This window comes from Anas platyrhynchos, chromosome 37 (genome assembly GCF_047663525.1).
Source record: "Anas platyrhynchos isolate ZD024472 breed Pekin duck chromosome 37, IASCAAS_PekinDuck_T2T, whole genome shotgun sequence".
In the NCBI taxonomy this organism is placed as follows: domain Eukaryota; kingdom Metazoa; phylum Chordata; class Aves; order Anseriformes; family Anatidae; genus Anas; species Anas platyrhynchos.
The window spans coordinates 4,524,738-4,595,871 of NC_092625.1; the positions used below are offsets into that span (position 1 = coordinate 4,524,738).

The 71,134-nt window shown below is 51.9% G+C and overlaps 1 protein-coding gene, 1 long non-coding RNA gene and 1 pseudogene across 2 annotated transcripts; all 3 read right to left on the bottom strand.

The window, feature by feature from the left end:
• Positions 1 to 4,736: 4,736 nt before the first annotated feature.
• Positions 4,737 to 19,027, bottom strand: LOC140001084 (ATPase family AAA domain-containing protein 2-like; annotated as a pseudogene).
• Positions 19,028 to 19,048: 21 nt separating this feature from the next.
• On the bottom strand, positions 19,049 to 27,780 carry LOC140001105 (uncharacterized). Its single transcript, XR_011806251.1, has 4 exons — positions 23,099 to 27,780; positions 20,815 to 20,925; positions 20,269 to 20,374; positions 19,049 to 19,463 (listed from the first exon to the last, which is right to left on the bottom strand). It is a non-coding gene; the product is annotated as an uncharacterized lncRNA (long non-coding RNA).
• Positions 27,781 to 46,971: 19,191 nt separating this feature from the next.
• On the bottom strand, positions 46,972 to 68,122 carry LOC113841045 (latent-transforming growth factor beta-binding protein 4-like). The gene is given in 24 exon segments (XM_072032245.1): positions 46,972 to 47,112; positions 47,206 to 47,590; positions 48,293 to 48,445; positions 49,595 to 49,744; positions 51,334 to 51,462; positions 51,969 to 52,034; positions 53,069 to 53,173; positions 53,176 to 53,391; positions 53,471 to 53,599; positions 61,344 to 61,475; positions 61,559 to 61,681; positions 62,329 to 62,454; positions 62,537 to 62,662; positions 62,735 to 62,854; positions 63,338 to 63,463; positions 63,542 to 63,667; positions 64,274 to 64,402; positions 65,130 to 65,334; positions 65,437 to 65,636; positions 65,723 to 65,869; positions 66,099 to 66,263; positions 67,377 to 67,499; positions 67,598 to 67,666; positions 67,768 to 68,122. Coding segments are annotated over 23 exon segments (3,456 nt in total). The 5' UTR covers positions 68,102 to 68,122; the 3' UTR covers positions 46,972 to 47,112; positions 47,206 to 47,333.
• Positions 68,123 to 71,134: the final 3,012 nt, after the last annotated feature.

Genomic DNA, 71,134 nt, shown 5'->3' on the forward strand with positions numbered 1-71,134 from the left:
GGACACCCTGGGGACAATATGGGGACACTCTGGGGACGCACCTTGCAGGCCCTTGGTGACGTAGTGGACGTCGATGTTGTCACCTGTTGTCACCCTGTGCCCCCCCCTCACCGGCGTGCAGCCCCCACTTGCAAAAGAGGCTGCGCTGGGGGAAGCCGCTGGCCCCCACCAGCTGCCTGATGACGTGCAGCTCCGCCATGCCCTGCGGGGACACGGGGGGGGGGGGACATGGGGACACACACACACGGTGTCACCCCACCCCAGAGGGGGGGTCCATGTCCCCCCCCAGGGGTTTCTGCACCCCCTCCAAGGAGCTCCCCACCCCCTTGCACTGCACATCCCAAGCCCATCGCAGCCCCCCCCACCCTCTTGTTCCCCCAATTGCCCCGTCTGACCCCCCCAATTGCCCTGTCTGACCCCCCCTATTGCCCCACGCCCCCCCCACTGCACCCCCGCCCCCCCTTTTACATCCCCTTACTCCCTTCTCCCCCCATTGCCCCCCCAATTGCCCCATCACCAATTATTACCCCCCCAGTCCCCCAATTGCCCCCTACAGACCCCCCAAATTGCCCCCCATCCCAAATAATTACCCCACCAGCACCCCCAATCGCCCCCACCCCAATAATTACCCCAACCAGTCCTCCAATTTCCCCCATCCCCACTAATTACCCCCTCCAGCCCCCCTCATTAACCCCCACCCCCAATTGCCCCCCCAGAACCCCCTTCCCAACCAGGACCCCCCCCCAGCAGTACCCCCCCCGTCCCAAAAAGACCCTTTTCCCCGGGCCCCTTCCCCGCGTCTCCATCCTGCACCAGTCCCGAGACCCCCAAGTACCGGGGCTGGTGGAGTTGGGGGGAGGGGCGTCGGTCTTGGGGGTGCTCGGTGCTCCCCTGTGTCCCCCCCGCGGGGGGGGGGCTCAGCACTGCACCCCGTAGCGCTCGAAGTGGCCCAGGATGACGCCGAGCTCCAGGCGCACGGTGCCGGCGGCCCCGGTGCGCAGCCGAATGCGGTCGCCGTAACCGGGGTCGGGGGTAAGCGGTTGGGGGCCCCCCCCCCCCCAGCCAAAATTGGCTCAGGCGCTCCCGCCAGGTCCCCTGGGGCCGCCAGGTGACGCAGGTCAGCGCGTGGCACCCCGGGGTGCTGGGGATCTGGCAGGAGCTGAAGCCCATCAGCTCGCTATGCCCCAGGGAGCCCTGGTGCCACACCTCGAGGTGCAGCTTGGGTCAGCCTGGGGGGGGCGACAAAAGGGAGGGGACAGGTTGGGGACACTTTGGGGACACCTTGGCGGCTATTTGGGGACACTTTGCAGACACCTTGGGGGCACCTTGGGGACACTCTGGGGACGCACCTTGCAGGCCCTTGGTGGCGTAGTGGATGTCGATGTTGTCACCCGTTATGACCCTGTGCCCCCCTCACTGGCGTGCAGCCCCCACTTGCAGAAGAGGCGGCACTGCAAGTATATATAATCCTCTATACCTAGAGGATTGGTTATCTACTTTGATCAATCAAATTTGATGTATGTGATGCTGCTGGGGATGATTAGTATACATTGTGTGGAACAATGAGTTGGGTGAAATATTCTAGATATGGGAGTCCAATAATTGCTAAAAACTTGTTTATAAATCTTGCAGAGAATATTGTGAAAGCATTCTCTTCTGGTTCAATTGGCCTTGGCCAAATCTGAAAACAAGACACGGATTAATGATACTCAAAAGAAGATGAGGGATTGTGATATATGGAGTGGTAATTCGTGTGGAGAAAATGGTTGATATTAATAAAGAAGGGGGAGATTTGGGAGTGTGGCCATGGGGCTTGGAAAGCCCTGTGGTTGAGATAAAATTAGACCCTTAACGAGGAGGCCATCAGGAATGTAAAAGAGTTTAGAGGGAACCAAGAAGGGTGATTCAGGAGACTCCATGCAGGCTCGGGTTTCTTGTTCTCCAGCCAGTAAGGCATGGAAGCTCCTGGGTGTTTGCTGTTGTTGTTACATTCAAAGTTGTTTGAGCAATGAAAAGTTGTTTTGAAAAGAACTGCTGTGGAGAGAAGGGGATAAGAGGGGAGCCTGCCCTCAAGAAAGAAGAAGAAAAAAAGGCAACACGATGAAGTTACATCAATAAAGAAGCAGGAAAAAGAAGTGAAGAGGAACAGGCTGGCAGAATGGAGACCAGGACGGGAACAGGCATTTTGATTGCCTCATGAAGATAGGTTCGGCCAAACTCAGCAAACTGCTCAGAGAAGCTCGTACTGGAAACAGGCGCGCCAGAGCTGGAGAGAAGCTCGAGCTGAGAGAAGCGGAGCCAGCACACAACTGCCCCTCGCTGCTAAGCAGCTGCGCATTATGGGGAATCATACGTCCTTAGGAACAAAGACTGTCCTGGTCACCTCACAGCTTATTCTCCTTATTAACAATCGGACAGTTTATGATCCTGAAACATGGGACCAAACTGAGGTCAAGGTGTGGGACTCTGCAACTAGAAACGACAAGGTTGCAGTGGGATTGCTCGGCACCTGGCGAGCAGTCTCTGAGGCCTTAAAGAGCCCTGTGGGACCACAGTCAGAAACGTGTGGTTTGCCAGACTGTGAGGGAGCTGCGGGCTCCTTTACTGCTCCTTCTGCCACGCCATCGGCCCCTCTGCTGCTACAGCCATCGAAGGCTTTTGCTGTTACGCCCATGGTGACCTGGATGTGCCTTTTGGCCCAGGCCCTATGGCCTTGAGAAGGAGCTGGATATGCTTGTCTTCGATTTGGGAAGAACGGGATCCATAGGGCCTGAGGACCGAGTTGCTTGACAACATAAAGCAAGACATATTGTTCAAAAGGAATGGAAAACGGAGACTTGTTAGTAATCAGGAAAAGGAGTGGAAAATGGAGACAGTTGAGTCGTGGAACTTGGAGGATTGTTTGTTACCTTTCCTGATTGTACGTATGTATAGGCATACTTGGGTTTAGTATGTAAAGCAATGTTCTGTATATTTAGAATGTTTGATGTTCGTGTGTGCGTGCTGGTGGAGCGTAGACTCCCCGCACACCCAGCGCTGTTTACTTGCCTTTTATACCTTTTATAGCTTTTATACCTTTTAGAAATATTTGTTTTATAAATATTACAAAGTTCAGATTGAGTTGAGACCTCATGTATAACAAGGGGAAGAGCAGAGCTAAGAGCAGAGCTGAGCGCCTCCAGCCCCCATTTCTCGCCCCCACCCCACACAAAACAGCACCGGGGGGGGGGTGGTCCCAGAAAAGCTAGGGGCTGCTGGGGGGAGTCGAGGTGCTCTAGGGCAGGCGCAGAGGGAGCAGAGCAGCCCCTGAACCCCTCAGGGGGCCGATCCGGACCCTGTCCCGGTTACCCCAGAGCCAAACCAGCAGCCAAGCCCTCAGGCCCACCCCAGTGCTGGTGGAGACCCCAAAAACGAGGGGTCCAGACCCCTCCTGTCTCACAGGAGACCCCACACAAGACCTCAAAGACATCCCCTTTTGGGGACAATTCCACCTCTCTTGGCAAAACTTCCCACTTTTTGTAAACAACTCCCACTTTTTGGGAATGACTCCCCTTATTTAGGTAACAATGCCACCTTTTTGGGGAAAATTCCCCCGTTTTTGGGGAACAACTCCCCCCTTTTGGTAATAATTCCCCGTTTTTTGGCAACAATTGCTCCCTTTGTGGGAAAAACTCCCCCCTTTGGAGAAAAAATCTCAATTTTGGAGAAAAACTCCCCCTTTTTGGGGAAAAAATTTCCCCAAAAAGGGGGAATTGTTCCTAAAAGTATGTTGTTGTTACCCAGAAAGAGGGAGTTTTTCCCCCAAACAGGGGAATTTTCCCAAAAAAGGGGGAAATTTCCCCAAACAAGGGAATATTTTCCCCAAATGGGGAGTTGTTTCCCAAAAAGGGGAATTGGTCCCAAATAATAAATTAAATGTTAAGTTACAAAAGTTCACAGGCCATGAGATTAGAAATAAATCCCTTCTCGAGCTAAAAGATCTCTTTTTTTTTTTTTTTTCAGGAGCGGCCTCCCTGAATCTAAATAATCCTCTCACAGGCAGAACAGAGTGTGTCCGTTCTAACTCTTTATCAGATGTGGAAAAAGAGATCGAGATGACCAGTGCCTAAAAAAAAGAGGCACTCTCTTTTTAAGGCAGACTGATCAGCACAACACATTTTATCTGTTCTTAAGCACAAGCAACTCTAAGATAAATGGGTTCAAGGATCTTCAATGTGAAGAGTGAATATCCAGCGTATACCGGGAACACCTGACTTGGACCATGGACGCCTCACGCAGATTTCGGAGGAATTCGGACAACTCAGAAATCATCTTTTACAGGAAGAGACCAGAGAATTTGACTCAGTGTAAAACTGGCACAGGCAGAAATCTCCCCAGTTACAGATGCTCAAGCGCATTAGTTAAAAAGAGATTAGAGTGTGACTAGAGAGAAGTCTCAAACTCTTGTTATATACTTAAATTTCTCTCCAAGGATGGAACAACCACTATCACCGTGCATGACTGGCTGTAGAGGGAGAGAGCAAGTGAAAGACTTAGAAAAGCACCTTCCCTTCATAGTCCTCCCACTCCCAAAATGGTTCTCAAGGAAAACTACTGACAGACTAAAGTTAACTGCTTTGAAAGGGCTGTGTGGGTGGACCCGTTGTCTTCAAGTTCAAGCTTTTTCCTGCAGAAACTGCCAACAATTATGCCAAATACAACAATGGTTTTGCAAGATGGATAAACGTCTTCCAGACTGAAAGGGAGAAGTCGTACTGTTGTTGTTGTCTGTGCACAGACACCTAAGCAGTAAAGAGCAATGCTAAACAACCACGATATCCCAGAACACACAAATACTGCGTAACAGTGACAGAAAGCGCTAGAATTCAAAACAAAAATTACCTCCACCAAATCGGTTTTGTCGTAGTCTTCTCTATGGTTGTAAATACACTGATTAATGACGCCATATACTTTTTCCAGGTGTTAAATGTCAAATCCCTTCGTTATCTTAGTGACAAAGCATAACAGTTTCTGAAGACAACAATGGAGCAAAACAACAACTTTAGAATAGTATAAGATCCTTTGAATACGCTCTATATGTTTTCAGAGGTTGAACAGTAACAATACAAGTGACAGCCTACTTTTTCTTACGCTATTAAATAAAATGTGACACTTCAGAGAACAGATTAAATATCCCATAAGATTTCAGCAGGGAAAATATGAGTTAATTTTTCATATTTCAGAGAAAGGAAAGGCTGAAATTTCGGACAATCTTTTACTACTAATCAATCACATCAACGGTTGTAATTGCAAGTCGACTGCTCCCAAAGCAGCAGGGAATGACACGATCCTCTTTGTAGGACAGCTGCTGCCACAGCAAAGCCACTGTTGCATTTCATTAGAGAAGCGTTGCAGCAGCGCGGGGCACTGTAAAAAGGCTGCAGATCTTGTAGATACAGCTGTGCCAGCTGGAAAAGGAAGCACCCTTAGGTGATTACCTTTACCCACGTGTGCCATGCCTACAACTCTGCTGGCAGAACAGATTGCTCAAACGCCCAGAGCAAAGGTGGATTAGTTTGCTCAGTCCTACCTTTAAATTCAGGGGTGGGTAAATAGCAAAGTGACTGCTTGTAGCAATCACCTCTCTCTCACACAGCCATTTCTATTACCAAAGATGCAGAGATGATAATCTCTGGCACAGCAACAGTGACAAGCTAGTGGCAGCACCTTCTTCCACTGCCACAGCTGTCCATTAGCAGTGTGAGCCTGCGAGTATGTAGCTTTAGGGAGCAGCCATACCAAATGGAAATACTACTGCCCCCTGGAAATAATGCTGCTATCATCTAATCAGCAAACTCTGCCTCCCTCGTGTATATATATACACACACACACACTATAAGAACTTCTAATGCTGCACTTTCAAGGAATTTCAGAAAAGTAGTCACTTCTCCATGGCTAGCTAGTTTACGTCAACCTGCTAACTTCAGGTTTAAAATCATCACTGCAAGAAATAAAGATCCTTTTCAGGTTCTTAATACATCAAAGCATGAAAAAAAAATCCCCAAATAAAAGCCCTCAAACCCATCATTAAAATTACAAATCATTAAATGATATCCATAATAGTGCTAGCAGGTTGTCAATGTGGTATTTTAAAATTCAGCAAGGCCTTTTATCTTAAAAATTAGGCAAAGAATCTGTCTCCTAAACTACAGATGACCAGAAGCAAATGGTAGCCTACAGAAATCTACACGAGGTATGGAAACTAAACAGTCACAGTGCATATGTCCTATTTGAGCATCAAAAAAAAAGCTGAAATTAGACATACTTTGAGCTCATAGCGATCCACGATAACTATGTAGTCTGTCTCTGTAGGAACTTGTACAGGGTTCTCATCACTTATCTGTTGCTGGTCTTCTTCCCAAGAATGTTCAGGAGTCACTGCTTGAAATGCCCAGGAATCTGGAAGGACACAAATTTCTTCAGTCAGGTTTCCTGTTTATCTAGAATACAGTCTCAGTGAAGTATCCTGTACCTGCAAAACAGTCTCTCTCTACAAATACAGAGACAGAATTGTTATCGTCTGCACTGAGAAATACTTGGCTTCTCCCTTCTTTCCAGCTAAAGCCACTGCTCCATAAAAAAACAGAAACTAAGACAAAAAAAAGCAAACAAAAATACCCACAAACAAACAAAAAGCACTAATGAAAAGGTTAATAGTGAAAAAAAATAGTCATGTTGCCAATTCAGGTTAGGGAACACATCTTAGAGTACAACATTAGGGCTTAAGTCTCCTATTCCACATGTTACTCTGGATCCACGCATCTTGAAGTGCTGCTTTTTCACCTAAGCTGCTCGTTATTGGAAAGCACCTCGTACAATAAAAGAGTGTCAGTGACTGCCTGCTTTCAGTTAGGTACCATTAGAAAAAAACACACTTTAGAATCAAAAAAACAGCACCTACAGAAACATGTGGGCTAGGCTTGCACAATTAGAGGAGCAACATCGTTATGGAATAAACTGTGTGATGATTTTTGAGAGCTGTAACAGAAAAAATAGAGTGAAATTGAAGGCTAAAGCTAATAAATAGTGCAATCCTCCTCAGCAAGAATAGGGTGCTAAAGGATCTGATGGACTTCTCCCTTACCATTTGAACTTGGATTTCCATTAGTTATAGTTCCCCATCTTGGTGTTGAATATCCACAAAGCTTAGCACTTTCCTTTTCAGTGTTAAGTTTAACTTGACATACGTCAGAAACATGTTTGTCCACAAACTCTTCTCCATCACTATTGTTTTGGTCATCTGTTGGTACTCTGTTCTCTGTATCGAATTGAGAACTCCTCTTTGCTGCAGCACGCGCACAGTTGTTCCTTCTGCGCTTTCTTTCTGACGCACCTACAAAGAGACAGCATAAAAAAATAATCCAAAACATAACCAAAAGAATTCTTTCTTCAAAATCCATTATCTTCATCTTACTCAACTGACAAGGAAAACAAAGGAACTGAGCTACCACTGCCTATATCCCTACATATGCTGAGAAAAGAGTTGAAAGTTAATGGGGTCAGTTTGCTATTAAGATTAAAAACAAGCAAACAAACCACACACACAGCTACGGAATTTCATTCACTAAACAGTCACTTTCAGGATTTTACATGCTGAGGATTCTTACTTTGGATGGGCAGCATTAATACAACGTGAGGTTATTTGACAAAGTCACTGTCTTACTACATGAACTAATACAGATGAACATCATAAAAGCCTCTGGAAATAAGCTCTCCTTCAAGTCTGGTATCAAGCTGAAGACTTCAAAAGCTGAATACGTGTTTGGAAGAGATTAATTAATGAGACAATTTTAAGGGAATATTCAAAGGAGAAAAAACATGAAGACTTATACCTCGTACGCTTCCTGATTTGGTAAACCTTTTGTGAAAAAACAAACTTTGTGGTTTTGCCCAACATTCGTAGTATTCATATAGTATTGCAAAAGGATATGGGTGGAGTCCATGGCAAAATTCCCACTCTCACTAGTTAGACTTCCCTCCTTCAACTGGGAATCACAGTATGAGGTAGCTAAGATTTTAGCATTTGGGGAAGGGAGGGGTGGAGTGGGGGTAAAAATGCCATTTTGCATAATTAAAAACTAGTTAAGTATTCAGAAACTGCCATCCACAACATTTTTTACCTCAAGAATTAGCAATTTAGGGGCGGCTAAATGTCAATTGGGCCATCAAAGTTGTTTTTGTTTGTTTGTTTGTTTGTTTTTTATGTTGTAAACCAACTTTCTTTGAACTTTAATTCATCACTATATTGAATGAATGACCTCTGGATTTCTCTCTCACATTTTGAAGTAAATTTGAAAACAAAATACCTCTGGCATAAAGAGCCAGGCATCAGAGACACCTGTTGCGCCTCAAGAACAGAGAAGGTATGAATGACAAGAGCAGCTGAATAAAATGCAACTTACCATTAGAAATGGGTGTACTGGCATCTACAGGTGCCGCTGTCATCTCCTCATTTTCATTACTCTCTTCCTCTGGTTTGTCGTCTTCAGTAGCAGGGTTCTGCTGTGGTGACTTGGAGTCGTCCCATGGAGACCACGCTGGAGAGGTGCGACCTTGCAATAAAGAATAGATACCAAAGATCTTCGTCGTGCATTTTCAGTTACAAATGCAGAGACAAGTCTTAAAATCCTTAGCGTTAAAGCACGTACCTCTTTTCTCACGAGATTCTTTAATTTGTTCACAAAGTCGTCCAAACTCTGTATCCATTTCGTTCCTCACCATTGAATATGCAGTGTCTTGCAAAACATAGGCTCTGTGACGATCTGAAATTTTACAGACTTTAACTGAATGTTGTCTACCAACCAATGAAACTGTTTTGATCACAGAAAAAAATTGCTTTCTTCATAGGTTGGTTCCAAAAGGTTATCTCAGTGAATATTTTCAGCATAACAACGTAGAAGTTAATTAAACAAAAGCACTAGTTCCTTGGGAACACTTATATCACAATTCCATGCCCAAGTAGCAAAATGGTAAAATAGTTACAATGTGGTAAGAGATGTTCTCTGTGGATGTCCAAAATCATCTAATCCATCTGAAGTCTACTGTTTGAACACAGCATTTATCCATCTATACGTTTGACCGATTTTTTAAACTAGGGCTAAAAAGCACATCCTCACCTGTAGATCTTTGATCCGGGTAGTACTCTAAGGCATTGTTACAGATTAGATCGATGTCCTTCAGATAGTCTCCTGCAGTGAGGTACTGGTGCGAGTCAATTTGAGTCAGAACTGTTAAAAGATCCATCGGCTCTTTAATCCTTGTGGCATAGTCAGGTACCTGCAGATCAAATACAAGCATTCAGAGGTTTTCTTAACCTTGCGCACTGTCTACCAAATTATTCTGAAAACTTTAAATAAACGACTTCCTAAAAACTCTGAACATTTGCGATGCATCAGAAGATGCTGAAATTAACCAGTTTGCTTCTCAAAAATGGAAGGGCTCTTTCAACTGGCATTAGAGCTGCTAGGAGAGGACAACAAGAGGTAGGGCGGTCAGAAGCACGTGCATGGTAGAGAAGAAACACTGAGGGTGGGAGATTCATTTCACTTTGCTTCAGAAAATCACAACAGTGAAAGCTGAGTAAGCCATCCGACATTCTCTTTGTTGTCGACATTGAGGAAAAGGTGCATGCATTGCACCTGTGAAGTACCTATTGCAGGCATCTACTTTAGAATGAGGTAACTGGGCCCAGAGGTGCCGAGTTCTTCCCTCAGACCGTAAGAGGAGCCTAATAACTAGTTCAGATGAGGACATACGTATCTGTCTGGATTTTTCACAGCTCAAGAACCTAGGAGAAAAGGGGAAGAAAAGCCAGTGGATGCCCACATGAAGAGGACTTTGCTGATCCGCAGGTATATTCAAGTTACATCTGTCTTTGAAATATACGCCCCTAGTTTAGACTTATCTAATCAATTAAGGAGAAAAAGGCATCTAAGCAGCCAATTGGAGGAAAAAGAAAACACACTGCACTTATGGTTGATTCCTATTGAGGAGTTCCAGATGAAACAGAGAACAGGATCTCAAAACTTACTTTTACAAACGGCTGCTCCTATTCCTGTTCCCACAGGTACTGACAGTCCAATAAAGGGCTTTAGACTTCATTAAAGTAGTCCTGTAAATACTGTTTGTAATTATAAGGGAGGATCTCTGGGCTTTTCAGTGCTGTGACATGCCTACATACCAAAGCCTTTTCACGAGCAAACTGTGTTGGCATTTGGACTGGCTTTTTAGAATGAAACCAGGGCTTTCAGCGAATAATCCAATAAGAGACGTTTGAGAGTCAGCAGAAGTAAAAGCACTGCCTCTGCTTCTTGCAAAATCCTAATAGCGCAGCCCTAAAAACAAAGTTGAACCTTCCCCAAAACGCTGAGAAATACGAACGCTGAGAAGTTACAGACACACAGATCAGCACTAGTTTACCTTCTGTGGGTCAACGGGCTTTGCAAATTCCCTGAAACGTCTGTCAGTGGCAAGTCTGTGAGTAATGTCCCTCAAGAAAATTCTAAGTTCACGCAAGGTATCCTCCTCTTCCTCCTCCAGCATCCCTACTTCTTCCTCTTGTGGCTTCTGAGGCTCAGCTGGTGGTGCTACAGGCAGGACTTCCAATGTCCGATCAACTTCAATTAATCAGGAAAAATTAGCCAATTTACAGTACTCAAATTCAAGCATATGACAAATTACTGACAGAAAATGACCACCAAAGCAAATCCCAAAGAGCTAGTAACTTCGATAGGAAAGTTTTAGATGTACTTCTTATATCCTCCTCACCCGTTTTCTTTACAGGAGGCTTAGCCACTTGATTTAGAATTAGGTCCTCAAAAAAAGCTGCTCTCTCTGCCCTACCAGGCACCTCAATATTGCACACTTCTCCAAATTCCTTATTAAATAATTTTTGGATCTAAAGCAGAAGGAGGAAAGACATTTCAGATTTAAGGCCACAAAAACTCATCTTCTATTCCAAAAAGACGAGTACCTTTTAAAATTAATAATAACCTGAAGAACACAAACTGAAAAAAGTTATCTTCCTGGCCTTAAACGGCTACATTTTCACAGGCTGGCACGGCAAATTCAAATATCACCTTTAAGAATCACCTGTAGAATTAAAGCTCGGTGAAGGGATTGTACGCTACACTGATAAAGTAATGCCTTTCACCACATCCAACATCGCTTCCTTTGTATTTACTTGCCTTGCTGCATCCTTTACTTAGAACCTTTATGGCTATAGAGGGAAGAGAAAGGCTTCAGCAGACAAGTGAGGGCTTTTTGCTGAGTTTTTATTTCTCTACCAAAAGGTGTCTGAAGTAGCTAGTACCTCTACGTCTTCCTCCATTTTCAATTTCTAGTATTAAAAGGTAGGTAAGGAATTTCACTACTTATTTTAGAAGGAATTTAGAACCTGCACAAAAACTTCTGTGGGAACTCAAGCACTTTCAAAGCAGTTGATAATAAACACGTCTAGGTAAGACCCGTTCTCTTCCCCCAATAACTGAGACAAAATAATCAGAACGAGAACAGCGTGTTCCTGTTTTGGGCACCTTCCCTTAATGTAAACTCTCAGAAGTCAATGAAGTTCTGCATGTACTTTTTTTACTACAGTTTATTTAGGAATACAACTAGAATTCCATTCCAAAGTTACTTGAGCAGAAATTGGAACTCAGCTTTCCAGCTTGGAAAGCTTTGGCCTATATGAAGAAAGAAACTGATTTTTTTTTTTTTTTAATCAAAGTGTTTCAATTCTCTACTAAATTGCATTATTAGCAGTTTACCCAACATAGCATGGAATGACAGACTGTCAGAAGAAGTCTCTTCAGTAAAGACATCCTCTTGTCATTTCAAGCACTGCATATTCTTGACTGAACCACTTTGTAGCCACCGGAATTATTGTATTAATTTATTATTTGCATGCGTGAGAAGGGGGTGAAAGTCACTTGCTTGACTCAGAAAAAACTTTAAGCAGATGCTTTCACAGTATTCCTTTTCTCTAAGCAAATTTTAAGTGATTTGTTAGGGTGCCTGAGTAATAACAGTATGCATTTAACAGCACAGCATTTTGATGCTGGAAGCATTCAAAAATTACAAGAAACTGAAGAAATAGTAAGAAAAGTATTGAAAAACACCTCTTCTGGGAGATCTGAGTGACGTACATCAGACGTAGCAAGCAGCAAAACTGGCGAAAATGCTGGAATGTTACGTAGTAGAGTTAGAAAAGTAAGTTTCAAGGCAGGTCCAGCGTTGTCCCACCATAAATGGATATCTGGGACATAACTTATGCTTGGTGCTGTCTTCTGAGCATTTCGGATCAGCTAGTGAAAAGGAAAGCTTGGGTAAGAAAACTAAAACACGGAGAATAACCTGTTAATACATAGCTACATAGCCATCTGACTGCCCCATGAAATGAAACTATGTGAACAGAGTGGCAAGCATCCTTTCACATAAGGAATTTCTCTGGGCACCCTTTCAGATTATCAGTATTCGGAGAACTCTAGTCAGAAGATGGGAAGGATATATTCAGGCAGTGGCTAGACACCGTAGCTATATGGCCACAGCCACAATCATCGCATAACAAAGAAAGGAAATGTCCCTCTTTTGGGACACATCAGTATTCAGTAGTGTAACATGCCTGTTCTTACTTGTATAGCTCTCAAATGTTTCCACTAAAGGTAAAAATATTTTAAGGTAGTGATGCCAAACAGTAAAATGGATTTCCTGCCTAAAAGTAAAAACACCAAATCTGTTCATTTTTTCTAGCTAAAACCACATCAGCGTGTTAATGCTTTTATTGCACACACTGCAACAGCACAAGTTGTGTATGTCCGTGTGAAAACAAAATAAACAGAAGCCCCAAACCTTGGTTGCCTTACTAATATAATTTAAAAGAAGGCTACAAAAAGTAGCCGACATGCAGTCTGGTACAGAGCGTACAGAGCCATCTACGAGCACACAGTCTTAGGAGGCAATGAGAACTACTTTCTGGATCCCAGGGAGATGAGCAGCATTTCTTTCCACAAAGAGATGTTCATTAGCAACACCGCCCAGCTTCCTGAGCTGCTAGCAACATCCTCACTGTAAAATTGGGTATGGAAAATGTGGACATGTACAACATCCAGATTGTTTGTGGTGCTGTCTAAAAGAAAAGGGGATTTTCAGACAGAAGCAAACATCCCAGCACATTAAAACAAGGCCACCTCCATTACCAATGAATTTTGCTCACCTTACTTGCAACTCGACTGATCCTCTACATACAGTCAGTGAATCCGATGAGAATAAAAAGAAAAAAGGTACCTGTCCGCAGATTTCTTCTGGCGGTGCAACGTTTGTAAGCAGAACAGAAAGGTCCAGGGTGTGAACGGGAAACTTCTCCAAAGCGTGCAACACCGCGGGTGCCACGTAAGAAACCTGGCCGTACCCTTCTTTTCCTACTATTAGCAGACGGGGCCGGCGTGATGTTGGTTCGCAGAAAGCACTCCTAGAACAAGAGTTAAGAAAACAAGCTTATAAATGAGGTGCTGAATAGACACACAGATGTTCCAAGTACTTTTCCTATAGATTTTCTTTTCCCTCCCCAAATAATCCCAGTGGCAGTGGTACATTAAATACATGTAAGATTTCCAGTTAAGTTATTCAGTCATTCCAATTGTTTCATCTTCTTCCCTTGTGTTTCCTATTCTTTACTAAACCAAGACTGCAAATTAATATCCCTGCAATCTTGCTTTACTACTAGGAAATAAATTTGCAATGAGCATTTGTTTCCCCACTACAATCAGGCTGTACCTTTGCTGGCTTAAATCAAAGATGCTAGAGACTTAGCCTTGCTCTAGAGGACAGAAAATCTTCTGGACAGCACAGCAATAGAAACTGAGAAAAATAACTGATCCAGCTGCGACAACATGATCTAACTTTCCAACCGTGGGCTTGCATGACTTCCATACTAAAATACCACAAGATTAACACAACTTGGTGGCTTAACAAATAAAGACACCATTCAAATTTTTCTCAAGGTGTTTTAACAAGCCATTTCTCAGTGTTCTTTCTACTACAAAATTCACTACTGGTTTAACAATCCTGGAAAACAGAAGGGCAAAAGGTGGCAACACAAACCCATAAAGTTGGGGTACTTTTAGCTAAAAGGACAGATAGGACATGTATGCGGTCTTGAGTCTTTCAAAGAATGCCATGGATTAAGTCAACGTGTTCTGGTAGTCTACGGATCACTTTGGCTTAGGAAGAGAAGCCTGGGCTTTTCAATTGGGTCATTCAGAGCAACTTCATTACAACTTTAGTCCCTTCACCCTTTCTTCTTGTGAATACCAAGCACCCCTTCTACACACTAACTTGATGTTACCCCTTCGTCTACCACCCCTCACACTTTTAACAGCTGGAACTGTTTACAAAGGCTCATCAGACCTGAGAATTTAAACATAACAGGGATCTATCTTTCTTTACCTGCTGAAACAGAGGAGTTTTTTCTCTGGTCCGTCAGGCATTCCATCTTTGAATTCATCTCCGGAAACCAAGGATGCATCGTCATCACTGTCGAACATACCATCTTGTAAAATAGGATTTAAATGGTCTGAAAGGCAAAAGAGGTTTGTTAACTTCCCTGAATAGCCTTTGTCTCTTTCTCTTACATTAATACAGCTTCTAAATCAGTGCCAAAACCCTTTCTTCATTTGAGAGCACACACTGAAAGCTATTTCCTAGAGTTCATCCCACCACAGATCTAAGCAGATGGCACAAGGCCCTACAAAGCTGTACCAAGTCCCACTGCTGTGTACATATAAGGTACGCTACTCTTGGTGATTTTTTTCTCTCCCTTAGAATAAAGGAGCTTACGAACAATCTTTAGCAGAATTATAAAGAAGTGGATGCTGTGGTTATACCTTGCTGTCGGTCCTCCTTTAGCACTAGCTGTGCCTGCGGGAAGATCTTCTGCACAACTTGTAAAATATTCGCTACTGATCTTTTAAAAAGTGGCTTGAAAATGGGTGATAGTGCTTGTACGGGTGAAGCCTCGATCCTGTTTGATGCCGGAACAACCTTCTTCGGAGCCATGAAAAAGTCCTTTGCTTTTATTTTAATAGAATTAACGTCTAGTTGCAATTTCTCCCTACTTGCATAAATCTGAGGATAGCATCGGCGCAGAGAGCACAGAGCAGCTTCAGTACATAGGGATTTGATATCTGCACCACAGTATCCTAACAAACAAAAATCAAACGTTACATCAGTCAAGGCCCAGGTTTACAACATGCAACATTTAAAGAATTTGTCATGTCAAAACCAAACAGGTTAACAGGGAATTCAAAGTGCTACCGCTCTGCAGGGAAGTTTCATGTTGCTCACTGCCTGATATCCTGCGCTTATGCAGCTGAAGCAGACTCCTCATCAAAAACTATACTCTTGAGGCAGATGCCCCAGAACCATTTAATGTTCTCAGACAACAAGAGGAACGACAACAAAGAGTAAATAGATGAAAGCATCTAACTCTGATTGCTATGAAGGCGTGCCAGCTGCCTCGTTGACTAGTTGTGCAGCAAGGCACAAGAGCTTGGGTACTGCCTGGTACAAGCTAAGGTTCTTTACAACTTGGTCACAAGCAAGAATCCATTTTGGTTTCAGTCTTACCAATGCATTTCTCAGCTAGTTCATCAAGCAACATGTCCGGTGGCTTAGGGGTCCAGTCACGAGTATGAATCTTGAAAATTTCTTTTCTAGCCTGGAAGCAAAATCATTGCATTTTAGCTTGTCTCAAGTTTTCCTTAGAAATACCAACAAGAAACAAACAAACAAAAAAACCAAAACAGTCCTCCCTCAAAAACCCTCATCTACTAATACGCTTTTCTTACTTGCTCAACTTTCAAGTATTTTACAGTTATTTAATATACACTCTGCATTGTCAACCAGGAAATTGAATATTTCTTATTTGTTACACTGGACTTTTTTCTAGGAACCTACAGTGAAAGAAAAGGCATTTATAGCTTCAATAACAAGTTTCCAAACTATGAGACCTAAGGACCCAGAGGAAAATACTGCAATGAAAAATTTATCCAGAAACATTTCTTTGTTGTCCAAAAAACTTCTCTAAAATTTAACAAGCTTTCATTGTGACAGTCTCATTACTTCATCACATTTGCTTTTCAGGCAGTAAATTCACAGAAAGCACTTCTGGCACAATGTTTCAAATTGCTACAATTACTATAAAGAAGAAAATAATTATGACTCAAACTACTACCACTGATCCGGGGCACAATCAAATGCACACACGTCCCCTATTCATTCATAAGTGAAGGATTGAGACCAAAAACACAACTTCATGATGAAAGCGCCCAAGTGGACTAAATAATTAAGCAAACAGGTACAACTTTGGGAATGAAAGGTTTGATTACAGAACTAACTACTTGGTGGTATCATCTTGACCATATATATTCAGTACCAGATTTGCCCTCCACGGAACAACGCAGTGTCTCCACATATCACTCTCTTGTTCAAGTTGTCAATTTTTTTTTCCTATAAAGTTGGACTTTGCCATGGTAGCGCTAACGTTGAATTTCAGTTCTCACCTCTTTATTTGGCAAGTTGAAGAGGAACTCTCTGTCAAAGCGTCCTGGTCTTCATAAAGCAGGATCTATAGAATCCAGTCTGTTGGTAGCTCCGATTACCACGATCTCCCCTCTGTTAACTATGCCGTCCAGAAGCGTCAGAAGAGTTGAAACAATGGAACTAATAGAAAAATATAATTTTTACTTACTGGTTCAGTAAATTTTGTCACATTCCATATGACTTTTTTCCATGAGTAGTCATAAAGGACAAGCTTTTTAAGGACAAGACTCATTTTAAGACATAAACAATAGGTAAGTTAACACAGACCACAAGCTGATATCAGGCTTAGTAAACTGGTTTCAACTATCATTTAGAAGCACCTGTTTTGGCATTGAGTTACAAGTTTTCAGGATAAATTAATGTGTTCACAGTAAATTAAACAGGTCATCATCCTTTTTTTTTTTTCATTCCCCAAAGATCAAGCAGATTTTATGTAGGTGCAAAACTGTAATACCTATGAATGTGGTCTTGTTTACTGGAGCGCACAGGAGCGAGACCATCTATCTCGTCAAAGAAAATAATTGAAGGTCGCATCTGATAGGCCTAGCACAAAAACACAGAGTAAAACACCATTATCTAAAGGAAAAATACACAAAAACATCATGGTTGGAATGTCATCTAAACTAGATTTTTCACTTCAGCCTCTGGGACCTCTACTGATAGAGCTACTGGAGTATCTGGCATGACTAACAGAAGACAGCAGTCTGTGTCAACCCACTGTATCCGGGTGACAGGAAGCAAATCGTTCCAGTAGTTCCAACAGCTGACATTCACAGCAGAAACACTGGCATTTCCATTTCAGTGGGAAAAAAAAAAAATAACAAAATACAAAAAAAGCAAGTTCTACTTAAAAACGTTGACCACAGAAAATAATGGTTTCAACTCTGACAGAACACACTGTGCATTTCAACCTTACCTGTTCAAATAACACACGAAGTTGGCGTTCTGATTCCCCCACGTATTTTCTCATGCAGTCCGAAGCACTTCTCATAAAAAATGTTATTTTTCTGTCACTTCGGCTATATTCATTGGCAAGTGCACGAGCAACTAGTGTTTTCCCTGTTCCTGGGGGGCCATAAAATAGACAGCCTCTGCAATAAAAAAAGATCCAGATAGGAAAAAAAAAACATCATGATGAGTACCTCCTACAACCATCATCTCTAGAACAAGCGTCTTTCCTAACCAAAACACATCATGTACAAGACAGCAGTAATAGCTGAAGTGTGGGTAGAGTCAGAACAGATAGAAGTTCTGCATTTTTACAACGTTTCACAAGAAAATTCATTTTTTTCACCCAAAGAAATGAATAAGGGGGTAACTCAAGTGTATAAAACCTTCAAAAGAGAGCATACTGTCCCAGAAGGACACTTCCAAAACTGCTGACAAACAGTTTGATCACAGCAAACCAGAGCCAAACAGGCAAACTTCAGCACAGAATCTGAGAATGGGCTGAATGGTGAATCACCACTTCATTCTTCAGTGATAAACTGCATATTCTTGCTTTCACAATATGCAGAATCTGATAGTAAAGCATTTAATGCTCCTCTCAAAAGCATTAAGTTACTGGGTTTGGTCTCTCAGACCATCTATTGCTGATGGCACGTGAGGAAGCCTAAAGCCGGAAGGAAAAGCGATGCCTTAGCACTCAGAGGGAAAAAAAAAGAAAACAAAAGTAGGCAGGAAAAACAATTGGGCTTCCAGGCAACATATTACAATTGACTTCCACTAGATAATCCCTTCTTGCCTACAAACTAATCAAGCTGACTTGTACATAAAACTGAGAACAAAACCACTCCAACCCAACTAACCCAACTTTTTAAAGACACCAGACGGTAAAACTTAAAATTTTAAGACGTTGCTTATATTTTTAACCTACAAATATTCTGGATTCTATCCATTTTTAAGAAACCACTTTTTGCCACTACTAAAACAAACGTTCACCGCTGCCAAAATGTTGAAGCATGGAAGCATATTGATACCTTAATTGAACTTTCTCCTGAAAACAGCTGACTTACGATTTATCACTTTAATGAGTTACCCTGGGGACTGAATATTGAACCGCTGAAAAACTTCTGGATACAGGAGGGGAAAAATCACCATCTCTTTCAAAGCTGCGATGTGTTTGGAAAGACCACCCACATTCTCAAATCCAATCTAAAGAGAAATTCAACACAACAGAGTTTGTATGTTAAAGAAAGCAGCAACCTAGATCAAGGTTTCATCAGAAATTATCTCAGCACAACGGAAACATTCTGGGCAATTTTTGAAGTTGCTTTAGAGAAAACCATCAACAAAGGTAGTTGTAGATGGCACACTGAGATCTTTCATAATCCCTGGAAACACTCGCTGACACGATGATTAGTTTAAGACTTACCGCACTATCTATTTGCATTGCATCTCCCTGACTTCTGCCAACTTTCTTCTGATCCCTCTGAACTCTCTTTAGGTCCTGTTTCTGAAGTTTCACTCAAAAAGTCCTGATTTGAATTAAGGAGAAGTTATAGGGCTTCTTTTTCTTTAAGATGCAACTTGAAGATTTTTGTTTTTCATAATAATGCCAAGCAAATGTAAAAAACATTAATTAATATACAGAAGACCTAATTAATTGACATAAACTCACACAGTTAAATTTAGATAAACTTAAACATGGCTAAATATTCATTTGAAGGAGATTCATCCCTCCCCTGTTCTCTAATGACAGCAACCTTCTTGGAGATGTGCTCTCGCTGTCCTCACTGCTCTCACCACTCTCCTCCGTATCACATGTGCTAAGCAAGGGAGATGAGCAAGAGGGTGTAGAATCACTGATGTCATCTGCATGTCTCTGTCTGCAAGCAAGCATATAAACCAGAAAGTTAAAAAGAAAATAGAGCAGATACTAAGTAACACCAAAAATTAAGGGAATTCTATCTCAAAATTTATTCTGAGATCTATTTTCCAGTCCATTGTACTCCTTAGCAATCTGATTTCAAAGGCCATGACATGATTTTCCTCGTGACAACTGTCTGCTTTCAAGAATGCTCAACAAAATATCTGGCAATCAACAGCATTCTCTACGCACTAACTGCTTACAGAATCCAAGAAGCCTTTATCACCACTAAGGCAATTTATGATTTCATTTAGATCTTTTATTGTTTAAGGTTAACTTCATATAGAAACATTAGTTGATTCCAAACAGAAACTAGAGTCAGTATTTGAGTGATAACTTTTTTTTTTTTTTAATCCAACAAAACTTCCATAAAGCCTCTCCCTCTAAATCGAATAAAATTATTTTTGGTTTTAAGAAAATAATTTGTATCCTTCAAGATTAAATAGTGTGACTAAGATTTTTAAGGGGGGATTCTGGCTTCAGTTCCAGAACCAAAGAATTTCAGTTACAGAAACTCAGACACTACCTCCATAATCATCTTATCAGCGACCCACAAATATTGGATTTAAAAAAGAAACCAACTTAAAAGTATCCACCTCCTGCCCTCCAAATATTTCTTTCCTCTCTATCCTCAGACTACCAAAGTACCGATCATAAACTTACTCTGTAATTACCACTAAACTGAAAACCCTTTGAAGCATTATGCAGTAAGGAGACTGACAGCTCTACGGATAAGTAAGAGCTATCACTAGCCATACACCAACCTGGCACGTCTTCTACATTTTTGTGACCCAGCATTTTCAAGTGACTCTTTCTGTCTGACAGAACAGGGCTGGCCCGAGTTAGTCCTCTCTCGATCTCTTTGTCTTACTGAAAGGAAAGAATTTAGAATAATGATACAGATACATTTAAGAGAGGAGGAAATCAAAAGATAAAGAAAATGCCACGTGTTTCACTCATCCCTAATTCCAGAAGAATTTTTAACCGTTTTTGCTTTTCATCAGTGCATGGTACAAGTGGAAAACTACGCCCTTTTTAAAGGTGAACTGAAAATCACAAGAGCAAGACTATGAAGTGTGATTAATTACTGTCATATCAAGGATACATAGCACTAAGTACGCCAAACAGCAAAGAAATACAATGGGCACAGGACACACGTGTCTGATAAAAACAGCGAAGTTCATGTGCAGAATGAAGGTACAGAACTGAAACAGAACTGTGTGCGCAAACACATGTATTTGCATTGAAAAAAATTATCTCACTTATGTGCAAGAAATAAGGTTTTAAGAGAAACTGTGCGTTCAACCTACTTTCCATAGGAGCTTGGTAGCGGTCAACAGGTTTCCTCCGTCGAAGGTTGTAACGCCTTGGAACATCTTCACCGTCATTTTCTTTGTTCTCACTTCCTCTTGCTGTTTGTACTGTACCACAAAATGACACCGAATCGTTAAGTACTTTTGCAAATTATATGAAATCCAAAATGCATTACACAGATGCCTGTAAGTTTTATTATTATCATTATTTTAATGACACAGTGGATCCTGCAAAACCTTAAGATGAATTTATGCAAGTCACGTTTCAGAAATCACAAATCCTAGCAGATGAGCATGCATCTAGACATTGTCTGTCCTCTCTGAAACTGCTGATGGACTTGTCGTCAGCCTCAGTGTTTAACAACAGGCAAAATTCTGTCATATTGCTTAGCTAAGATGCAGATCTTCTGAAAACAGCTATTTCAGAAAGTCACTTCTTAGTTTGAGAAAGTGTTTAATGGAAAGGGTTTTAATAATCTGTAGTGCTAAGACTAAGCACAGTAATCTAAGTCCAAGTCTAGCTCTGCCACAAATTCTGTGAGCAATAATGGGCCAGACACAGGCTTGAAGCTCACCAATGAGAAAACAATGCCAAATGCACATAAGCTTAGGCCATTAGCTTCTGTCAAGTAACCTGAAGTTGTTTCATGAAAGATGGTAAAAAACACAAAAACCAGAGTGCAATTATCTACTGGGTTCTGGTGAATATCCTCTCACGTTAACAGCAGGACACCGAGGAAGGAACGTACATACTCCGTTCACCTACCTGTTGGCCAAAAGGACTTATCTTTTTTTCTTGGAAAGCACCGCCCTCTTTGGTTTTTATTTTTTAACCCCAAAGATTGCATTGCTTTCTGAATGCAAGGTAGGTGCCATGGGGTATACAGACAGCACACGGAAAACTGAGCGATCAGTAAATGAGTTTGTGATCACTACCATCTCCAGTCCTTGGTGTTCCAACACTTCTATCACAAAAGCATGAATTTCTCTGCTTTATTGCTCCACTAACCCTTTCCTTTGTTCCAGTAACTTCCTTTGTAACAACACTGACACTTTCCTCACTCTTTTCTGGTGTATTTTTCATTATAAAAGTATATTCTAGCTCTTTCCTGATTTAAAATTGTAGTTTGCATTTTGATCATCAATTAATTGCCCCGGGCTCATTTCCCATTCAACGTGCTATTTAAAATTCCTCTCTACAAGCCTCTACTGCACAGCTCCCTGAAACCCACACACTTTAACCAAGCTTCTCCCTCTAGACTGGCCCCCGCCTTGTATTCAAGCTACTCTTATTCAGACTTTGAGCTAATGTTTTCCTAACTAAACCTCCAAAGGAGTCAACTCTGCTTCTCCCTTACTAGTCCATGGCCCAGCCATTCTTCCTCCGAAGAACTTCCCTCGGGTTCCCACCTGCCACTGTGCATCTCTCTGCTCCTCTGGGCCTCTGAAGGGAGGAGCAAAGTATTTTCTGGGGCTCAGCCTCCTGTCACTGTCTCTCTGAGCTCCTTTGCAGGTGTGCAGGTGAGCTCTCTCACATAATCTAACTTGTCAGCTCATCTACTGCAACACCCTTTTCGGTCCTTAAGTACAGTCTTGCCCTGTTCTGATCTGTTTAGAAAGCTCCTACGAGGATGATCTAATTTACTGCCTTAATCACAACTAACATTCTTCTTAAAAACTGTAAGTTTTCCCATCACTTCCAAGTTAATATGGCCTTTCGTGGCTTAACCTCATTCCACAAGTCACTGAGTACCCAGATGACAGCTCCTAATTACAGGCCCTGACAGCAGCTTACGGCGACTGCCTCCTAAACGCAGAAACGCACAACGCTATCCTCCCTCCTGCTGAGCTTCACGCTTGGGAGGAGCTTTTCATAAACATCTGGCAGCCTATCTACCTTGCTTCCTGAAAATTCTTGCTGTGCTGCTCAAAACCATGAAAACTGTCACGCTCCTGCTGTAGCGGTATCACCGTTTCGCATGCTGAGTAATAGCAATGCTGTCCATTTCTTTCCATTCCCACCTGTCTACAACCATCTGTTGCCTTTTATCTTGTAAGCAGTTTGGAAAAGCGCTGTTGTTTTTGGTGTTTTTTTTTTTTTTTTTTTACCTGTTCTGAGCTCACTACAGTACAGCCCTAGAGCTCATACTAAGGCTTGTGAAGTCAATAGCAACACAGAATTTTTACAGAAGACAAATACCCTGTAGATTAGCTTCTTTCAATTGTTTAAGGCTTTTGGTTAGAACAGAGTAAAGAAAACTTAAAACCAGAACTCACCAACCTCATCTGGACTGCCAGGTCCAGTTCTTTCAAAGTCTGACTTCACTCAGGTGAAGATATCAAGGTTCTCCTAATTCCAAGCAGCAAGAAAGATCGGTCACAAACGTGCAGAAAAACAGACGTGCATACACGTACATCCACTGACAGACACGTCTGTCTGTTGATGCTTACACAGTAACATTATCGAGGCACCCCGTATACACACAAAAAATAAATTATTGCACAAGAGGAGAGAATGGGAATATGATTGCGTGCACCCACAATCAGCAACAAGAGTTTCTGCTCTAAACCAGGGCTCAGTACATGCAGTGGTTAAATACTTGCCCAGATACACAACTGAGTGCATTAGTTAATCAGAGGTTAATAACCTACAGCGTGACAGAACCAAGGAAAAAGAACTACCTTTCTAGCAGACATACCAAAAGAAATCATACAGGCGTGTGAGAGATGCTAATAAAAAGTACTGTGGACAATTCTGGATTCATTTCACAGCCCTGGGCAACCAGCTCTAGGTGTCCCTGCTTGAGCAGGGGAGGGTTGGACCAGGTGACCTCCAGAGGCCCCTTCTAACCTCAACCATTCTGTGATTTGAGAGAAAAAAAAGGGAATTCAGAGCTAAACTAAAAGCTATGAAAGTAGGTTATCGGGAAGTTTTAAAATGATGTGCCTATCATTCAAAAGAACAGTAATTTAATAAAATAGTTGAATTTAATAGAGCAAAACTAAGACAGAGGAAGTATGATTGCTGCATACAACTTTAACAGGGGTTCCTCTAGAGACAGGGGTTTATTTAAGCTCTCAGGCAAGGCCAGCACACAAACAAATATACATAAAGTAGCCATCAGTTCATTCAGCTGGAAATTTGAAAGGCTTCAAGTTCCTGAAAACTCTGGGAGCAGTTTGCAACCAAGGAAGAATTCTAAAATGCAAGTTAGGTCAATTAAAGAAAACAGCTCCATTTGCCTGTAACAGATGATTAAAGCTACATGATACTGGAGATTCTTTGTGAGCTCTCAGGAAAAAAAACGTTAACAGGAATCAAAATTCGAGTGAGTGACCAACACAGGAAGCTATGCACTGCCTTTTGTTAAGCTTTCCAAGTAAGTGCGTTCCTGAGCATGACGAGAAATATGATTTAGGAGTTAAGGAGAAAAAGCTAAACAGCTTAAACTGCCAAGCTGATGGAAAGCACCAGTCTTTTTGCATATTCAGTCCCCCAGGCAGAGCTTTTAGTAACATTTGGAGTAAAAACCCAAGTCCGAAACAGCTGTTTGTAAACAGCGTCCATTCAAAAAGCAGAAGGCAATTCAGAAACTGGAGTGGAAGACATGCATTTCAGCATCTCCCCGTTATCCCACATCTTCTGCAGAAGATGCTTCCTCCACTCTGAAAAGATATCTGGAGCACAACCCTATCAGTAAGACATGAAGATATAACCAGAGAGCAAGACCAAATGGTAGTTTAGACCACACTATTCTTTGGAAGGAAGTTATTTCAGTTCAATTAAAATTACAACTAAGTTACTTCCCTACGTGAAATACTCTACAAAAATGGCAAACTGACAGAGTATTTGCTCTGTCATTTGTACCTCAACATCTTCCCAACATCTTTGGCATCTACGCATCTGCTCCATTTCATCCATTTTTTGTAGCACAACTTCCGCAGTACTAAGATACAAACTTGACATGTAAGAGCAAAGTTAGGTATGTATGAAAAAAATAAAACAGCACACACAATCAATAAGAGATTTTAATGTAGTATGCACAAAGCAAAAGTCATTGACACTTAGCCAAGACTTTAGACATTACCAAAAAATTAGGTCAAATCTTTAGTTTTGATAGAGATTTAAGAACAAGCTTTTGAGGATTTGCAAACATACGCTGTTTTCAGGTTTATTTTCCCCTCTTACTGAGCACATTTAAAATATATATATATTTAAATGCAGGAGGAAAATAAGAATTCTGACATCCTAGTAAGATGATATAAAAAAATTATGTCAACTTTTAATCCTACTTAAGTTGCTCTGCACAGTAGCATTAAGTCATTTTTTGTTAACCAAGGAAAGGCTGTTTGTTCTTCTCTACATGGGAATCTAAGTTTCGTGTTGTAGAAAATGATGAAATGAAAGGAAAGCAAATTCTGAAGCAGAAAACAATTTTGGCTTCAGAAACAGAAATAAACCATGGACAGAAATGCAGAATCGCTAGGACTACTTTGCTTTGACTGTATCAAACCGTCCTCAGTTTCTTAACCAAGCATTACATTCACTTTTGTGAGTATGGAACAAAAAGTTCATTAAAAATGACGGCACTTCTGATGCTAAGAAAACTGCCAAATGGGGAAAACTCAACAAATTGAACTCTCAATGCCAGGAGCAGCCATACCTCTTTGCTGTCAAAAAAAAGAGCAAGTCAAGGCCAACATCATGCCATAGTGCAAAGGCTTGCTAAGAAAGATCATTTTAAGAGGTCTGCAAGAAAAGATGACTTACTTTGTTATAAGTTTGTCAAATAGAATGGACGAGTTAGTAGTAGAGTACCGACTGCGTTGGACTCTACAGCTGCGGCGCAGCTCCAAGTCCCTGTTTTCTCCATGGACTCGTCTCATAGTTTTTGCACCAGCTCTACTCCTCAATGTTCTGGTGACTGAAACGCGGAAAAAGTATTTTGAAACAGTCAAGATGGGATTCTCCTTATTTCACCATTGCTCTTGTAAAATGTAAACAAACAAAAAAGGCACCCTAAAGTGGATTGATTTTTCTTTAAATTTCAGATCAGAAGTTGTTGACACAACCGCTGCATTACACTTATTTATCGCTCTGCACGTTTAAACTGTCTACTTAAAAACTGTGACCTGTAGAGAAATTTTAAAGAGACTGAAAGCTAGCCAGACAAAAACAAACACACAACTTTTGTTCCATGCAGGAGGGAAATTTACTCCAGTTATTTCTGTCTTGGAAAAGTGAGAACAATCAACACCTTTCTCTAAGGTGTTTTCACTCCATTCATGTCAAACTGTATCTAACAGTGCTCAAAAAAAACACTATTACATTGCAAGCCTCTTCCTAAGAGGTGTATGTTTTATTACTCTGTTTATGCATGCAGCACTTTCATTTCCTGCATTATGATCTAACAGCTCAAGGAGGTAAGAATCGTTTCAAGAGAAACACCCAAACACCAGATAACTCAAACTCGTGCTTTTTAGAAAAAAGCCTGCCCATTGTTTACCGTACAGCACCCTTTGGCACAGGTTTGTTGCTTGCACTGTCATTAAAAGAGCCAAGAGGACAAGGGGAAGGGAAGAGCTACACCACTGTGGTGGTAGGATCACAGCTAAGGTTTAGTTTTGTGGTTGCCACCTATAAAACTAAGTTTAAACTTACCAAGTATCAATTTACTTTGCACAATTAGAACAGTTTGCTTTGTGCCTACGAAGCTGCAATTCACACTGCTCCCTCCCCAAGGAATTCATAAAATCTCCTATTTGCACCTACCTCTCTTCACAGAAAAGTCACTGATGAGTGAATTCAGCTGACTACAGAAGGCTTTGGGGCCAAATGAAAGCGATGGAGTGACCAAGTGCCATCCTCTTCAGTAACCAGCATAAATCGGTATCCCGGGGAGTTACAGCCACTTACCTGTGTTATATTCTTTTTTTTGTTCCAATTTCGGCTTTCTCAACTGCCTACATTAAGAAAGAGGACAGGGGAGAGAAGGGAGAAGAGACTTTTTGTATTAGACCCATCAAGGATGGGAAATTTCACCATGTTTACAAGCCAGTGCTCCATGGTATACAAAGAGAAGCCTGTAGGCCTCACGGAGGATCCAGATCCCAAGTCTGCTGTGTACCATATACATGCGGTTCTGTATGTACCCACATTTCCTAGCTTGCTCATGTTGAATTCTCAAATTTATGAGCAATAGCACCCAAGTGGAAAAGATACATGTCCTGGTTTCAGTTAGGACAGTTAGTTCTCCTAGTAGCGGGTACGTTGCTATGTTTTGGCTTGGGATGTGTAAAAGGATGTTTAGAAGAGTGCTGATACCACCCCGATGTTTCAATTGCTGCAGAGCAGTACTTACAACAAGCCAAGGACCTTTCGGTGTCTCACTGTCCTACTAGCGATCAGAATTGGCACACAGCAACAGCTGCAAGGGGACAGATTCAGGATGGCCGACCCCAACTGGCCAAAGAATTCCATGCACACAGAAATCACACACACAATTTCTAGGTTGGAAGAGACCTCAAGATCATCGAGTCCAACCTCTGACCTAACGCTAACAGTCCCCACTAAACCATATCCCTAAGCTCTACATCTAAACGTCTTTTGAAGACTTCCAGGGATGGTGACTCCACCACCTCCCTGGGCAGCCCGTTCCAGTGCCTAACAACCCTTTCGGTAAAGAAGTTCTTCCTAACTGTAATACACAATAAATGTTTGTTCATTGTCTTTTGTAAAAACAAGGAGTTCTGTTTGAGGAACAGGAGTGGTGAAAACTCCCTGCTGAAGTAAGGAGCTGTATAATGCTTAGCTAGACACTATGAAAATTCCTTTGCTTAATGTAACAAAAAAAAAGAACCCTCTCCCCTTCTCTCCTTCTGCATCTCAGTAGCCTCTTTTGTTCAAAAAACACTGCTGCAAAGCTCATGTAACCATCTCCTGATAAGTTGTTAAACTAGTGTATCAACATCTTGCCTTCCTGTCTCACGCTGGGCCAACATGACCAAATAAAGAAAGAAGTTGAACCACAACGCCGAGGAAGACTACGGCCTTCATCTTCACGACCACCAGAGGGACAGAGACGACCCCCTAGCAACAGTGCGCGCAGTCGCAGAACATACCCGGACGTGCTGCGTAATCCTGAAATCACCAAGATATAAAAAGGGACCCTGGCGGGGGTGAGGTGCGCGCCGTTGGCGGAGCCGAGACTCCCCGGCCGCCCAGCGCTGTTTTGCTTGCTGTTGCTTACTCAATAACTTCCTTTCTATTATTAATGCAATGCTCTCCGAAAATTAATTAAGGGGGCAACTTATAACAAATTTGGTGCCGTGACTCGGATGAAGGCAATCTGATTGAAAGACCTTCGGAGGGGGCGCCCCGCTGATTTCAGCGGCCTTCGCTAGGACTACTTTCATTCAAATCCTTCACCGACGAACCCTAAATTCGGCAGCAAGCAAATAAAGCCGGCAACCCCTAGTAATCTTTGTGCACGAAGACCGAACGAAGACTCAGGAGTGAGTAAGTATAGGCCGGTGATCCGTTCGGTTGGGGTTGGGTATCCTGGAGCGTAGCGTTGTGAGACGTCCAATTGCGGACGAAGCGAGTGCGGACCCCTCGGTAGTGCAGTTCCCACATCCCGCGAGGGACTGGGCCACGAAAAGGGGGAAGTGATTTGTGTGTGTGTGTGTGAAGGCCCTCCAGAAGATGGGACAGAAGAGTAAGCCTTCTGGTCCCATGGGCAGGGTAACGTCTGATGTTAGGTTACCCTGGGATTAATGATTAAAAATTGGCAGGATTCCCCTTTTAGGCGGGGAAGCAATAAAGTAAAAATGATACATTATTGTGTTGAAGTTTGGGGTGGTAAACAGATTCGAGGAGACCACCTTTACTGGCCCGTATTTGGGTCCTTTGAAGATTGGGTTTGCCAGGCCCTAAATATTTATGTAAACTCAAAGGAACCTTTTAGTTTGGAAGAAAGTGAATATGCACATTTGTGGATCAGCTCAGAAACTCGAGCCAATTTATATCTTCTAAAAGAAAAAGGAGGGAATGGGAGGCACAAGAAAAACCGAAAATTAGAGATCCCAGCCCCACTGCCTCCCTATATTTCACCACCACCATCTGCAGCCCCTCTGACTCCCGGGCTTCCTAATCCGCAACCCCAGGGAGACTGATAGCGACTCTGACTCTAGCGTTCAGGGACCAGTGACTAGGAATATGTGGCTGTCCCCATTAACTCTGGGGACGTCCGAGATTTTAAGAAAGACAGGAGGAGGGTAAGCGAGCTTTAATGGCAACTGGCACAATGTTTCCAGCTGCTGAGGAATAATTCTAACTGGAATAATAACTGTACATTGCATATTGTATATATAAAAGCCCGGGCATTTTTGTTAAAGTGTTCTTTTATACCTGTGTTAATATGTAAATATGTAAATATAAGAACTGCCATTGAGGTGTATGTTTAAGGGAACAAAATTTTCCCAGGCATATTATCGGCTCATCAGGTTTAAATGTTCCCAGTGTAATTGTCTACAGGCAGTTAATTTACAGTGGTCTGATTTTACTTGTGTATCTATATATTGTGGATTTTGGAGGGATTGGGATTGACTAGTAAAGAGCTTCTAGGAAAACGGTGGAATATTAACCACTGTAGATTACAATAGGAAAAGTTCAAAGCAAAGAAATCCCGAGGAAAAGCCCCCTAGGATGTATACTAACACATTGGAGGGATATAGTGGGATGAGAGGGTACAGAGAGTAAAAGAACCCTTATCAAATATTGTAATCAGTGGTGGCCACTTTATAAACTAGAGGATGGAGCGGAGTGGCTCCTAAATGGAACTACTAATTATAACACCATATTACAGTTAACGTTGTTTTTGTGGAAAGAAGGAAAACAGGATGAAATGTTGTATATTGATGTTGTTTCAGCATCTTGGAGGGAAAAGGTACGGAATTAAGTTGGCCCCTGACTGAGCCTTTGATGTCGGCATTAGAAAAGTAAAGGCTAGAGAAAGATAAAGGAAGTGTTCAAAGGTTTGTTGAAAGTGTTAAAGGTATTCGAAGTTGAATGAGCAGGGAAAGGTGATGTAGGCATTATCTAAGTAACAGTCTAGAAGTTTTGGTATATTTGCATATTTGCTGTGGTGTTTGTTCAGTTTCCCAAGCATCGGGGAGGGGGGAACAGCCTGCTCCACCAGGGGCCTCTCCAGCGGCCGCAGGGGGGCTTCGGCTCCAGCGCCTGGAGCGCCTCCTCCCCCTCCTTCTGCACTGACTTTGGTGTCTGCAGGGGGGGTTTCTTGCTCTCCAAACTGCTGTTGAGCAGCAGGTTTTTGTTTGTTTGTTTGTTTGTTTGTTTGTTTGGATTGGCTCTGGGCAGCAGTGGGCCCCTTTAGGGCCAGATGAAATTGTCCCTTATCTACCACGGGGAGGTTTCTGTTTTTTGTTTTTGTTTTTTTTTTTTTTCACGGGGGCTGCCACTGCAGTTTCCCATCCCCACACCCGTCACACCCCCCCCATACCTTGCCATCAAACCCAATATACTGGGGCAGCTAAGTGATTACTGACTTGTAAAGTATCAGGGATTAAATTAACTAATGAAACCCTAAATGTGATGGGGGTAGAAGGGACTGGGATAACAGTGCCACTTTTGGGGGATACCAAGCTGAGACTAGGGGATAAAATGATCACTGGGCAATTATTGTATGTATCCAAGGCAGAGACTAACTTGTTGGGAAGGGATTTGATGATTAAATTGGGCATTCAACTAGTAAATTGTTAGACTGGAATAACAGTGTTATTAATGGAGTGCTCTCTGGCCCTGAGAGCAAACATACATGTATATTCACCTCTGACTGGAAAGACCCTGAAATGGGGGCGGAAGCAACAATATAGGTGGACAGTTTTACCTCAGAAGTTTACAGGGCCACCTATCTATTTGGGTAAATTCTAAAAAAGATTTTGGAGCAATTACAACCTCCCAAGGAGGTATTAATGTTACAAATATGTGGATCATTTTAAGGAAAATTGATACTCCCTGATGGGAGAGAAATGCTGAATAAAGTGATAATGAGGCAAATATTAACTGTTTTACATCAGAAGAGTCATTGGGAGGTGCAAGCAATGTGTGATGTTGTTCTAAGAAAGCATGTCTGTGTAGGAGAATATACTTTAGAGAAGCACACATGCAGAGGATGTACTATATGTCAAAAGGTAAATAAAAAGGTCTTCTGTAACCTATCTAGAGGGGGACGGGAGCCAGGGCTTTGACCTTTCCAAAGTATACAGGTAGACTTTACTGAGTTACTTGTTTGTCCTAATTGACCACGTGACTGAATGGGTGTAAAGCTTTACTGCAAGGGTTAAAGCAGGCCTTAGAGATTGAGTGGGATTTTCACAGCCCCTGGCACCCCTCCTCTTCTGGAAAGGTAGAGCGAATGAATGGTGAAATGAAGAAACAACTAACAAAACTTGTGCTGGAAACTAAGGCTTCTTGGGTAAAATGCTTACCCCTTGCACTGTTAAACATATGGACACAGCCCAGAACTGATGTAGGAATTTCTCCTTTTGAAATGCTATATGGTATGCCCTACGACTTGGAATTGCCACTTGATCACCCTCAATTCTAATTAAGACTTGGAAAGAGACTGCTTTAACACCACGATGGGGAAGGCCCCTATGTTGTTTTGCTTACCACAGAAACGGCTGTTCGAACTACGGAGAAAGGATGGACGCATGCCAGCTGTGTGAAAGGACCAATCCGGGAAGGTAAATGGGAGGCAGCTCCAGGCCCTGACGACTTGAAGCTGACACTAAGACGGACTCGGTAAGTATTGTATATTATCTGTGTATCGTGGGAAGGGGAGGAGGCCCTGTTTCAAAGGCTCCCTAGTAGGTTCCCCTGAAGAACACTGCTGCTGCCAAGAAGAACCGATACCTTGTAGTTCGCTGCAACCGAACTGACAAGCGAGGCAGAGAAGTGAAAACGGTGGGGGACTGAGGGGCCGACAATTTAGATGGGCTCCGACCACCTCCTACGATACATGGGAGTCAGTATCATCGCTTTGGTCAGCTATGGGTCTGCGCATCCCCATCAGCCTTTTAAGTGGAGCTTGATCAGATGGGAGGATTAATTCATCATCCAGCAAACAACGACAGCAGGTGCTCCCAGTTTCCGCATCACATTATGTGACCTGGTGTCAGTGCAGCCATGCTTTAACCGATCAGGATTTTATTTCTGCCCAAGTTCTAACCCAGAAAAGGGGTGCTGTAAATGCCCGAACGTGTATTATCGTGCATACTGGGGGTGTGAAACCATTTCTACGGACTGGACACTCAGGGCTGGTCGGGATAAATTTTTACAAGTGGGATATGGGCCACAAGGTTGTAACCAACAAGCAGATCCCCGTTACAGGTGGCGAGGGCATGGTATAGGGTATACAGGAACCTTCCACGGAAATAAAGAAATTTGCAAGGTTCTATATATAAATATAACAAACTTGGATGATACTAGCTGGGTACTAGGAAAAATGTGAGGTGTCAGATTTTACAAACACAGAACAGATAGGGGAGGACTCGTACTAATAAAAAGGAGGATGCCGATAGGCCCCAGGCAGTAGGACCAAATGAGGTATTGTCAGAAAGTGTCCAGGGAATCCAGCCTGTGGAAAATACTACAGTGCCAACCCTCGGCAGCCCTACGAGCTCAGGTAAAGCCGAGAATGATAACATAGCTGAGAATAACATATGGGGGGGTCGTGAATGCCAGCTACCAATTATTAAACAAAACAAACCCAAATGTAACAAAACATTGTTGATTATGCTTTAGTATAAGGCCTTCATATTATGATGCTATCGGGAATCCTGGGGAGCCCTCCCGCACAAATGAGAACAACCCTCTACAATGCAGTTGGGGAAAAGACATAAGGGTAACACTAACACAAGTCACTGGAGGTGGTAGGTGTGTGTGCATGGTTCCTAGTGGGAAGTGTCACCTATGTAATATCATGGAGAATGGAAAACAATCAGCCGAGTGGTTAATCCCAGCCAACAACGCTAGGTGTGTTTGTGTGTGAGTGGGCATAACTCCTTGTCTATCACTAAAACTCTTTAATGCGTCTTGTGATTTTTGTATACAGGTGATAATTATACCAAGGATTCTATACCACCCTGAGGATTGTATGTATACCCAGCACACAGTGGCAAGGCATCATCTGGAAAGACGGGAACGGTTCACGGCTCTAACTTTGGCCACCCTAATAATCCTGGGAGGAGCTGGAGTGGGGACCAGGGTAGCCTCATTGGTTAAACAAAATCAAGAATTTACTTCCTTATGCATTGCTGTGGACGAGGACCTGACCCAAATTGAACAATCCATCTCGGCCCTGGAAAATCTATCAGGCCGTTTTCAGAGGTAGTGTTACAAAATCGTAGGGGATTAGATTTGGTATTTTTTACAACAGGACGGGCTGTGTGCAGCCCTGAAAGAGGAGTGCTATATGTATACTGATCACACTGGAGTGGTAAGAAATACAATGGCAAGACCCAGGGAAGGGTTGGAAAAAAAAAAAAAAGGAAACAGGAGAATGAAGCCCGACGGAGCTGGTATGAATCTTGGTTTAATTATTCACCTTAGCTTACTACTTTATTATCAACAATAACAGGACCTTTGTTGTTATTAATAATAGCACTAACTTTTGGACCATGTATTCTTAATAAATTGATTGCGATTGTAAAGGGATGTTTAGAAGCGGCACACTTAATGCTCATACATGCCAAATACGAGCCAATAAGTACCAGCGAAGGAATCGAGGAAACATTAGTTCTTAGTAGCCAGGCATTGCAGAGCTTCAATGAACAAAATGAGTAACTAAAAGAAAAAGGAGGGATTGTAATACACAATAAATGTTTGTTCATTGTCTTTTGTAAAAACAAGGAGTTCCGCTTGAGGAGCGGGAGTTGCGAAGGCTCCCTGCTGAAGTAAGGAGCTGTATAATACTTGGCTAGACACTATGAAAATTCTTTTGCTTAATGTAACAAAAAAGAGAACCCCCTCCCCTTCTCTCCTTCTGCATCTCAGTTGCCTCTTTTGTTCAAAGACCCTGCTGCAAAGCTCATGTAACCATCTCCTGATAAGTTGTTAAACTAGTGTATCAACATCCTGCCTCACGCTGGGCCAACATGACCAACTAAAAAAAGAAGTTGAACCACAACGCCGAGGAAGACTACGGCCTTCATCTTCACGACCACCAGAGGGACAGAGACGACCCCCTAGCAACAGTGCGCGCAGTCGCAGAATATACCAGGATGTGCTGCGTAATCCCGGAATTACCAAGATATAAAAAGGGATGCTGGCGGGGGTGAGGTGCGTGCCGTTGGTGGAGCCGAGACTCCGCAGCCACCCAGCGCTGTTTTGCTTGCTGTTGCTTACTCAATAACTTCCTTTCTATTATTAATACAATGCTCTCCGAAAATTAATTAAGGGGGCAACTTATAACACTGGGGAGCTCTGCTTGGGCATGGCTGGTGTGGCTGGTGGCGAAAGTGGGGTGGCTGGCGGGCAGCCTGCGATGGCAACCGATTGCGTTGCCCTTCACGGGCACCAGGCCTTGCAGCTGCCCCTGAGCAGCTCCTCTGGGAAGGATCCAGCGCTGAAGCATCTCACAGTGCTGGGAGCTCCCTTCACATCGGCCACGCTAATGCTGAAATTCCTCCTGTCCTCCTCCCTGCCAGGCGTCCAGCCAGGTGCGGGAGCACTCCATCTGCCTCTTCCAAGCCGTGGTGGAGGCTGTGCTGCGGCAAAGGACAAAGAAAATGAAGAGGACGGTGCACAGGAGCCTTCTCCCACTCTACGTTCATATGAGAGACCAGAGTGAGAGCGTAGCAAAGGTACAGATCTCAGAGCTGAGCAGTTATGTGGGCAAGGGTGTGCTGATGCCACAGGGTTGCTCTGGGGGATCACAGAATTTCTAGGTTGGAAGAGACCTCAAGTTCATCGAGTCCAGCCTCTGATCTCTTGCTGTGATCTCTGGGATCTCTCTCATTGTGAGCTGCCTCCGATGGTGGCTGTCCCGTGGCCTTGCCTTGGCCACTGAACCCAGTGCACGCTGTCCGAGCCACGGCTGCGCTCGCGTCAGGCAGCACCCTGGGGTGTCACCAAGTGACGTCACAATGGGTGCCCACCCAGCCCAGGCGCGTGTCACAGTGGCACCCATTGTGACGTCACTTGGTGACACCCCAGGGCTCCGCCTTATAAGAGCGCAGCCGTGGCTCGGACCCTCAGTGTCGGTGCACGGCAGTGACGGACAGGGCAGGAGCACAGGGCCTTCGAGGAGTCCCCGAGCATAGCCCACGTCCCACAATGCCGCAACCGCCCGCCCGGAGGAGCCGCCGGTTTCTATTTGGGAACTCTCCCACTCCAGAGGCTGCTTCTGAAGGGGAGTCGCAGCTGCTGGATCCCAGTGAGTCTTAGGGATGCGGTGGGGAGGGTTGGGGACACAGAGACCGCAGCCTGACTCCAGGACTCCTTCCCTGGGTAAAGCGGCGCTTGGGCTGACGGGGCCGAGCTTCCTCCGCAGCACCACAGAATGCCAGGACGCTTTGGGCTGGGGGGGACCTCGGCGATCACGATGCTTCCCCCCAGCCCAGGCTGCCCAAAGCCCACCCAGCCTGGCCGTGGGCAGTGCCAGGGAGGGGGCACCGCAGCCTGCGCCAAGGCCTCACTGCCCTGGGCGTGAAGGAGAGAAATCCCTGCCTGTCCGAAAGAAACCTGCCCTCTTTGAGGTTAAGGCCGTCACCCCTTGTCCTGTCGCTGCAGTCCATGATGAAGATCCCCCCCCAGCTTTCCTGGAGGCCCCTTTGGGCACGGGGAGGCCGCAGCGAGGTCCCCCCGCAGCCTTCTCCAGGCTCCACAAGCCCAGCTCCCTCAGCCTCTCTTCCCAGCGGAGCTGCTGCAGCCTCTGGGCATCCCCGCGGCCTCCCCACGGCCTTCTGGGGCTGGGGCCCTTCCTCTCCTCACCCCTGCATTCAGCCCCTCTCTGCAGCACTCTTTGCTTTCCTCCTTTCCAGGTAAGGCATGGAAACTGTGCAGAGACAAGGCCGTGGAATTCATCAGGGCGTATGTCAGAGGCACAGAAAAGGTAATGGCAGCCGCTTGCATCACAGCTGTGCTCCTGGCGCTGCCCTCCAGGGGTCCCACACAGCCCCAGACCCCTCAAGGCTTTGGTCCTGCTGGCCGTGGGTGTCCCCCTAATGCTCTGTTGGTGTCTTTGTGGCTGCCAGGACGACGAGGAGCAGAAGATGCTGTTCCTCAGCAAAATCTGCGATCTGTGCACATGTGTCACAGAGAGGGGTGTGCCGATGAACTTGCATGGCTTCTGCAGCAAACATAAGCTGGTGGAGAACATCATGGTGAGAGGATGCGCAGCGGGTTGGGGAAGGGGCAAGGCCCCCCGGCACCAGCCCCCTGGGAGGCAAGGGCTGGGGCAGCGCTGGCTCTGCTGCTGCTGGGTGCCGGCGGCTCCAAGGTCTCATCCTGCTTGTGCTCTGCAGGCGCTGCTGGAAAAGGAGCCCGTGGACAGCTTGCGCACAGCATTCCGGCAGAAGGCCATGGAGACTGTCGCCCTCCTCAGGTGCGTGCCCAGCCCCTGGTGGCAATGTCCTGGTGGCCCTGAAGCTGGCAGGGAGGCTGCCCGTCCCTCCCAGGCATGCCTGGCCAAGGGAGGTCCGTGTCCTCCTTCATAAGCCTCGAGGCACTGCGTCCAACAGGCTCCTCTCTCTCTTTTCTTCAGCAAGACCGTGCCAATAGTACTGCATGGCAAAAAGGAGAGACTCCTGCGTGTGTGCTGTAAGAGCATCTTCTTTCTGCCTCCCAAGTCAGATGTGCCAGAGACAGAAAGAGCGCTCTTCACTGAGGTATGTGCTGGGTGAGGTACCGGCACCCCCAGTCCTGCTGAGCTGCTGCCTTGCTTCCCCGTGCTGACACAACCAGAGACCAGTGCAGGGCCGGGGCCCAGATTTGCTTTCCCAGCCTCGCCCCTTTCCCGACCTGATCTTGTGCTGCAGGAGGTCTGCACACAGTGGCTTTTTAGCCCCAAAGCCACCCCTGAACTTCAGAGGGGCTCAGAGCCAGCTCCTGGGGGTGAGGAGGGCCACAGAAATAATTCGATGCTCTTCTGTCCTCCCTGCAGACTGTGAAAGCCATGGACACCATGCTGGAGGGCTTCGTACGCAACTGTCCCAACACCAGTGTCAGCATAGAGTTGGAGAATATCTTGGAGGTTTGGCATTTGCAAAGAATTTCCAAAGAATCCTCTCAGGTCTCATTTGCAGACCACTGTCAACCCAGCAACTTCTCTCCTCGCAGGCGCTGCTGCACTTTGCCCACTCCAAAAACCCAGCTGTGTGTGAGAGAGCTGTGAGGATGATTGAGAGGCTGAGTGCTTTCATCCTCTTGTATTTTGAGGCCGAGGTAAGGCACAACGAACCCTTCACCCTTTCCTGCATCCCAGAGCATCCTGCCACTCAGGGGTGCCTGTGAGGCAAGCCTCGATGCACGTGAGTGCCTCAGAACCGTGAATCGAGGGTCTTCGTCCCTCCTTCGCCCCTGCTCTTCCCTTCCCAGGCCGTGCTCTCTCAGGGACCGGCTCTGCCTCCACTAAGCCCTTTGTCTCTCCTCCCTTCCTCACCCAGATCACAGATGACTATGAAAACTATAGCGATGATGATTCCAGAGAGCTCTACATCCCCATCCTGGGACAGCTGCTGGGCATCTTCTTCATTTTCACGGGTGACAAAATTTCCATCAGATTCACAGCTTTAGAAACTCTTTCTCACATATACAAAATCATCAGAAAAGGAAGAGGTAAGAAGGTGTGGTGGGCAGCGTCCGTCTGCACACAAACATCTACTGATTTGTCTACTTGTTTTCCCCGAGTTTAGTGGGGACTGTTAGTGTTAGGTTAGAGGTTGGACTCGATGATCTTGAGGTCTCTTCCAACCTAGAAATTCTGTGATTCTGTGAGTATTGTGAAGGATTGTTTTTGTGCTTGGTGGAGGCTGCCCACGGAATTCTGCCAGGTTCCCTGGCCTCCTCTGCTCCTCACAGCAGCTTCCCGCAGCATTCTGGCTATCGTTTTCTGCAGAAGCTAGACGCTCACCTGCCGTCCAGGAGCAGTTCTCTGCTGCTGTCCTTCCCAACCCTCCCCAGATCACCTACCACGCTGTTTTGTGGTGTCCCCCAGTCTAAGCCATCGATCGATGAGCACTTCCCAAACCGCATCTTCCCCGAGGAGTGAACAGCAGAGCCAGCCGTGCATCACCAGGGATGGTGACGCCCTCCAGAATGCTCCCTGACTGTTTGCTCCCTGCCGTCTTAAAGGCAGGTGTCAGGGGGCTTCCTGCACATCCTGACCCCGAGCAGAAGGGGGTCTGTGACACGCTGCTACCCCCACGGCACCCAACGCCATTGCTTCTCCTCCTTCTGCATCATCCCTGAGGTCCCTCTTGCTCCCAGCACTCCTCACCTTGTGCTTTACATCCCTGCCCACCACTCTCCTCGCCGGGGGTCTGAGCCTCCCTCCTCAGCCATTCCTAGTGAAAGTGCTTTTCACCATTTGGCAAGCTTGTTGGCAAAGATGCTCTTCCCTACTGACTCTTCGCTGTTTCCCCCTGTTTAGAATGCATATTGAGAGCGGACATGGTAAATTATGCAGTGAGACACAAGAAATTGGAGTATGCAAAACTTCCATTTTCTATACCATCAACTCCGTGTGAAATTGCCAAGGTAATGAGCTCTGGCCTTGCTGGGGATCTTGTCTGCAGCATCAGCAGGCATCTCGTGTGAGCAAAGGGGTCCAGAACCGGTGGGGCTGGCACGGCCTCACTCGCCCTGCTGAGAGGGTTCCTCTTGTCCCCAGGCTGGGGCTATGCGAAGGCTGCTCCCCTGTGTCCCGGCAGCAGCTCCAGCCCTCCTGGCCACCAGCAAGCCCTGGTTACCTGCAGGGCCAGCACTCTGGCCCCATATGCCCCATCCTCACCCCTTCCCCCGAGGGCCCTCTCTCCAGAGCTGCCCTTGCTGCTCAGCTAAGCAGCACCCTTGGGACACTCAGTGAGGCATGTCTTCACTCCTCCTTCTTCCCACAGGCGTTTGGAGGATACCTCTTCCCTGCTGAGAGGCTGCACATCATCCTCACAGCCCTGGAAGCTTTACAAGACTCCAGCATCCATGACAAGCAGGGGGCCTGCAGCGTGCTGGACGCAGCCTTGGAGGTCCCTTTCTACTGGCTGAAAGATGTAAGTGGCCTGTGGCCATGGCCCTGCCCTTGAGCTCTTCCAGGCGTGGTTCCTCTCTCCTTCCCTGCCTCCCTCCCTGCCTCCCTCGCACATCGGGGTCTCTTGGGCTCCAGAAGCCACCTGAAGCCAGCAGAGAGCAATGGAAGGGGCCAAAGTTTGAGTGGCAGCTGTGGCAATGGCTGCGGTCTGCTGGCAACACCATTCCCACTTTGTCCCCCAAGGTGCCAAAGATCATGGAGTGCATCAGGAGAAACCTGGGCAGCATCCACACGGCATCGGCGCGGCAGTGCCTGGACTCCCTGCTTCTCCAGATGACCAACATGATGCCCAGGGACGAAGCCAAGAACTTGCTGCAGTTCTCTCCGCCACGTGACAGGTCCTGGCCTTAACATCCTTGAGGGCTTGTTCCGCGTCGGGAGATGCACCTGGAGACTCTCTGCTTGCCACACCAATGGCAAAGGGCAGGACATCCCCAAGGAGCACAGCCCTCCTTCCCACCAATGTGTTCCAGCCCTACTGGGCCAGCCAGGGCTGCAGCAGCCCAGCTGTCCAAGGCAGCCCAGAGTCCCCCTGCCCCCAGGGAACACCAGCTCAGCCCCCTCCTGCCTGCCCAGGCTGGGCCCTCAGTGCTCCCCAAGTCACAGGGGCTGCAGGACAGCCTGGGTCCTCTGGGGCTGGCCCAGTTTGTGGCCCTGCGGCTGAGGCAGCCTCACTGACAGAGGATTCTGGGCTTGCAGCACTGACCTGGCCATGTGGGAGGTGATCCTGGCCATGCCGCAGACCTTGAAGAGGGTTTTAAACATCATGATGGAAGACTTGCCGCTCTGCCTGTGGTGCAAGGAAGTCACCAAAGACACCTGCATCCGTCGCTTGGCTGTGAGTTCCCAGATGAAACCTTGCTCCCAGCAGGGCTACGTGTGCCCCTTCAGGCACACAGGCACAGCCCTGTGCCCATCTACCCCCAAACTGCCAGCTCCCGCAGGACGTACGGACACATGGTCCCTGGGGCCGGCAAGCCCCCGTAGCTCCCCGCGCCTGGTGCCTCTTTGGTGCCAGCTGGCGCTGCCCCATCCCTGCCCAAAGGTGGGAGAAGAAGAGGCTGCAGGGAGCCCTGCAGGCCCTGCCAGGCTCTCACTGCTCTTTCTTGCAGATGCTGGGCCGGAATCACATTTTTTTGGAGGACTTTGGTAACCCAGTGCACCTCCAGAGCTACCTGAGGCACCCAAGCCCAGAGATGCGCTTGATGGTTCTGAAAGGGCTCTGCACCGTGTCAGAGAGCCCTGAGAAGGTGAGCGGGCCATCGTCAAGCAAAGCCATGTTGGCAGCCTGGGGCTTTGCTCTTCTGCCCTCCCGTCCCTCCCCGCTGCCAGGAAGCAAGGCAGGAGGCTGGTGCTCAGGAACCAGAGCCCTTTGCCCAGGGTGGTCTCTCACTGCCTCACGGAAGGGAAATGGTGTCTTTCCTACAGGCAAGGAAAATTCAGGTCGTGCTGCCAGACATCCTGGAGGCTCTGCAGGACACCAACACACACGTGGTGCTGAAGGCCCTGCTTGTGCTGAGAAACGTGATGGCTCATGTGGAGAGGAGGGAGGCCAGTGGCCCGGCTCTGCAGCTGGCTGAGAAGCTCCTGCCATTCTTTGACCGCGTAAGTGTGCTGCGGGAGCCCGAGCCCTCAGCTGGGCCCACTGTAACGAGGGCTGCCCTTCAGCCCGGCCCTGTGGGCAGCACTCAGGCAGGGCCTTCCCAGTCTCCTCGTCAGCCCAGGCGCTGGGGAGCTCTGCTTGGGCATGGCTGGTGCGGCTGGTGGCGAAAGTGGGGTGGCTGGCGGGCAGCCTGCGATGGCAACCGATTGCGTTGCCCTTCACGGGCACCAGGCCTTGCAGCTGCCCCTGAGCAGCTCCTCTGGGAAGGATCCAGCGCTGAAGCATCTCACAGTGCTGGGAGCTCCCTTCACATCGGCCACGCTAATGCTGAAATTCCTCCTGTCCTCCTCCCTGCCAGGCGTCCAGCCAGGTGCGGGAGCACTCCATCTGCCTCTTCCAAGCCGTGGTGGAGGCTGTGCTGTGGCAAAGGAAGAAGGAAATGAAGAGGACGGTTCACAGGAGCCTTCTCCCACTCTACTTTCACATGAGAGACCAGAGTGAGAGCGTAGCAAAGGTACAGATCTCAGAGCTGAGCAGTTATGTGGGCAAGGGTGTGCTGATGCCACAGGGTTGCTCTGGGGGATCTCTGGCCGGCAGCATGAGCTGCCTCCGATGGTGGCTGTCCCGTGGCCTTGCCTTGGCCACTGAACCCAGTGCACGCTGCCCCCCACCACAGCCTCCCATAATGCGCTGGGAAAGGCTCGCAGCCCTGCCAAGAGGAGGGGACAGAGGGTCTCCTTCCCAAGGCTGTGCTGCTACCTCCCAACCTCTGCTGCTCCGCAGGCCTCTGGGAAAGCTCTCGCCGTGGCTGCAGAGTTTCTGCGACGCAAGGAGCTCAAGCGCTTGGCCCAGACAGAACAGACGTGGAGGATCGGGGCGTGCTTGGTAAGGCCCCAACTTGGTTTGCCCCAGCTGGGCAAACGCGCCCGGCCAGAGCCCGCTGCCTGCAGCCGCATCCTCGCTCCCTTCCTGCCAGCACAGAGCCCCAGGGGGCTCTTCTGGAGGCCCCTCTGCCCTCCCTGCCCCCAGAATGCTGGAGGAGACCCTGGAGAGGGTGTGCAAGCCCCGTGACCCTGCGTTCTCTCTCTCTCCAGCTGCAGCAGGACAGAGGCAGAGTAGAAGAATACCTGCAGCAGAGCCAGCCCTACCTGCAGGCCACTCAGACCCTTTTGCGACTTGAGGCCGTCAGATTCATTGGTGAGCCCAGCCCCTGGGTCCCTCTTGGGGCAGCCTTTGGCAGCCCCAGGCACTGCCCTGTTGCCCTCAGAGCCCCCCGACTGGGCCCTTGCTCCAGGGTGTAGGAGGGGGCACAGCCTGGCTGGCCAGGCCAGGGGCTGCGCTGCTGGGAGCGTGCTGGGGAGCGGGGCTCTGATGGGGTCTCTGTGTCTAGGTCTTGCTGCGCGCTACTGCGAGGACCAGAGCGAGGAGAAGCTGAATGAAATCCTCAACGGTGAGTGAGGGCAGTGGGGGGTGTGCTGGGGCTGGGGGGACAGCGGCAGAGGCCCCCGTGCCTTGCCCTGCTCCAGGGAAATGCTTCGGGGCGGAGGAGCAATGCAGCCATAGGAACGAGGGAGAGGAGACGGGGTAGCCTGTGGTGTCAGGGAATGGCCTCCCAGCCTGGAGCTGGGCAGTGCCGCTGAAAGGGTTGAGTGTCCCTGAGGAAGAGTCAGGGGAAAGGGCAGTAAGGCTGACAGAAGGTGGGAGCCTGTTGTAGAGCACGCAACCAGGACGAAGAGGGAGATGAGACAGCCTACAAGCAGCTAGGAGCAGGGTCACGATTGCTAGCCCTTGCTCTCATGGGGAAGCACAATAGCGAGAGGAAAGAGTCCAGGAGATTCCTGGAGTGTGTGAATCCTCCCAAGGGATGGAGGCAGGTGGTGAGGGAACCAGCTTGTGAAGGTGCCCCACTTGACCTGTGGTGCGCAGGTGGGGAAGGACTGGTGGCTGCATTTGGGACATTGCTGAGCAGCAGCTTTCAACGGATTCCTTTGTCCCTAGGTGGGGAAGGACTGGTGGCTGCATTTGGGACATTGCTGAGCAGCAGCTTTCAACGGATTCCTTTGTCCCTCCTGCTCCTCCTGGCCTGGGGAAGAGTCGAGTGGGGCTGGCATGCTCTGCAGGGGATGCCTGGGGATCTCTGCAAGGAGTGGGTTTTCATCTCTGCTCTTCTTTCTTTTGCAGTCCTCCAGCCTTCAGAGAAAGACCCGGAACCCATGGTCCGTTCCCTGGCAGTTCAAACCACCCTGATCCTGACGTCAAGGCATAAGGCAATGTCAGGACGGAGATTTCCACTGCCGTGTTGCCGCTAGCCCCGCAGCAGTCCTCAAAAGAGCAATATATATTTTAATAGAACTAGGTTGTTGTCTCGTTATTCCAGCAGCTCCTTCACAGTGACTCGGTGCCATGACGCTGAGCTAACTTGGAGGCCACCAAGGACCCTGAGAAGTTCCCTCTGTTCCCCTGAGAAGGCAACTTCCTTGTGAGGGGAACAGAGAGCCCTATTTGTTAGCCTGACCCTACCCGTAGGGAAGTCTGCTGCCTCCCTGGGGCTAGGGTCATGGACGTTGCCAGAAAGCTTCCCAACCTGGTTTTCCCCTCTGATTACTATCGTCTTTTGATAGTCCAGGCCGGCAGTGATAATACTGAAGATAGAAGCCTGAAGACTATCGAGCGGGACTTTAGGGGACTGGGTCGTCGAAGACGCTGGTCGCCGCTGGTGTCGTCGAAGAGCGGCCGCGGCTCCGCCATCCGCGGAGGGGCCGGGCCCGGGCCGCGGCGCTTGGGGGCTGCGGGGAGAGGACAGGGGGGGTCAGGGGAGGGGGGGGGCGCCGGGGGGTCCGCACCGAGCCCCGCCGCCGCTCCCGGGGGCTCCATGGCGCTTCCGCTTCCGGTCACGTGAGGAGCGCGGGAGGAAGCTGTTGGCGGAGCGGCGGGGCGGGGCCGGAAGTGGCGGTTGCCATGGGGATGGGCGCGCGGGGCCGTGACGTCAGCAAGGGTGTGATGTCAGCAAGGCCACCGTGCCACCAAGGTGATGACGTCACCAAGGCCACCACGTCACCAAAGCCATGATGGCAACCAAAGCCATGACGTCACCAAGGCCACCATGTCCCCAGGGCCACCACGTCCCCATAGCCCCCATGGCCCCATAGCCCCCACGGCCCCATATCCACCATGTCCCCAGCGCCATCTTATCCCCAAGGCCACCACATCCCCAAGGCCACACGGTGGCCGTGGTGGCCCTAGGGCTGTCCCTGAGGTGTCTTTATGGTTGGGGTCTTCATGGTTGGGGTCTCCATGGTTGAGGTTTAGATGGTTGGGGTCTTCATGGTTGGGATCTTCGTGGTTGGGGTCTTCGTGGTTGGGGTCTCCATTGGGGTGGTGTCTTTATGGTGGTTGGGTCTCCATGGTTGGGGTCTCCATGGTGGTTGGGTCTCCACTGGGGCGCGGTCTCCATTGGGGTGGGGTCTTCATGGTTGGGGTCTCCATGGTTGGGGTCTTCGTGGTCGGGGTCTCCATTGGGGTGGTGTCTTTATGGTGGTTGGGTCAGCATGGTTGGGGTCTCCATGGTGGTTGGGTCTCCACTGGGGCGGGGTCTTCATGGTGGCGGGGTCTTCATGGTTGGGGGTCTTCGTGGTTAAGGTCTTCGTGGTTGGGGGACTTCATGGTTGGGGTCTCTATGGTGGTTGGGTTCTCCATGGTTGGGGTCTCCGTGGTTGGCGTCTCCATTGGGGTGGGGTCTTTATGGTGGTGTCTTTATGGTGGTTGGGGTCTTCATGGTTGGGGTCTCCATGGTGGTTGGGTCTCCATTGGGGTGGGGTCTTCATGGTGGCGGGGTCTTCATGGATGGGGTCACCATGGCGGATTGGGTCTTCATTGGGGGGGGGTCTCCATGGGGATCTCTCCATGGGGTGGGGGTCTCCACGGGGGGGTGGGGGTCTCTGACCGCTGTGTCCCCCCCCCCCAGCCTACCTGCTGCTGGGGGTGACGGCGGCGCTGCTGCTGCTGGCGGCCTTCCAGCAGCTGCTGGAGCTGCACGGGGTCAGCGCCGCGCTGCGCCCCCCCCCGGACCCCCCCGAGGAGGACGGGGGGCTGCTGGACGAGGGGGGGCAATAAACGGGGGGCTCGAAGCGCGACGGGCTCGCTGTGGTCACTGGGGGGGGTTGGGGGTCCCAGACACATGGGGGGCTCCCAGTCCCATTGGGGGGGGCAGACACATTGAGGGGGGGAGCAGATACATGGGGGGGGTCCCAGTCCCACTGGGGGGGGTCCCAAACCCATAGAGGGGTCCCAGTCCCAAGTAGGGGGGTCCAGACTCATGAGGGGGGGGTCCCATTTGGGGTCCCAGTCCCTGTGACACCACAGCCCCCCCCCCACCCGACCCTATTAGGATGAAAGAACTCCCCCCCCCCCAGCTCATTTTATAGAAAACCTTTATTCTGTAAAAATTGGGGGGGAAGTGAGGGGGGGCTCACATGGACGGGGGGGGAGGGAGCGGGGGGCCGGGCACCCCCATGGGCACCCCCAGGAGCCCCCCCCCCACCTCACCCCACAGCGGGCGGGGGGGGGATGCCGGACGGTGCCCCCCAGTGTCTCTCCATCCCCCCCCCCCCCCAGCTCCGATATATACAGACAATAAATACAGGGCCCCCCCCCCCGGGATGGGGAGAGGGGGGCTCAGGCCGGGGGGCGCGCGGGGACGCAGCGGGGGAGTCCCTGCGCCGGGACAGAGCCGGGGGGGCAGAGGCAGCGGAAGGAGCCGGGGGTGTTGAGGCAGCGCCCCCCCCGGCACAGGGCGGCCTCCGAGCACTCGTCGAGGTCTGCGGGGAAAAGGGGGGGGTCAGGGGAGGTCGGGGAGGGGGATTAAGGGGGGTTGGGGGGGATTTGGGGTGGGATTGGGGTGGGATTGGGGGGTTTTGGGGGGATTGGGGGAGATTGGGGGGGGAATGGGGTGGGATTTGGGGTGGGATTGGGGGGGGGTTGGGGGGGATTGGGGTGGGATTGGGATTGGGGGGGATTGGGGTGGGATTGAGGGGGATTGGGATGGGATTGGGATGGGATTGGGGTGGGATTGGGGTGGGGTGGAATTGGGATTGTGTGGGTTTTGGGGTGGGATTGAGGGGGATGGGGATGGGATTGGGGTGGGATTTGGGGTGGGATTGGGATTGTGGGGGATTGGGGAGGGATTGGGGTGGGATTGGGATTGGGGGGGATTTGGGGGGGGGATTGGGGTGGGATTGGGATTGGATTGGGATTGGGTAGGATTTGGGGTGGGATTGGGGTTGGGATTGGATTTGGGGTTAGACTGGGGTGGGGAGGGGTTGCGGATGGGATTGGGGTGAGATTTGGGATGGCATTGGGGTGGGATTAGGATGGGTTTGTGTTGGGATGGGAAGGGATTTGGGGTGGGACTGAGATTGGTTGGGATTTGGGGCGGGATTGGGATTTAGTTGGGATTTGGGGTGGGATTGGGATTGGATTTGGGGTCGGACTGGGGTGGGAAGGGGTTGCAGATGGGATTGGGGGGGGTGGGGATGGGATTGGGGTGGGATTGGGATTGGGGGTATGGAATGGGCATGGGATCGGGATTTGGGGTAGGATTGGGGTAGGATTGGGGTAGGATTTGGGGTTGGATTAGGGTGGGATTGGGGGTTGGATTAAAGTGGGATTGGGGATGGGATGGGGTGGGATTTGGGCTTGGACTGGGGTTTGGGATGGGATGGGATTGGGATGGGAACAGGCTGGGATTATGCCGGGATCAGGCCGGGATTGTGCCGGGATCAGGCCGGAATCAGGCCGAGATTAGGCCAGGATTAGGCCGGGATCAGGCCGGGATCAGGCCGGGATTAGGCCTGGATTATGCCAGATTAGGCCGGGATTAGGCCGGGATTATGAAGGAATTAGGACGGGATCAGGCCGGGATTATTCCGGGATCAGGCCGGGATTAGGGCGGATTAGGCCGGTATTATGCCGGGACTAGGCCGGATTAGGCCGGGATTAGGCCGGATTAGGCCGGATTAGGACGGATTAGGATGGATTAGGACGGATTAGGCCGTATTATGCCAGGATTATGCCGGGACTAGGCCGGATTAGGCCGGATTAGGCCGGGATTATGCCGGGATTATGCCGGGATCAGGCCGGGATTATGCCGGGACTAGGCCGGGACTAGGCCGGATTAGGCCGGATTAGGCCGGATTAGGCCGGGATTAGGCCGTGTCTCACCCACGCAGGCCACGCGTGCCGCGTCCAGCCGGTAGCCGGGGTCGCAGGCGCAGGTGAAGCCCTGGGGCACCCGCATGCAGCGCCCGTGCTCGCAGCCGCTCAGCACCCCGCACAGCTCCGGCGGCAGCGCCTCGTCCCGGGGGTCTGCGGGGGGGGGTCCCCGTCAGCCCCCTCCCCATAAAAAAAACAAAATCCCCCCCCAAAACCCCTCAATCCCCCCCTCCCCCCCAAACTCACCGTCCTCGCTGGCTCGCCCCGGCCGCTCGGCCACGCCGTGGGGCTGGAAGAGCCACGGGGGGGGGTCCTGGGGGGCGCTGGGGGGGCTGCGGGGCCGGGAGGAGCGGGGGGGGCCCCGGCGGGACCCCTCAAAATCCTCCAAGTCCTCGTAGCGGGGGGGGGCGGCATAAAGGGCGTCCCCGCGGGGGTCGTAGCCCCCCCCCCAGCCCATAGGGGTCGTAGTCGGCGCGCAGCCCCGGGGGGGGCAGGCGGGGGCCCGGACCCCCAAAGGGGAGGGGGCCGTAGGGCAGCCCGTAGTGGGGGGGGTATTCGGGGCCGTATTCGTAGGGGGGGCCCAGCCCCGGGCCGGGGGGGCGCAGGACGTTGCAGAGGAACTCGAAGTCATCTGGGGGGGGGGGAGAGAAAAAAAATGGGGGTGGGGTCCTAAAAATTGGGGATGCTAAGGGGGGGGGTGTAAAGAGGTGGGGGGGGCACTGTTATATGGGGGGTGCCCAAGGGGTCTCCATTAGGGGGGGGGCGTTGTGGGGTGGTGGGAGGGGTTCCCATTATTGGGGGGGGCAAAGGGGTCCCTGTTATGGGGGGGGTCCAAGGGGTCCCAATCATGGGGGGGGTGTCTAAGGGGGACCCACTCTGGGGGGTGCCCATGGGGTCCCCATTATGGGGGTCTGGGGGGGGTCCCTATTGCTGGGGTAGGAGGGGGGCAGGGTGGGGGTCCCCCTGTGTGGGGTCTTGGGGACATGGGGACATGGGGACATGGGTATAGGGGATGGGGGGGTCGTGGGCATGGGAGGGGGCATGGGGACGTGGGCATGGGGGGGGGGACAGGGACATGGGGGGACATGGGGACACAGGGATGTGAGGCTATAGGGCCTTAGGGACATGGGGACATGGGGACAAGGGGACACGGGGACATGGGGACAAGGGGCCGTAGGGGACAGGGGTGCATGGCAACATGAGGCTATGGGGCCACGTGGCTGTGGGGTCATAGGGACGTGGGGACATGGGGACACGGGGACATGGGGACGTAGGGGACACGGGGACATGGGGATGTGGGGACACGGGGCCATCGGGGACACGGCGGTGGCACCTGAGTGTCGCGCGGGGCACAGGGCGCAGTCCATGCCCCAGGCCTCGCCGTAGAGGCAGCAGCACTCGGTGTAGGTCGCCTGCCGGTCCAGCCGCGGGCGCCCGCACACCAGGTCGGGGCCGACCTCCTGCCAGCACACGGCCGGGTCCTCCTCTGGGGACGGGGGGACACGGGGACACGGTGACGGGGGGCGTGGGGAGGCGGGGAGGCGGCGGGGGATATGGGGACATGGGGATGTGGGGCGTGGGGCATGGGGATATGGGACACAGGGACATGGGGACATGGTAATGTGGGGACAGGGGACATGGGGACATGGGGACAGGGGGACGTGGAGACATGGGGAGGTGGCGTGGGACGTGGGGAGGCAACGGGGGACATGGGGACACAGGGACATGGGGACATGGAGACACGGGGACATGGGGACGTGGGACATGGGGACATGGGGATGTGAGATGCGGGGACATGGGGACATGGGGAGGTGACGTGGGATGTGGGGAGACAACAGGGGACACTGGGATAAAGGGACGTGGGACATGGGGACGTGGGGTATGGGGACACGGGGACACAGGGATACAGGGACATGGGGACATGGGACATGGGGATATGGTGACGGGGGGTGTGGGGACACGGAGAGGCAGCGTGAGACGTGGGGAGGCAACGGGGGACATGGGGACAGAGGGACACGGGGACATGGGGATATGGGACACAGGGACATGTGGACACAGTGACATGGGGACATGGGGACACGGGGACGTGGGGATATGGGGACACGGGGACACAGGGACATGGGGACACGGGGACATGGGGACATGGGGACACGGGGACATGGGGACACAGTGAGGTGGGGACATGGGGAGGTGATGTGGGATGTGGGGAGACAATGGGGGACACTGGGATGAAGGGATGTGGGACATGGGGACATGGGGACACGGGGACACGGTGACGTGGGACAGGGGGATGTGGGACATGGGGACACGGGGACACGGGGATATGGTGACGTGGGACAGGGGGATGTGGGACAAGGGGAGGCGACGTGGGACATGGGGACACGGGGACACGGGGATTTGGGGACATGGGGGATACAGCGCCATGGGGGTATGGGGACACAGGACGTGGGGACACGGTGACGTGGGACATCAGGATGTGGGACATGGGGCCACGGGGGGGGCATCAGGGGACAGTGCCGGGACACGGGGATGGGGGGCCACGGGGACATAGGGCAGGGATATGGGGACACGTGGGGACAGGGCGACACGGGGGGGGTGACGGTGACACGGGGGGGGTGACAGGGGGTGGCCTCACCCATGGCGCGGGTGTCGTTGGTGATGCAGCGGCGCTGGGAGCCGTCCAGCACCAGGGGGGGGGCGCAGGAGCAGAAGTAGGAGCCCACCGTGTTGACGCAGCGGCCCCCGATGCACGGCTCCGCGTCCTCGTCCTGGCACTCGTCGTTATCTGGGGGGGGGGCGGTGGTGGTCGGCAAGGGGGTGGGGGGAACGGGGGGGGGGGGCTGGAAGGGGGCTCGGGGGGCTGGAAGGGTGCTCGGGGGGCTGAGGGCAGGGTGCTTGGGGTGCGAGTAGGGTGCTCGGGGTGCAGACAGGGTGCAGGCAGGGTGCTGAGGGTGCAGGGAGGGTGCACTCAGGGCACAAGTTGGGTGCTCAGGGTGCAGGTATTGTGCAGGGAGGGTGCACTCAGAGCACAATTAGGGTGCTCAGGGTGCAGGTAGGGCACGCTCAGGGTGCTCAGGGTGCTGGCTGGGTGCTGGAAGGGTGTGGGCAGGGTGCTCAGGGTGTGAGCTGGGTGCAGGCAGGGTGCTCAGGGTGCAGTCAGGGTGCAAGTAGGGTGCTCAGGGTGCAGGTAGAGCGCACTCAGGGCACAAGTTGGGTGCTCAGGGTGCAAAGAGGGTGCTCAGGGTGCAAGTAGGGTGCACTCAGGGCATAAGTTGGGTGCTCAGGGTGCTGGCTGGGTGCTGGCAGGGTGCTCAGGGTGCAGGCAGGGTGCAAGTAGGGTGCTCAGGGTGCTGGCTGGGTGCTGGAAGGGTGTGGGCAGGGTGCTCTCAGGGTGTGAGCTGGGTGCAGGCAGGGTGCTCAGGGTGCTGGCGGGGTGTAAGTAGGGTGCTCAGGGTGCAGGTAGAGCGCACTCAGGGCACAAGTTGGGTGCTCAGGGTGCAAAGAGGGTGCTCAGGGTGCAGCCAGGGTGCACTCAGAGCACAATTAGGGTGCTCAGGGTGCAGGTAGAGCGCACTCAGGGCATAAGTTGGGTGCTCAGGGTGCAGACAGGGCACGCTCAGGGTGCTCAGGATGCAAGTTGGGTGCTCAGGGTGCTGGCTGGGTGCAGGCAGGGTGCTCAGGGTGCAGGTAGGGTGCTGGCAGGGCACAAGTTGGGTGCTCAGGGTGCAAAGAGGGTGCTCAGGGTGCAGCCAGGGTGCTCTTAGGGTGCTTTCTGGGTACAGGTTGTGTGCTCAGGGTGCAGGTAGGGAGCTCAGCGTGCTGGCTGGGTGCTCAGGGTGCTCTCAGGGTGCAAGTAGGGTGCAGGCAGGGTGCAAGTAGGGCGCACTCAGGGCACAATTAGGGTGCTCAGGGTGCAGGTAGGGCGCACTCAGGGTGCAGTCAGGGCACAAGTCGGGTGCTCAGGGTGCAAAGAGGGTGCTCAGGGTGCACTCAGGGCACAATTAGGGTGCTCAGGGTGCTCAGGGTGCAGGCAGGGTGCACCCAGGGCACAATTAGGGTGCTGAGGTCAGGGTGCTGGGGGTGCTGGGGGTGCTGGGGGTGCTGGCAGGGTGCTCAGGGTGCTGAGGGCAGGGTGCTCAAGGTGCAAGTAGGGTGCTCGGGGTGCACAGGGTGCTCTTAGGGTGCAGTCAGGGTGCAAGTAGGGTGCTCTCAGGGTGCAGGCAGGGTGCTCAGGGTGCTCAGGATGCAAGTAGGGTGCTCAGGGTGCAGGCAGGGTGCACCCAGGGCACAAGTAGGGTGCTGGGGGTGCTGAGGTCAGGGTGCTGGGGGTGCTGGGGGGGTGCTGGGGGGGTGCTGGGGGTGCTGGGTGCTCACCCACGCACTGCAGGTGCTCCTGCTCGTAGTAGTAGCCGCTGGGGCAGTAGCAGCTGAAGCCGGGGGCGGCGTTGATGCAGACCCCCCCCCGGCACAGCTGCGGCGCGAACACCCGGCACTCGTCCACATCTGGGGGGTAAGGGGGTAAGGGGGGGGGCGACGTCAGGGGGAGGGTCCTCGGAATTGGGGGGGGCACCCCCGAAACGGGGGAGCCCCTATATAGGAGGGGAACCCCAAAATAGGGGGGGTATTGCCCCAAAATAGGCGGGATGCACCCAAAAGGGGAGGGGCGTAACCCCACAAAATAGGGGGGGCATCCCCAAATTGAGGGGGCACCCTGAAAAATGGGGACATCCCCAAAATGGGAGGGGTGAGTCCCCCAAATGGGGGCCATTCCTCCCCCAAATGGGGGCCATTCCCAAATTAGGGGGGGTGAGTCCCCAAAACGGGGGGCATCCCATAAATGGGGGAGCCCCAAAACAGGGGTGGCATCCCCAAAATGGGGGGGCATCCCCAACATTGGGGAACCGCTAAATACAGGGGGGAGCCCCTGAGTAGGGGGGGGAGTCCCTAAACGGAGGGAGCCCCAAATGGGGGGGGCCCCATCGCTGTGCCCCCCCCGCGGCCGCACTGACCTGCTGCTGAGCCCTGGGGCCCCATGGTCTGGCCGGTCCCGTGGGGGCAGAGGGCTCGGTGCTCGGCTTGGGGGGGAGGACAGAGGTGTCACCCCCCCTGCACCTTGGCACCATCCTGACCCCATCCCCAGCCCATCCCTGTCCCCATCCACACCCCGATCCCAATCCCATCCCATCCCAGTCCTAATCCCTGGCAATACCCACCCCAATCCCAATCCCTTTACAATCCCATCCCCATCCCCATCCCAAATCCCATCACCACCCCAAACCCATCCCAATCCCTTCCCACCCCAATCCCAGTCCCATCCTCATCCCATCCCCATCCCATCCCCATTCCATCCCAGTCCCAATCCCAATCTATCTCAATCCCATCACCAACCCCATCCCAATTCCATCTCCACCCCCCCAATCCTATCCCAATCCCATCCCAATCCTAATCCTATCTCCATCCCAATCCCATCCCATCCCAGTCCTATCCCCATCCCTTCCCATCCCAATCCCAATCCCCCATCCCCAATCCCCATCCCCATCCCCATCCCCATCCCCAATTCCATCCCCAATCCCATCCCCATCCCCATCCCCAATCCCATCCCCAATCCCATCCCCATCCCCATCCCCAATCCCATCCCCATCCCCAATCCCATCCCCAATCCCAATCCCAATCCCCCATCCCCAATCCCCATCCCCATCCCCATCCCCATCCCCAATCCCATCCCCAATCCCAATCTCAATCCCCCATCCCCAATCCCCATCCCCATCCCCATCCCCATCCCCAATCCCATCCCCAATCCCATCCCCATCCCCATCCCCAATCCCATCCCCGTCCCCATCCCCATCCCCAATCCCAATCCCAATCCCCCATCCCCAATCCCATCCCCATCCCCATCCCCATCCCCAATCCCATCCCCAATCCCATCCCCAATCCCATCCCCATCCCCATCCCCAATCCCATCCCCAATTCCATCCCCAATCCCATCCTCAATCCCCATCCCCATCCCCAATCCCAATCCCCATCCCCAATCCCACTCCCACCCCAATCCCTTCCCACCCCACGCCATCCCCAATCCCCTCCCCCCCCCATAGTGTCCCCATGTCCCCACCGGTTCCAGGCGTGGGGCACGGCCTCGGGGGGGGGCAGCGGACCCCCCAGGCGCCCCCCACGCTGCAGCAGCACTGCTGCCGGCTGACGTTGGGCGCCAGCACCCCGCAGGCGGGGCTGAAGCATGCCGCCAAGCCCGGGGGGGCTTCCATGGCTCCGGGGGGGGCCGGAGGAGTGGGGTCGCTGGGGGGGGTCCCCCGCACGTCCCCGTCACCGGATCGAACTCGTGCCCCCCGTCGGGGCAGAGGCAGAGGAAGGAGCCGTCCACGTTCTCGCAGCGCGCCGCCCCGCACACCCCCGGCAGCGTCGCGCACTCGTCCACGTCTGGGGGGGAAACACGAAGGGGGGGGGGCTCAGTGTCACTCTGGGTGTCCCCCCCCTGCTGTCCCCGCTGTCCCCGTACCCTGGCAGTGGTGGCCGTGCCGGGCGGCCTCGTAGCCCTGGTGGCAGGCGCACTGGAAGGAGCCGGGGAGGTTGTGGCAGGCGGCGTGGGGGCTGCAGCGGGACCCCCCCTCGGCGCACTCGTCCTCGTCTGCAAGCGGGGAGGTGACGTTTTTTTGGGGGGAGGGGGCGGTGGGGACATTGGGGGGGGGAGCGTGGAGCCGTCCCCCAAAAGCTCAGCCCCATGGGGGGGTCCCCACTGTCCCCCGATGGTCCCTGCTCTCCGTCTCCATCCTGACCCCATGGAGAAGCCCCCCTGCACCTCGACCCCATTGGCTTGTCCCCAGTGGCCCCATTGGCTTGTCCCCAATGTCCCCCATCGTTTTGTCCCCATTATCTCCCGTGGTGTTGTCCCTGATGTCCCCTGCTGCCCATCCCCATCCTGACCCCATAGAGAAGTCCCCCTGCATCTCGACCCCATTGGCTTGTCCCCAGCATCCCCGTTGTTTTTTCCATGTCCCCCATAGCTTTGTCCCTATTGTGCCCCATTGGCTTGTCCCTGATGTCCCCCATGCCATGGCCCCTGCTGTCCGTCCCCCTCTGTGGTGGTTTTACTCAAGTGGGCAGCCAAGCTCCACCACAACCGCTCTCTCACTCCCCCTCTCCTCAGAAGGAGGGGGAGAAAATACAACACAGAGAACTCGAGGTTTGAGATGAGAAAGGTTTAATTAAAGGGAAAGGGAATGGGAAGGAGAAACAGATACAAAAGAAACAATCAGTCCGCGCGGAAGCACAGAGAGAGAGAAAAAAATTACTCTCTACTTCCCATCAGCGAGCGGTGTTCGGCCACGTCCTGGGAAGCAGGGCCTCAAACGCGTAGTGGTTGTTCAGGAGGAACAGCCCCCTCCCCCACGAGAGCCCCCCCTTTTATTGCTGAGTGTGACATCAGGTGTTATGGAATATCCCTTTGGTTGGTTTAGGTCAGCTGCCCCGGCAATGTCCCCTCCCCATCACTTGCCCACCCCCAGCCTGCTGGCTCTTGGGGGCTTAGGAGTCCTGATGCTGTGCCAGCACTACGCAGCAATAGACACAACACTGGAGTGATATCAGTGCTGTTCCAGCTACGAGTGCAGAGCACAGCACTGTGCGGGCTGCTGCAGGGAAAAGGTGACTCCAGCTCAGACAGACCCAACACAACTTCCACCCCTTATTCCATAACATTTGTGTCACAGTCAGGTACAGTTTAGTATATAGATGTTCTCATCACCATTGTTTTCTGTCCATTGAAGCATTTTTATGTCTGTACTTCTCTTTATTCTATAGGTCTTTTCCCAAAATGCTCATAAAAACTGTTGATGGTTTCAGCTTCATCTGTTAAAGTGGTCACTCAGGACATGCGAAGTTGGTTTTCTTGACACGAGCACCAGCTTAGCTCACATCACTGTTGCACTTGCCCGGTTCCTTGCAAAGTTGACCTGTCATTGGTTCTGCAGTGTCCTCCTACAACACATAACTTGGATAACAGATTAATTTTCTCCCAGTGTTAAATCTCCTTGTGGCACACACTTGATATCCTCATCTTTCTGCATTACCCACCAGGTGTACCCTGGTCCTTGGGCAAAGACAATCCCACGAGTGGGTTTGCCTTTTCCCATGGCAGGGGCAACCCACACTGCCTTCCCCATCCACTTCCCCACATGCACTACAGGGACTTTAGCTTCTCCCACAGTGTGTAGGGGTTTTGTTTTAGCAGGACCAGGACGGCTTTCAGACCCCCTGTTGTTAACTAGCCAAGTGGCCTCTGGTAGATTTATATCCCAATGTTTCCATGTCCCAGCACCCAATGCTCGCAGCATAGTTTTTAACAGTCCATTGTACCTCTCAACCTTCCCAGAGGCTTGTGGGTGATAAGGGATGTGGTACACCCATTCAATGCCATGTCTCTTGGCCCAGGAAGTGATCAAATTATTTCGGAAGTGACTCCCATTGTCGGACTCAATTCTTTCTGGTGTACCATGTCGCCACAACACTTGTCTTTCCAGGCCCAAGATAGTGTTTCGGGCCGTGGCATGGTTTACTGGATATGTTTCCAGCCACCCAGTAGTTGCTTCTACCATGGTGAGTATGTAACGTTTACCTTGGCGGGTTTGTGGAAGTGGTCCGATGTAGTCAATCTGCCAGGCCTCACCATAACGAAATCCAAGCCATCTCCCTCTATTCCAGGGAGACTTTACCCTCATGGCTCGTTTGATTGCAGCACAGGTCTCACACTGATGGGTAACCTGTGTGATGGCCTCAATGGTCAGGTCCACCCCTCGATCACGAGCCCATCTGTAAGTGGCATCCCTCCCCAGATGTCCTGATGTTTCATGGGCCCATCGAGCTACAAACAGCTCACCCTTACGTCCCCAGTCCAGGTCCACCTGAGCTATTTCAATTTTTGAAGCTCTGTCTACTTCTTCATTGTTCTGATGTTCTTCGGTAGCACGATTCTTAGGCATATGGGCATCTACATGACGTACCTTTACAGCCAGGTTTTCTACCCGAGCAGCAATATCTTGCCACAGGGTAGCAGCCCAGATAGGTTTACCTCTGCGCTGCCAGTTGTTCTGTTTCCATTGTTGCAGCCACCCCCACAGCGCATTTGCCACCATCCATGAGTCAGTATAGAGATATAGTACCGGCCACTTTTCTCTTTCAGCAATTTCTAGGGCCAGTTGTATAGCTTTCACTTCTGCATACTGACTCGACTCACCTTCCCCTTCCATGGCCTCCACAACTTGTCGTGTGGGACTCCACACAGCAGCTTTCCACTTCCGATGGCTCCCTACCACACGGCAGGATCCGTCAGTAAACAACGCATACTGCTTTCTGTCTTCTGGCAACTCATTGTATGGTGGTGCCTCTTCAGGACGAGTTACTTCTTCTGTTGGTGCTCCGAAATCCCTGCCCTCTGGCCAGTCCATAATCTCTTCCAGGATTCCTGGGCGGTTGGGTTTTCCCATTCGAGCCCGCTGTGTAATTAACGCTACCCATTTACTCCACGTAGCATCGGTTGCATGATGTGTAGTGGGGATTTTCTCTTTGAACATCCAATGTAACACAGGTAGCCGTGGGGCCAAGAGAAGTTGTGCTTCTGTACCAACAACTTCTGAAGCGGCTCGAATCCCCTCATATGCTGTTAATATTTCCTTTTCAGTTGGGGTGTAATTGGCTTCTGATCCTCGATAGCCCCGGCTCCAGAACCCCAAAGGTCGGCCTCGAGTTTCTCCTGGGGTCTTCTGCCAGAGGCTCCAGGTGAGCCCATGCTCCCCAGCTGCAGTGTACAGTATGTTTTGCACAGCTGGTCCAGTACGGACAGGCCCAAGGGCTACTGCACGAGCTATTTCTTGTTTGAGTTGTTCAAAGGCCTGTTGTTGCTCAGGGCCCCACTCAAACGAGTTCCTCTTCCGAGTTACTCGATATAGAGGACTCACAAGCTGACTATAACCGGGCACATGCATTCTCCAAAATCCCACAAGACCTAGGAAAGCTTGTGTTTCTTTTTTGCTAGTTGGCGGAGACATAACTGTTATTTTGTTGATCACATCCGTTGGAATGTGGCGACGTCCATCCTGCCATTTTACCCCCAAGAACTGGATTTCCTGTGCAGGTCCTTTGACCTTATTCTGTTTAATGGCAAAGCCAGCTTTCAAGAGAATTTGAATTATTTTCTTCCCTTTCTCAAAAACTTCTTCTGCTGTATTACCCCATACAATGATATCATCGATGTACTGCAGGTGTTCAGGAGCGTTCCCCTGTTCCAGTGTCGTCTGGATCAGTCCATGGCAAATGGTAGGGCTGTGTTTCCACCCCTGGGGCAGTCGATTCCAAGTATACTGAATGCCCCTCCAAGTGAAAGCAAATTGTGGCCTGCATGCTGCTGCTAGAGGGATAGAGAAAAATGCATTAGCAATATCGATTGTAGCATACCACTTGGCTGCCTTTGACTCTAGTTCGTACTGGAGTTCTAGCATGCCTGGCACTGCTGCACTTAGTGGTGGTGTGACTTCATTCAGGCCCCGATAGTCCACTGTTAGCCTCCACTCGCCATTGGACTTTCGCACTGGCCATATAGGACTGTTAAAAGGTGAATGAGTCTTGCTGATCACTCCTTGGCTCTCCAGATGGTGAACTAACTCATGGATAGGAATCAGGGAGTCTCGGTTGGTGCGATATTGCCGCCGGTGCACAGTTGTAGTCGCAATTGGCACTTGCTGTTCCTCAATCCTCAGCAGTCCTACAGCAGAAGGGTCTTGTGAGAGACCAGGCAGGGTAGACAGCTGCTTAATCTTCTCTGTGCTCAAGGCAGCTATGCCAAAAGCCCACCGGTACCCTTTTGGATCCTTGAAGTATCCTTTCCTGAGGTAGTCTATGCCGAGGATGCACGGAGCCTCTGGGCCAGTCACGATGGGGTGCTTTTGCCACTCCTTCCCAGTTAGACTCACTTCAGCTTCCAATATGGTTAGCTCTTGGGATCCCCCCGTCACTCCAGAGATAGAGATGGGTTCTGCCCCTTGGTGGCCTGATGGCATTAGGGTACACTGTGCGCCTGTGTCCACTAAAGCTTTATATTTTTGCGGTTCCGGTGTGCCAGGCCATCGAATCCACACAGTCCAGTAAATCCGGTTGTCCCTCTCCTCTACCTGGCCAGAGGCAGGGCCCCACTAGTCTTGGTCGGAGTATCTATCAATTAATTCTTCCAAATGTGAAGCAGAAGTCTCTTCGTCAGGGTCAGGAGTAATACTATTCCTTCTACTGCCTCTGGGGGACTGTTCAACAGAAACTGGAGCAGCAATCCTCTTAGGGGCCCTCTTTGTTGCTGCTGTATCTTTCCGTAGTTCACGTACCCGAGCAGCTAGGGCCGAGGTCGGTTCACCATCCCACTTCCTCATATCTTCCCCATGGTCATGTAAATAAAACCACAAGGTACCTCGCGGTGTGCGTCCTGGATTCTCCCTTGTTTGAGCCGGGGACTGCTGGCGCTTGATGGCCGAAAGATTTTTTTGTTTAGGTGAGGACGAAGCTATGTGTTCATCTAGCCGTTGGGACAATTTCTCCACAGCTGAAATGCAGCCCCGTACTGGGGCAGAGAGATTTTCTTCATATTTATGAAGTTGATTGGACACGGTGTCCACAGTTGGCCCCATCCCCTCATCCCAACCCATTACTGCCAGTGTGCTGGCATGTGTTAGGGGTGCCGCCCGTACAAACTTCCGCCACATGGATGTTGTGCATTGAACTTCATCGGGGTCTGTAGGTGTCTGGGCATTATTTAAATCACTATAAATCATCTCCAGCACAGCTAATTCCCGCAGCTGCTGGAGGCCCTGATCCATAGTGGTCCATTTGTTTACTTGGTAGACAATATCCTCTTTATGGGGATACCTTTCTTTCACAGCTGTTAGGATTCGCCTCCAGAGGCTGATAACTTGTGCCTCTCTTCCAATTACTCTATCAATGAGCCGTTCTCTGGAAAGGGATCCCAGCTGCTTGGCTTCATTGCCTTCTAGCTGTTGGGTATTGGCCCCACTATCCCAGCATCGAAGCAGCCAGGTGAGGATGTGCTCACCTGGATGGCGACTGAAGTCTTTTCGTAGTTCTCGCAGCTCACTCAAGGATAGAGACCGAGTAGTTTCTGATTCATCTATGATTTCAGTCTCTCCTTTGTGATGTTGCCATGATAACGCTGCTTTAGAGCTGCTTGCCTTTTCTTCTTCTCCCTCATCTGTAGGAGGAGCTTCTTCCCGTACTAAACGACCTGATCTCCGTTTCCACTGTTTCGTCTTTACTACAGGGGCGACTGATACCATAGATGGTCGGTCCTCTAGGGTGGTCACAGTTTGTGCTGTCTCATCGTCAAATTCAAGAACCTCCCTATTCCCTTGAGGGTGCTGGGCAATGTTAATTGATATTTGATAGGCGTAAGCCAGACCCCAGCAGAGTGCAGCAATCTGGTGGAGTTCTCTAGTATTGCCAGGGTCAGGGCATACGTCTTTCAAACATTGTACCAGTTTCCTTGGATTTTGTACTTGTTCAGGGGTGAAATTTAGAACCATTGGAGGAGAAAACCGTGATAGGTACCTGCCCAAATCCCCCCACACACCTTGCCACCCACAACTTTGTCTGGGGACAGGTCCTTGGATAATATTCTTAATAAATTGCTTTACCTTGGGGAAGAAGACAAACACAAAACCTAGTAATAGGAGGATAATATCTGACCAAGGGTATCCAAGATACTGAAAGGCTGCTGTAATTAGCCCACAGGGAGAAAAGTAGAAGGCACCACACCCGATATTATTCACTGATTGACTGCTAGGGGCAAAAAAGAAGGCGCTGTAATTCTTAATATTTTCAATAAGATAATCTCCAGGAGACCAGGAGGATAACCATGCCGGGCCTGAATACCAAACAAAACTGAAGGCCAGTATGTTACAGCACGACACGATAAAGAAAACAAGCACAGACTTCAACACTTTCTCCGATCGGATGTAAAGGAAAAAAGAAAACAGAGAGTAGGCTACATACAACATATCCACACAGAAAAGTATTGCCAGAAAACCGAACATTATGACTATCGATATGTTAGTTGTAAATACTTCAATCAATGCTATTGTTATCTCAACCCTCGAGCCCCACGTTGGGCGCCAAAAAGGACTGTGGTGGTTTTACTCAAGTGGGCAGCCAAGCTCCACCACAACCGCTCTCTCACTCCCCCTCTCCTCAGAAGGAGGGGGAGAAAATACAACACAGAGAACTCGAGGTTTGAGATGAGAAAGGTTTAATTAAAGGGAAAGGGAATGGGAAGGAGAAACAGATACAAAAGAAACAATCAGTCCGCGCGGAAGCACAGAGAGAGAGAAAAAAATTACTCTCTACTTCCCATCAGCGAGCGGTGTTCGGCCACGTCCTGGGAAGCAGGGCCTCAAACGCGTAGTGGTTGTTCAGGAGGAACAGCCCCCTCCCCCACGAGAGCCCCCCCTTTTATTGCTGAGTGTGACATCAGGTGTTATGGAATATCCCTTTGGTTGGTTTAGGTCAGCTGCCCCGGCAATGTCCCCTCCCCATCACTTGCCCACCCCCAGCCTGCTGGCTCTTGGGGGCTTAGGAGTCCTGATGCTGTGCCAGCACTACGCAGCAATAGACACAACACTGGAGTGATATCAGTGCTGTTCCAGCTACGAGTGCAGAGCACAGCACTGTGCGGGCTGCTGCAGGGAAAAGGTGACTCCAGCTCAGACAGACCCAACACACCCTCCTAACCCCATGGAGAAATCCCCCTGCCCCTAAACCCCATAGTGGTGTCCCCACTGTCCCCTAGGGCAGGGTCCCCTCAGCCTCTCCGTACCCCCATCCCCATCCCCGTGCCCCAGTCCCTGTCCCCATGGCCCCATCCCCGTCCCCATGGCCCCATCCCCGTCCCCATGGCCCTGTCCCCATCCCCATGGCCCCATCCCCATCCCCATGGCCCCATCCCCGTTCCCATGGCCCCATCCCCGTTCCCATGGCCCCATCCCCATCCCCATGGCCCCATCCCCGTCCCCATGGCCCCATCCCCATCCCCATGGCCCCGTCCCCGTTCCCATGGCCCCATCCCCATCCCCATGGCCCCATCCCCGTCCCCATGGCCCCATCCCCATCCCCATGGCCCCGTCCCCATCCCCATGGCCTCATCCCCGTCCCCATGGCCCCATCCCCATCCCCATGGCCCCGTCCCCATCCCCATGGCCTCATCCCCGTCCCCATGGCCCCATCCCCATCCCCATGGCCCCGTCCCCATCCCCATGGCCTCATCCCCGTCCCCATGGCCCCATCCCCATCCCCATGGCCCTGTCCCCGTCCCCATGGCCCCGTACCCTCACACCCCCCGCCGTCCTGGGGCCGGTAGCCGGGCTGGCAGGGGGGCACGCAGCGGTAGGATCCGGGCAAGTTCTTGCAGCGCTCAGCCCCACACAACTCGGCCCCGTGCTCCTGGCACTCGTCCACATCTGCGGGGACAGGGCCACCCTCGCCGCCAGCCCCAGGGTGGGGGGCACCCAAAATCCCCCCCCCCAACCCCCCAGCCCCTCACCATGGCACTGGGCCCGCTCGGCGTCGGTGCGGAAGCCGGCGGGGCAGTGGCACTCGAAGGCGCCGTCGGTGTTGGCGCAGCGGCCGCCCCGGCACACGTCCCTGCGCTGGCACTCGTCCACGTCTGGGGGGGGACACGGGGTGAGGACGGGGGGGACATGGGCACGGGGTGGACGTGGGTACAGCGGGGGGACACGGGGGCAGGGGGGATACGGGGAAAGAGGGGGACACAAGGGGCTGGTGGCACCCCGTGGTACCCGGATGCGTGGGTGGGTGGTGGAGGGGTGGGGTGGGATGGGATGGGACTGGGGTGGGATTGGGATTGGGATGGAAATGGGGATGGGGTGGAAAAGGGATGGGATGGGATTGGGGTGGGATTGGGATTGGGGTGGAAAAAGGGTAGGATGGGGATGGGATTGGGGTGGGATGGGGATGGGATTGGGATGGGGATGGGGACTGGGGTGGGAATGGGGATGGGATGGAGACAGAGATGGGATGGGGGTTGGGATTGGGGTGGGATGGGATGGGGACAGGGAGAGACATTGGGATGGGATAGGATGGGGATGGGATTGGGATGGGGATAGGATTGGGATTGGATGGGGACATGGATAGGCACGGGGATGGGACTGAGTAGATTAACTGGGACTAAAAAACCGCAACTGGAATAGAAACCACAATGAGAATGGGGACTGCAATGGGACCGGGATGGGTATGGGGACGGGGACAGGGACAGGGACAGGGACAGGGACCGGGACCATGCCGGGCTCTGACCAACGCATGCGGTGCCCTCGGGGGTGCTGGCATAGCCCTGGGCGCAGAGGCAGCTGTAGGAGCCCTCGGTGTTGAGGCACTCGCCGTGGGGGAAGCAGAAGTCGCCCTCCAGGCACTCGTTGACATCTGTGGGCAGATGGGGGCCGTGGGGGGGCCGTCGGGTGTGGGGGGGACACGGCACCATCCCCACGCCACCCCCACCACTCACCCGCGCATGGCGCGCCGCCGGCACCCACCCGGTATCCGCGCCGGCACTGGCAGTGGAAGGAGCCCTCGGTGTTACTGCAGCGGCCGTGGGGACCGCAGGGCGAGCCCGTGGCGCACTCGTCCACGTCTAGGGGGTGGCACAATTAAGGGTTGGCCCCCCCCTCGGGGGGACAGGGGGGACGTGGGGGGACGCGGGTACCTGCGCAGCGCCCGTGGCGCAGCTCGAAGCCGTCGCGGCACGGCCGGCACTGGAAGGAGCCCGGCGTGTTGGCGCACTCCTGGCCGGGGCAGGCCAGGTGGTTCTCGCACTCGTCGATGTCTGCGCGGCACGGAGAGGGGGCGGCGGTGGTGGCACCGCGGGGAGGGCGTGGGTGGTGGCACCACGGACGGGGACACCACGGATGGGGACACCACAGATGGGGACACCACGTATTGGGAGGTTATGGATGGGTTCACCATGGATGGGGACACCATGGATGGGGACACCACGCATGGGGACACCACGTATTGGGAGGTTATGGATGGGTTCACCATGGATGTTTAACCCCGTGGATGGCAACACTATGGCATGGTGACCCCATGGCTGCTGACCCCATAGATGTTGAGTTCTTGGATGGTGGCGTTATGGCACGGTGACCCCATGGATGGTGACCCAATGGATGGTGACCCCATGAACGATGACCCCATGGGTGTTGAACACGCAGATGGTGTCCCCATACCCTTGGTGTCCCCATACCCTTGGTGTCCCCACACCCCGGTGTCCCCACACCCAGTGTCCCCACAGCCCGGTGTCCCCGCTCACCCTGGCACTGTCCCGTGGGCGTGCTGGCCTGGTAGCCGGCCGGGCAGACGCAGCGGTAGCCACCGGGCAAGTTCTCGCAGCGGCTCTGGGCGCAGGGCGAGGGGCTCTGGGCGCATTCATCCACATCTACGGGGACACGGCCACCTCAGCCCCATCCCCGTTGTCCCCATTGTCCCCCTCTGTCCCCCCCCCGTCCCTGCTGACCTTGGCAGTCGGTGCCGCCGGGGCCGGGCCGGTAGCCGGGGCCGCAGACGCAGCGGAAGCTCCCCACCGTGTTCTCGCAGCGGCCGGGGGCGCAGGGCCGGGGGCTGCGCCGGCACTCGTCCACGTCTGGGCAGGCGGGGGGACGGACGGCAATGGGGACAGACGGACGGACAGGAGCGGGGACGGATGGAGAGGTGGGTGGGAGGGAAGGGGGAGAGGGGAGTGGGGAGGTGGGTGCGCGGGGAAATGGGGGCAGGGGGAAATGGGGGCACGGGGAGGTGGGGGCATGGAGAGATGGGTGGGTGCGTGGGGAAACGGGTGCATGGGGAAATGGGGGCAGGGGGAAATTGGGGCTTGGAGAGGTGGGTGCACGGGGAGGTGGGTGCACAAGGAAGTGGATAGATGGGGAAATGGGTGCACGGAGAAATGGGTGGGTACATGAGGAGGTGGGTGCATGGGGAAATAGGTGGGTGCATGGGGAGGTGGGCGCATGGGGAAATGGGTGCAGAAGGAAATGGGTGCGTGAGGAAATGGGTGCATGAGGAAATGGGTGGCTGCACGGGGAAATAGGTGCACGGGGAAACGGGTGAGTGCATGGGGAGGTGGGTGCATGGGGAAACAGGTGCACAGGGAGGTGGGTGCACAGGGAAATGGGCGCACGGGGAAATGAGTGCAGGGGGAGGTGGGTGCACGGGGACATGGGTGCCCAGGGAGGGGCCGGGCGCCGCTCACCGATGCAGTGGGTGCCCTGGGTGCTGAGCCAGAAGCCGGGGTGGCACAGGCAGGTGTAGCCGCCCTGGCGCGGGACGCAGCGCCCGGGGCCGCAGATCCGCGGGTTCCGCTCGCACACGCTGCCGGCGGCTGCAAGCGGGCACACGTGAGTAACACATGTGTGTGCAAACGGGCAGGCGTGCAGCTGTGCACACCTGTGCAAACATGCACGCATGCACACTGTGCACGTGTGCGCAATCAAGCATGCATGCAACTGTGGACATGTGTGCAAATAGGCATACAGGACACATGCACACGTGTAGGCGTGTGTAAGTAGGCATTGTGCACACGTGTGTAAGCAGGCATGCATGTAGCCGTGCACACGTGTGCAAATAGTCATGCATGCAAACCGTGCACACGTGCACAATATATTTAGCTGTGCATGCATGAGATGCACACGTGCTACTGCAGCTGCATGCAGCTGGGCAAGCCTGCAATGGTGTGCACACGTGTAACACGCACGTGTGTAACTGTGCACGCCTATAACTGTGCACAAATGAGACTGAATAAATGCAAATTGCACACATAACTGCTTGCACATGTAACTGAGCACATGTGCACATGCAACTGCACACATGCAGCCATGCAAGCATGCAACCATGCACAAGTGCACAGCCACATGCACACACGTGTGACCTTGCACGCCTGTGCTGAGATGTGTATGTGCAACGGCGCAGAGCGTAACCACACGTGCAAAAAATAAAATAAAATGCACGCACACAGCTGCACACAGTGCAACCCTGCGCACATCTGCAACCATGCATGCGTGCAACGGTGCACACACGTGTGCAGCCGTGCACAAGTGCCCCAGCCCTACCTGGTGCCGGACCCTCCGGGCCGGGTGGCGTGGGGAGGGGTCCCAGCAGCCCCAGGGTGGGTCGAGGCACGATGACAACCTCGGGGGCTGGTGGTGGCACCTCGGGGATGCGCGGTGGCACCTCGGGGACGCGTTGTGGCACCTCGGGGACGTCTGGTGGCACCTCGGGGACACGTTGTGGCGCCTCAGGGACCCGCTGTGGAACCTTGGGGACATGTGGCACCTCAGGGACATGCGGTGGTGCCTCAGGGACACGTGGTGGCACATCAGGGACATGTGGTGACACCTCGGGGACACGTGGTGGTACCTCGGGGATGCGTTGTGGCACCTCGGGGACACGTGGTGGCACATCGGGGACCCGTGGTGGCACCTCGGGGACACGCGGTGGCACGTGTGGGACGCATGGTGGCACCTCGGGGACGCGTTGTGGCACCCTGGGGACCCGCGGTGGCACCTCGGGGACAGGCGGTGACCTGCTGGGGGGCGGCCGACCGGGGCGCCAGCGAGCTGTGGGGCAGAGCAATGGGGTGAGGGGGGGTCCTGGCAGCCGGGGGGGGTGGGGGGGGACAAAGCGGGGGGGACAAGGGGCTCACGGGCGGCGGTCCCAGCTGGGGAGGGGACACGGGGACGCCCCAGGGGGACACGGGGCAGGTCCTGGCCCAGGTAGCGGGTGTTGTAGCGCAGGTCGGAGGCCGAGTAGTGGTAGCCGGGGCCGGCGGGGCAGATCTCCTTGAACCCCTCTGCAATTGAAGGGGGGGGAGGGGGTGTCAAAATGGACCCCCCCCAAAAAAAATTACCCCCCTCCCCCCAAAAAAAAACCCCTCCAAAGGGTGAGCCCGTGGCTTTGGGTGCAAATCCCATGAAACGGAGGCTCCCCAAAGGGTTTTTGTTTTTTTTTGGGGGGGTCCGCCCTAAAGGGTTTTTTTTGGGGGGATCCCAAGGGGTTTGGGGGGTCCCGGGGGGGCTCACCGGAGCCGAAGGGGGGGCAGCGCTGGCACGCCGGCCCCCAGGCCTTGCCCACGCGGCTGCAGCAGCAGATCTGGCGGGTGATGTTGCGCAGGGTGGGCAGCGCGCAGCGCCCCTCCTGCAGCACGCGGTAACACGGCCCCCGCGCCTCCGAGATCACCTGGTGGGCTGGGGGGGGGGGGGCGGGGGGGTGGTACCGGTCACCCTAATCCCAATCCCAATCCCAATCCCAGTCCTAGTCCTGGTCCTAACCCCAATTCCAATCCCAACCCCAATTCCAATCCCAACCCCAATTCCAATCCCAATCCCAATCCCAATCCCAGTCCTAGTCCTGGTCCTAACCCCAATCCCAATCCCAACCCCAATTCCAATCCCAACCCCAATTCCAATCCCAATCCCAATCCCAATCCCAGTCCTAGTCCTGGTCCTAACCCCAATCCCAATCCCAACCCCAATTCCAATCCCAACCCCAAAACCCCAATCCCAATCCCAATCCCAATCCCAGTCCTAGTCCTGGTCCTAACCCCAATCCCATTTCATCCTGTTCCCTACTCCATCCCCATCCCACCCCAATCCTTTCCCCTTCCTCTTCCCTTCCCTATCCCCTCCCAATCCCAATCCCAATCCCAATCCCAATCCCATTTCAGACCACCCCCATCCCCATCCCATCCCCATCCCCTCCCAATCCCAACTCCAACTCCAATCCCAACCCCTACTCCCTCCTCACCCCATCCCCATCCACATCCCAACCACAATCCCAATCCCAACCCTAATCCCAATTCCAACCCCAATCCCAATCCCTACCACAATTCCAGGCCTTGCCCCAACCTCAACCCCAACCCCAATTCCAATTCCAATCCCAATCCCAGCCCCAGCCCCAGCCCCTGCCCCTGCCCCAATCCCAATCCCAATCCCAATCCCAATCCCAATCCCAATCCCAACCCCAATCCCAATCCCAATCCCAATCCCAACCCCAACCTCACCCCCAATCCCAACCCCTACCCCAGCCCCAACCCCAATCCCAATCCCAATCCCAACCCCACCCATAATCCCAACCCCAACCTCATCCCTAATCCCACCCCCAACCCCAACCCCACCCCCAACCCCAAACCCAATCTCAACCCCAACCCAAACCTCACCTCCAATCCCAATCCCAATCCCACCCCCAATCCCATCCCGATCCCAACCCCAATCCCAATCCCAACCCCAACCCCAATCCCAGCCCCAACCCCAACCCCACCCCCAACCCCACCCCCAATCCCATCCCGATCCCGATCCCACAGATGCAGCTGCTCCGGGACGAGTCCAGGATGAAGCCCTCGTGGCAGAGGCAGGCGAAGCTGCCCCGGGTGTTGGTGCAGAGCCCATTCTTGCAGAACCCCCCCTCCTGGCACTCATCCACATCTGGGGGGGGGACGCACACACACAGGGTGGGGGTCAGCACCCCAAAACCCCCCCCATCCCCTTTTAACCCCCCCAAAAATAAATCTCCCCAAACTCACCCACGCAGGAGCCGTTGGCGCGGCGGAAACCTTTGGGGCAGGGGTGCTGCCCCACGGCGGGGGGGTTCGCTGCAAATGGGGGGGGGTAGGGGGGGACAAAGTGAGCCCCCCCCCCACACCGCAGAACCCCCCCCAACCCCATAACCCCAAAAAAACCCCCGCTGCCTTACGGGGGTTGGCGTCGCAGGGCTGGCACTCGTGCACCCCCCAGGCCACGCCGGCCCCCCGGCAGCAGACGTCCTGGGTGCGCAGACCGGGCAGGGGCGAGCTGCACTGCACGGGGCGGGGGGGTCGGGGGGCGCCGGGACCCCCCCCGTGTCCCCATGTCCCCCCCCAGGTCCCCTTGTCCCCACCTGGATCCCCAGGTCCCCCTCCGTGTCCCCACCACGTCCCCAGCCCCACATCCTCGGCCACCTCCCCGTGCTCACGGTGCCATCCCCATGTCCCCACCCCAATGTCCCCATCCCCATGTCCCCATCCCCATCCCAATGTCCCCATCCCCATGTCCCCATCCCCACCCCAATGTCCCCATCCCCATCCCAATGTCCCCACCCCAATGTCCCCACCCCAATGTCCCCATCCCCATGTCCCCATCCCCACCCCAATGTCCCCATCCCCATCCCCATGTCCCCATCCCAATGTCCCCATCCCCATGTCCCCATCCCCACCCCAATGTCCCCATCCCATCCCAATGTCCCCACCCCAATGTCCCCACCCCAATGTCCCCATCCCCATGTCCCCATCCCCACCCCAATGTCCCCATCCCCATGTCCCCATCCCCACCCCAATGTCCCCATCCCCATCCCAATGTCCCCACCCCAATGTCCCCATCCCCATGTCCCCATCCCCACCCCAATGTCCCCATCCCATCCCAATGTCCCCACCCCAATGTCCCCACCCCAATGTCCCCATCCCCACCCCAATGTCCCCATCCCCATGTCCCCATCCCAATGTCCCCATCCCTGTCCCCATGTCCCCATCCCCGCCCCCAAGTCCCCATCCCCATCCCCATGTCCCCCATCTCCCCAGGCACAACTTGTGGCCATTTCCTCAAGTCCTATCATTAGTTATCTGAGAAAAGAGGCTGACCCCCTCCTCATCACAACCTCCCTTCAGGAAGTTGTAGAGTACAGTGAGGTCTCCCCTGAGCCTCCACTTCCGCAGACCAACCACCCCCAGCTCCCTCAGCCGCTCCTCACAGGACTTGTGCCCCAGGCCCTTCCCCAGCTTTGTAGCCCTGCTCTGGGCACACTCCAGGGCCTCGATGTCCTTCTGGTACTGAGGGGCCCAAAGCTGAGCACAGCACCTGAGGGGCGGCCTCACCATGTAATACACAATAAATGTTTGTTCATTGTCTTTTGTATTATAAAAACAAGGAGTTCCGTTTGAGGAGCAGGAGTTGCAAAAGCTCCCTGCTGAAGTAAGGAGCTGGATAATACTTGGCTAGACACTATGAAAATTCTTTTGCTTAATGTAACAAAAAAGAGAACCCCCTCCCCTTCTCTCCTTCTGCATCTCAGTTGCCTCTTTCGTTCAAAGACCCTGCTGCAAAGCTCATGTAACCATCTCCTGATAAGTTGTTAAACTAGTGTATCAACATCCTGCCTTCCTGTCTCACGCTGGGCCAACATGACCAACTAAAAAAAGAAGTTGAACCACAACGCCGAGGAAGACTACGGCCTTCATCTTCACGACCACCAGAGGGACAGAGACGACCCCCTAGCAACAGTGCACACAGTCGCAGAATATACCAGGATGTGCTGCGTAATCCCGGAATTACCAAGATATAAAAAGGGACCCTGGGGGGGGTGAGGTGCGTGCCGTTGGTGGAGCCGAGACTCCGTTGCCGCCCAGCGCTGTTTTGCTTGCTGTTGCTTACTCAATAACTTCCTTTCTATTATTAATACAATGCTCTCTGAAAATTAATTAAGGGGGCAACTTATAACACTGGGGAGCTCTGCTTGGGCATGGCTGGTGCGGCTGGTGGCGAAAGTGGGGTGGCTGGCGGGCAGCCTGCGATGGCAACCGATTGCGTTGCCCTTCACGGGCACCAGGCCTTGCAGCTGCCCCTGAGCAGCTCCTCTGGGAAGGATCCAGCGCTGAAGCATCTCACAGTGCTGGGAGCTCCCTTCACATCGGCCACGCTAATGCTGAAATTCCTCCTGTCCTCCTCCCTGCCAGGCGTCCAGCCAGGTGCGGGAGCACTCCATCTGCCTCTTCCAAGCCGTGGTGGAGGCTGTGCTGCGGCAAAGGACAAAGAAAATGAAGAGGACGGTGCACAGGAGCCTTCTCCCACTCTACGTTCATATGAGAGACCAGAGTGAGAGCGTAGCAAAGGTACAGATCTCAGAGCTGAGCAGTTATGTGGGCAAGGGTGTGCTGATGCCACAGGGTTGCTCTGGGGGATCACAGAATTTCTAGGTTGGAAGAGACCTCAAGATCATCGAGTCCGGCCTCTGATCTCTGGCTGTGATCTCTGGGATCTCTCTCATTGTGAGCTGCTGCTGATGGTGGCTGTCCCGTGGCCTTGCCTTGGCCACTGAACCCAGTGCACGCTGCCCCCCACCACAGCCTCCCATAACGCGCTGGGAAAGGCTCGCAGCCCTGCCAAGAGGAGGGGACAGAGGGTCTCCTTCCCAAGGCTGTGGTGCCATCTCCCAACCTCTGCTGCTCCGCAGGCCTCTGGGAAAGCTCTCGCTGTGGCTGCAGAGTTTCTGCGATGCAAGGAGCTCAAGCGCTTGGCCCAGACAGAACAGACGTGGAGGATCGAAGAGTTCTTGGTAAGGACCCACATTGGTTTGCCCCAGCTGGGCAAACGCGCCCGGCCAGAGCCCGCTGCCTGCAGCCGCATCCTCGCTCCCTTCCTGCCAGCACAGAGCCCCAGGGGGCTCTTCTGGAGGCCCCTCTGCCCTCCCTGCCCCCAGAATGCTGGAGGAGACCCTGGAGAGGGTGTGCAAGCCCCGTGACCCTGCGTTCTCTCTCTCTCCAGCTGCAGCAGGACAGAGGCAGAGTAGAAGAATACCTGCAGCAGAGCCAGCCCTACCTGCAGGCCACTCAGACCCTTTTGCGACTTGAGGCCGTCAGATTCATTGGTGAGCCCAGCCCCTGGGTCCCTCTTGGGGCAGCCTTTGGCAGCCCCAGGCACTGCCCTGTTGCCCTCAGAGCCCCCCGACTGGGCCCTTGCTCCAGGGTGCAGGAGGGGGCACAGCCTGGCTGGCCAGGCCAGGGGCTGCGCTGCTGGGAGCGTGCTGGGGAGCGGGGCTCTGATGGGGTCTCTGTGTCTAGGTCTTGCTGCGCGCTACTGCGAGGACCAGAATGAGGAGAAGCTGAATGAAATCCTCAGCGGTGAGTGAGGGCAGTGGGGGGTGTGCTGGGGCTGGGGGGACAGCGGCAGAGGCCCCCGTGCCTTGCCCTGCTCCAGGGAAATGCTTCGGGGCGGAGGAGCAATGCAGCCATAGGAACGAGGGAGAGGAGACGGGGTAGCCTGTGGTGTCAGGGAATGGCCTCCCAGCCTGGAGCTGGGCAGTGCCGCTGAAA